Source organism: Sciurus vulgaris (assembly GCF_902686455.1).
Source record: "Sciurus vulgaris genome assembly, chromosome: X".
In the NCBI taxonomy this organism is placed as follows: Eukaryota; Metazoa; Chordata; class Mammalia; order Rodentia; family Sciuridae; genus Sciurus; species Sciurus vulgaris.
The window spans coordinates 126,508,941-126,566,605 of NC_136471.1; the positions used below are offsets into that span (position 1 = coordinate 126,508,941).

General features: G+C 39.4%; 1 protein-coding gene across 1 annotated transcript; it reads right to left on the minus strand.

The window, feature by feature from the left end:
• Nucleotides 1-488: 488 nt before the first annotated feature.
• CA5B (carbonic anhydrase 5B) lies at nt 489-41,074 on the minus strand. Its single transcript, XM_079123256.1, has 8 exons — nt 40,939-41,074; nt 28,713-28,907; nt 19,538-19,735; nt 11,788-11,906; nt 10,087-10,182; nt 9,193-9,255; nt 8,055-8,210; nt 489-1,795 (listed from the first exon to the last, which is right to left on the minus strand). Exons 2-8 carry the CDS (start codon nt 28,852-28,854, stop codon nt 1,616-1,618), a joined length of 954 nt encoding a protein of 317 aa, XP_078979382.1. The 5' UTR covers nt 28,855-28,907; nt 40,939-41,074; the 3' UTR covers nt 489-1,615.
• Between the last annotated feature and the right edge of the window lie 16,591 nt (nt 41,075-57,665).

The window sequence follows — 57,665 nt, forward strand, 5'->3', positions numbered from 1 at the left end:
GCCCATTAAGCTCTCAATCCACAAATGGATTCATCCATTGATGAGGTCAGAGCCCTCATGATCCAATCGCCTCTCAAAGGCCCACCTCTGAACACTGCTGAATTAGGGACCAAGCTTTCAACATGTGAGCACAAGGTGGGGGGGGGTACATTTCAGATCCAAACCATAACAAAAGGTAACTATAGTTTGAAACAGATGAATTGCATAAAGCTAACTAACATTTTTTATACCATGTTCATCTTTTTTTTTCTTACAGTGCTGGGGTTTGAACCCAGGGCACAAGCTAGGCAAACATTCTACCACTGAGACTCATCCCCATCCCTCCATGTTTATCTTTTAAAGAAGGGAAAAAATAACAGAATGAATCAAACAACATTACTCTATGTAAATTTATGATTACACAAATGGTATGCCTTTACGCCATGTACAAACAGAGAAACAACATGTATCCCATTTGTTTACAATAAAAAAAAAGTAAAAAAAAAAAAAAGAATTTTATGCATTTTCTAAAGCAACATGCAAAAGCCTTCACCACCCTCCTTTGCTTAGAGATGTCCTTCAAATTTGAATATATAACTCCAATTCTATCCATCTTTTCCCTACTGAATTAATTTTTTACTTCTGTGGTTAAATACACATAAAATTTACCATCTTAATCATTTTTTTAATTTACCATCTTAAGCATTTTTAAGTGTCCAGTTCAATAGTGTTACTTATATTTACATTCAACATATCTCTGAAACTCTTTTATCTTGCAACACTGAAGCTCTATATCTACTAAGCATGAATTCCTAACCCCTCTCCCTGCAGCTCTTGGCAACCACCTTTCCACTAACTTTGATGACTTTAGATACTTCATACAAGTGGAATCATGCAGTGCCTTTCTGTGACTAGCTTATTTCACTTGGCATAATGTATTCAAGGTTCATCCACATTATATATGTGACAGGATTTTCTTCTTTTAAAGGTAACATAATATCCCATTGTATGTATGTTATCAACCAAATAACTTGTTTACCAAAGAGCATTTCTTAAAGATTGATGAAATACTCTCATACCTATAAACACACATCTAACCTATGAGTGACATGTTGAGACCAGAAGACCAAGATGATGGTAACTAAGAATAGCACTAATGCCCAAAGGTGGTGAAAGTCTGACTAAAAGGGGGAAATTGTTCAACAAAAATTATAGGAGGCCATTGTTTTGGATTAAGCTCCTCCCCAACAAACCAGGCTAAAAATCAAAATGAAATCACTCATACTAAAGTTCCACTTGACCAAGCAGAAACAAAACTGTTTATCTCACTTTCTGAGAAATCAGGATTAGAGAGATAATAGCCAAATTTCCCAAACAGGCCAGTTTCATTTGGCCTAGTAATGAAGTTCCCTCTGCCTTAATCCTTTCACAAAAAAATTGTAACCTAAAGTAACCCAATATTAACCAATCAGTTATTTTTCTATTGTTCTGTCTCCCTGTCCCTGCCTTACAAAGATAGTAACTTTGAAATGCAGAAGAAATGTGTATTTAAATGCAGGCACTTAAAAATAGTCTAGTTAATAATTTTTTAAAGCTAATATGTATTGAAGCAAAATATTGCCTAGATATGAACATCTTAGGGAGTCACTTGGCTGGCAACTTTCTTGGGGTTCTTTTGTATATTCAACACGTAATCATGGCGGAAGGATGAGCGGACAGTGCGATTCATCAGGGGCTGAAGGGGGCGGAAGTTGTCCACCATTCTCTTCTCTTTCTCCCCCTCAGAAGTGAAAAGCAGGGTCCGAAATTGCTCAAGCTAAAAAAAAAAAATGTTTTAAAGGGACAAATAATTTTAGTAGAAAACCAGCTTTATCACATGAATAAATAACTTTCATTTTTCTTAATTCTAAAACATTTTATCTCAATTTGGATTCAGAACAAGTTATTTCTAAGTAAGATGCCTTCACCCTTCCACAAGGAATAAAATGCTGTTTGGCCATCTTTGTGTGAGAAGGGGATGAAACCAGCCATGCACTTGGGATCAGAAGACTGAGAACAAAGGCCCTGTCCCCCATATTGTATTAGGGATTCACTTGATGCTTTGATTATATCCCTTGTTGCTTTGAAATTTACATGTTTTTTTTTTCTTTTTCCCAACCTTCTTTTCCCTGACCTTCTCCCTGATCTTCTTTGCCCTGATCTTTTCCCTAACCTTCTCCTTCCTGATCTCATTTTCTCTGAATCACCTCTTTAAAAATCCCCTGTTCCTGCCAAAGGGCAAAATCATAGCTCTTGGGATAGGAGTCCACTGTTTCTCCTTTGCTAGCAAAGCAATAAACCTTCTTTTTCCTTTTCCTCAAAACTGTGTCCTCATAGGATTTGCGTTGGGGATGAGGACCAACCTTTTGGCAACAATATTAACCATTTATCAAAGATTATCAAAGTTACTTCATCTCTTTGCTTAAAAATGTTTTTAAAAAATTTTACCAAATCATTAACATAAAAATGTATAATTGATTGCTCATCACACTTTGGACTGTGAGCAAAGAACTAATACAAGAGGTCTTATGAGATGCCCATACTGGTGCTGTTCAATGGAACTTTCTATAATGGTAGAAATATCCTCTGCATGGTCCATCCTGGTAACCACAAGCTACATATGGCTACTGAGTACTTGAAATGTGACCAGGTGAACAGCGTGACTGAGAAACTGAATTTTTATTTAAGTTTATTTATATTTAAATATAAGTGACCACACATGGCTAGTGTCTATTGTATTGGATGGTATAACTCAATACAGAAGAAGCAACCCAAAATATTAAGGACTTGTTCTTTGATGTGGCAATACCCCTTGGCTTTCTTAGCAGCCATGTTATAGCATACTACTTCAAGCTAGCCAGAAAATCTGTTATGTCATTTCCTGTCAATCTGGCCGTGGCTAGATAGAATAGCCTGGGACACAGTAAGTAAGCATGTGAAAATTTGTTTGGAGGGCTGGGGGTGTAGCTCAATGGTAGAGCACTTGCCCAGCATGCACAAGGCCTGACAAAAGAAGAAGAAAAAGAAAAAAGAAAATTCTATTTGTTGAAGCAAAGACTTCAGGCCAAATAAAACTGAAGAAGTAGGACTATGATCAGAGGCAAGTACTAAACACAGTGGTTGTATTTGCAAATTACACATATGCCTTAGGAAATTAGGAAGCTGTATAAGTAATTAATGTTAATTTTTTTATTCAGCTAATTGCAAAAGATTAGAAACAACCCAAGTACCATAAAGTATGTAATAAAAGGTGACATGAGATCAATAAAATGGACTAGTATATATCCATTAAAAATTATATCAAAGATGTTTATTATCTATTAAATGTTCTGTACATCACTGAGTGAAAAGACAAGCAAAATAGTATGCATAGAATGATTCTGTTACAAAAATTACATATATTTATATAGATAATAGACCAGCAGAATTTACCCAAACAATGAATAACACTGAGTGTTAGGATTATAGATGACTAGGATTAGTTGACAGTAACAGTTTTCTTACTGAATTTCCTGTGTTGAAATTTTATTTGAAAATTCCTCACATGGTCTACTGACCCTCTGATTTATTTATTTTTTAACTTAGTGGTGTTATGACAATTTTTAAATATGAAGAATAGTAGCAGAAAATGGGTAGGCCACAAAGCCTAGATTTATGGGCAGTCAAAAATCTGTTATTTGTCATTTATTTATGGTGGTTTTTATCAGAGAATTTTTAAAAATATGTAGTCTCATTTTCTAGCTGTTTTATTTTAGATTTCTTTTATATTATACTTAGATAAAGCTTCTTCCATTTGAAGGTATGAAAGGATTTTCCTATGCGTATTCTAGGATTTTTTTTTGGGGGGGTGAGGGGTGTACCAGGGATTGAACTCAGGGCCCTCAACCACTGAGCCACGCCCCCAGCCATATTTTGTATTTTATTTAGAGACAGGGTCTGAGTTGCTTAGCGCCTCGGCATTGCTGAGGCTGGGTTTGAACTTGTGATCCTCCTGCCTCAGCCTCCCTAGCTGCTGGGATTATGGGTGTGTGCCACTGTGCCCAGGTTATTCCTAGGATTTTTATGATGGTATTTTTTGCATTTAATAGTTTGAATGCTGGATCCAAATTTTTTCAACCCTTTAAATCCTCAGTTGTTCTTCAGTAGTACTTACTGAATGCTATATCATTTCCCCTCATTGAACTGAGATGCTTTCTTTATCCTAAAATAAATTATCATATGTATTTGGACATAATTCTGAACTTATTATTTTTTCCTATAATATCTAATTTTATGTGCCAACTTGATTGGGCCAGGGATGCCAGATAGCTAGTTAAACATTATGTCTGGGTATGTGTGTAAGGGTGTTTTCTAAGGAGATTTAGGATTTGAATTGGTAGACGAGGTGAGGAAGATAGCTTTCCCAATGTGGATGGACATCATCCAATCCATTAGGGCCTGAATAGAACAAAAAGGTAGAAGGTTGGATTTGCTCTTTCTGTGACTATTTTTTAACTGACACATCAATCTTATGCCCTTTGGAGCTCCTAATTCTCGGCCTTCAGACCAGGAATGGGATCTACATCATTGGCTGATCAGGTCTCTAGCCCTTGGGCTACCCTACCAGCTTTCCTGGGACTCTCATCCTCCATAATCCCATGAAAAAATCTTATCTCCATCTCTATCTAAATCTTATCTAAATCTCTATCTCCATCTCTGTGATAGTTAATCTTGGTTGTTAACTTGATGGATTGAGAGATACCTTGAAGTTGTTAAAGCACACTTCTGGGCGAGTCTATGAAGGTGTTTTCAGAGATGACTGGCATATGGGTCAGAGAACTGTGAGGGGAAAACCTGCCTTGAATTTGGTCACGCCATCCAGTAGGCTGGGGGCCCCGGATGGAACAAACATCAGGAGAAAGGGGAAACTCACAAGTTCACATGTGTGCAAGCACCATTCTCCTAGAGTGGGTGAAGTTTTTGATGCTGCCATTGCTGTGGACATGACTCCAGATTTTTCAGGTTTTGAGTGTGGATTTATACCAATGACTCTCCAGGGTGCTCCCAGGTCTTCAGCCTCAGACTGAGGCTGCATCATTGGTCCTTCTTGTTCTGAGGCTTCCAATTTCTTGGACTGGGCAGTTACTGATTTCCAGCCTCTGAACATGTAAGCCAATCTAATCAAATCTCCTCTTATAATTATATACATTCTATTCTGTTTCTCTAGAGGACCCTAATACTAATTCATATTCTTTTTCTTTCTTTCTTTCTCTCTCCCTCCCCTCCCATCATTGGTTCTGTTTCTTGGCAGATCCTTAACATACTTCACTTAATTGTTCTCTTTATTCATGCATCAGTACCATAGTATTTAATTGAGTCTTTATAACTTTGTGAATATAATCATTCCTCATTTTCTCTTTTAGAATTTTCCCTGGTTATGTATACTTTCCTATTTTTATTTGAATTTGGAAGTAACATACCTATTTAAAGTTCTATTGGTGAGGGGCTGGGGTTATAGCTCAGTGGTAGAGCCCTCGTCTAGCACACGTGAGGCATTGGGTTCGATCCTCAGCACCACATAAAAATAAATAAATAAAATAAAGGTATTGTGTCCATCTACAACTAAAATTTTTTTAAAAATTCTATTGATATATATATATATATATATCGAGGCTATATTAAGTTTATGGAGAATAAACAATTCATAAAGAATAACAACTTCAGGAGAATAGATAGCAAAGGTGTCTTTATGATGTCTTCCTATCCAATAATATGATTATGAATTTTACTAACTCATCTTCTTTGTATCCTGCAGGAATATTTTAAGTTTTATTATTGCATTCCCTTCTTAAACTTATTTCAAAGTATTTTATATTTTTGTTTCTATTAGAAATAGGGTTCTTTCTTCCATTACATCTTTTAACTGATTGTGATTTATATATTTCAAATATATTTTTATTTATATAAATTAATATTTTACTCCAGTAATCACCAAATTAGCTTATTTTATAGTAGTATTTTATTTTTCTCTTATTTATTTTTTATTTTCTGGTCTAATTGTATTGGCTATTTCAAGAACATAATTTTTTTTAAAGAGACAGGGTCTTACTTTGCTTCCCAGACTGGCCCCAAATTCCTGGGCTCAAGAGATTTTCCTGCATAAGCCTTAGCTGGGTCAACAGACACACCCCACTATACCCTGATAATTCCAGAATATAATTTAATATAAAATTTAATATGGTAATAATATATACTATAGTTAGTCCCCTGAATCCATGGATTCCACATTTGTGGATTCACCCAACTATGGATCAAAAGTATTGGGGAAAAAAATTGCACCTGTCCTGACCACATACAGACTTTTTTCTTCTCATTATTCCCTGAACAATACATTATAACATCTGTGTACGTAGGATATACATTGTAATACGAGTAATCTAGAGATGATTTAAAGTATACAGTAGAATGTATGTAGGTCATATGCAAATATAATGCCATTTCATGTAAGGGCTTGAGCATCCACAGATGAACCAATCCTGTGCAGACACCAAGTGACAACTGTATTTACTCTTCTTTCTTTTCTTTCTTTTTTTTTTTTTTTTTCTTCAGTGCTGGAGATCAAAACCAGGGCATCACCCATGTTAGATAGATGTTCTACCACTGAATCACATCCCTAGTTCTGTATTTACTTTTTGAACTGAGATCAATCTCTTTTATCATATTAGGGAAGTCTCTATTCATTTCTATTTTATTAAAAATTATTAAAAACTGCCAGATGCACATGCCTGTAAACCCAGTTATTTGGGAAGTTCAGGCAGGAGGATTGCAAGTTCAAGACCAGCCTGGGCAACTTAGTGAGACCCTGTTTCAAAATAAGAAGTAAAAAAGGGCCAGGGATGTAGCTCAGTGGTAGAGCACCCCTGGGTTCAATCCACAGTAGTGCAAAACAAATAAGTACTGAATAGAAAATTTTACAAATGTCTTTTAAGAATCTAAAGAATCCAAGTGTGATGGCAGCACATGCCTGCAATCCCAACAACTGGGGAGGCTAAAACAGGAGGATCGCAAATTCGAGGCCAGTCTCAGCAACTAGGTGAGGCCCTATCTCATAAAAAATAAAATAAAAAGGGCTAGGGAATCATAGCTCAGTGTAAAGTACCTCTGGGTTCAATCCCCAGTACAAAAAATGAAAAAAAAGAATCTATGGAAATAATATGACTTTTAAACATTAGATTCACTGATATAATGAATTATATTAATATCACCTTAGTAGTGAATCATCCTTCTTGCATTACTACAATATATACTACTTGGACAAAGCATATAGTTCTTCTAATGTACTTCTGGATTTTTTATTTTGGATTCTATTATTTTAGTTTTTTTAGCTTGTATGTTCTTCAGAGATATCAATTCAGAGCTTTTGAGGAGGGGTTCAATTTTCAATGGATGTTAGTATCAGTTATCCTGGCCACATAAAAAAAAAAGAGTTTAGAAGGCTTCATTTTTGTAAAAGTGGTTTGTAGTGAATTTTTTAAATCCCATAAAGCAATTATGAGCAAATACTATTGTACTTTAGTTGTATTATGAATTAAACAGTATTCTGTATATTGACATAGTAGCTACCATTCAAACTTAACTTCCAGGGAAAAAATTAATCCCAGGTTTAAAACAACTAACTTACTTTAAAATTCCTGGACACTCATTCTTAGATAATTTTTATCTTGAGATGCTATTGCAAAATTCCCTTAAGGATTTTAAAGGGTTTTGAATATATTTCATTTCCAGACTCCATTCTTCTCTTTAAATGGGTCTTGATTTTATATAGCGTTTCATGTTATATATAAAATGCACAATGCATAAAACAGGTAATTGTTAAATACAGAAGCAAGCAACTTATGTTCTTCCTTGTTTGAACTCTTCTTTTGAGTTAATCTGAAACATTTCCTAAATCATATCCAAATAAGATAAGGTATTGAAACTGTCAAAGTTTGAGCCCAACCTTTTTTTAGACAGGCAGACGAGGGTTTCTGCAGATGGAGCATGTGGAAATAACGTACCTGATCATGATCAACCTCTACTGGCTGCTTCTTAATGATCCAGATGACAGACTCAGAGAGTGGCGGGGTAGTCAAAGACCCGGAGTAGGTCCAGTAATCTGGGCAGGCAGGCATCAGGCAGGAAGGGTCAAATGACCCAAATTCCATAAGGGTGTCCTAAACACGAGAAGAAGTCATCCAGCCATTATTCAGTAATGAAAAACACTCAGAAATTAGAAAACCACTCAGGCAATGATTCTCAGGGGGTCTGGGGACCAACAGTGGTTCAAGGGAGCTCCAGGCACCCTGGGCAGCTTCCTGAAGAATCATTGCTGCTTAACACAGAATCGTGTCCAGGCTTGGTTTCTACAATCAACTGTGTATTTCTGATATTTCTCAGTAGGAAAACAGCCAAAACCATTTTCTCTCTCAGTTCTGATGAGTCTATAGCAGGTGGTCCCCTCTACTATTGGGATGTATTAGGTAGTGGCTGCTGCATAAACAAGGAGACCTCTCCTTTCCAAGACAAACTAATCCAGAATTGTCCTTTTTGGAAATGCAGTTTAAATCAGGAGTAGCCAGAATTCTGGACTGAAGAGACAGGGAAAGAGAGGGGGGTGGATAAGGGGAAAGAAGGAAAGTAAGGGAGGGAAAGAGGAGAAGAAAGGAATGACAAACAGACTTCCAAGGAGCAGGCCCTTTGGGATGCTGACTGTGGACAACTTCATCTTGGGGACTAGAAAAAGGGTATGGGTCATTGTTCTCTACAGCCAAACAAATCAAGTCTCTATGGGACTTTTCTTGCTTCCTCCCTATACAGCAAAGAAGACTGCTCTGGGTGTTTTCACAAGGACTTGCAAGGCACTGGTGTTGGGAACAAAGGAGGGAAAGTAGTATGTTCCTGAGTCTTGAGTCCACAGTGGCATGGCAGCAAAACCAGAAAGCTCAGTGCCCATCAATGCAATCACATCCGTGCCCTGCAGTGGAACCCAGGGCCAGGGGGGTCTCTTAACACAAGTTCCTGCGAAGTCTCCTTCCATGGCAGTGTTGAAAGAGCACCTGAACACAGTTCACTTAATTATACTTCCTGGTGCAAAGTGCCTGCTAATGTCTCCACTCTGGGATTGGGAAAAAAAAGTGACTTAGAAAAAAATATTACCTTATGCTTAATTGATGGCAAAGTATTTACCAACTTCTGTAGCTCTTTATGATGTTTGCCTAGCTAAAGAACAAAGAGAAAACATTAATAACAACCGACATCTCACGGTAGAAACTATAACAGAATGGGAATTAAAATTAACCACCTGATGATTACATGTAAATAAACCACGGGACTGAAACTAGACTTAAGCTGATAATGGAGAATGTTATAAACATCACTGAATTCAATTAGATACAAAACAAATGAGTAGGTTGTTTGCTGAGAGGCCAGGTGCTTGCAGGGAAAAGTGCCTCCAGCCCCTATTAAGTATCTTACACTAAGTAAGTATTAAGTTCTTACACTGAATTTTAAATTAATTAAAATTAGAAATTATTCTGCATTTGCACTAACTACATTTCAAGGGCTCAATTGCCACAGATGGCTTTTGATTATAATGTTGTCCATAATCTTGTGTTTTAAGCATTATTTTACCAGAATATCGATCCTTAATACTCTTAAAATAAATAAACTATATTGTAGTGTTCTATCTTTTTATTTTTGGTACCTGGGATTGAACCCAGGAGTGCTTAATCACTGAGCCATACCCAAGACCTTTTATTTTTTAATTTATTATTATTATTATTATTATTATTATTATTATTTTGGTACTGGCCGCTTAACCACTGAGCCGCATTCCCAGCCATTTTTTAATTTTTTAATTTAGAGACAGGGTCTCACTAAGTTGCTTGGGGCCTCACTAAGTTGCTGAGGCTGGCTTTGAACTTGCAATTCTCTTGCCTCAGCCTTCAGAGCTTCTGGGATTACAGGCATGCACCACAGTGCCCAGCTATCTTTTCATTTCTTGAAACCAAGACATTGTTTAAAGCTGATAGGGTGTTTTTTGGTTTTTACCTTTAAAAATACTCCTATCACAGCCAAACCATTTTCTTCCAGTGCTGCATCCTCAAAGGTTTCAAACTTGACTGCATTCCAATGTACCAAGTGCAGCTGAAACATCATTCCAAGTGAGTTTAACATATAACCCTACAGGATCACTCGCAAATAAACGGACAGCCTCATTCAACATTCACATTTAATCATGTTTCTTCACCCCAAATAAAGCTACTAAAAAAAGCATATGACAATCAGGTGTAAAATAAGACATTGAAAACGGGGAAAATTTAGGCAAGAACAATTAATATTACTTTGGAAGAGAGGGATTTATTAATGGAGAAAAATAAATTCACATATCAAAGTAACATTCAGTAAGGAATCAACATTTGTTCATTCCCATTTTGATTTTGCATGAAATACTAATATCCAAAGTCTGTTTGCATCTAAGAGAGCAAGGATGTTTATATGCTAACAGAAAGAGATCCTCCCTATGGAAATTAGACAGGAGTTGAAGACAGATTTCTTTTTGGCAGGATGACCACTTACAAAGTGTTTTCATTTTTAACACATTTCAAACAGAATTGGGGGGAAGGTTGTAAGAAGAAATTCTATTTCCTTATGCTCTCTTTATATTTCCTTATAAATCATTCCTCATCTATCATTCATGAGTGACTGCATTATTACCCAGCCTCCGAGTTAGACACCTCAAGGTCATGGTTAACTTTGTCTTCTTTTCTCTTGAAGAGGATCCCACTTCCAGGCCCTAGTGTTTTTATTTCAGAAATATTTAATACATGTTTTTATTTCTATTTCTATTGCAAGAGCCTTCATTTAAGCCACACATTTCTCATTTGGATTAATTCAACCTGTGGCTGTGCACCATTGCCTGGATTAGTACTTTGGGCAATAGTTTGAGCCTAGTTTAGAATTCTGGAAGAATTCAGTTTCTGGATTTGCTTGTTTGTTTTGGTTTGTGGTACAGGAAATTGAACCCAGAGGCACTTTACCACTGAACTACATCCCCAGTCCTATTTATTTCCTTATTTTGGTACTGGAGATTTAACCTAGTGCTGCTTTACCACTGAGCTACTTCCCCAGCCCTTTTTTTTTAAAGGATGCTTTTTAGTTGTAGATGGACACAATATCTTTATTTATTTCTATGTGGTGCTGAGGATCAAACCCAGTGCCTCACCTGTGTAAGGCAAGCGCTCTACCACTGAGCTACAGCCCCAGGCCCCCAGCCCTTTTTATTTTTATTTTGAGACAGGGTCTCACTAAATTGCTGAGGCTGACCTCATACTTGTGATCCTCCTACCTCACTCTCTCAAGTCACTGGAATTATAGGCATGCACCAGTGTGCCCGGTTCATCTTTTTACTTTTTATTTTGAAACAATTAATTGCTGAGGGTATTGCTAAATCTCCCAGGCTGGCCTTGAATTTGCAATCCTCCTGTCTCAGCAGATCAAGTAGCTGGGATTACAGTTGTGTGCCACCATGTCAGACAGTTTCAGAATCTTAAGTTTCATTTCAACCATACTATTTCACATGTACATAATTTTTACATTTCTAGGCTGCAAATAATCAAATATGCCCCTGACCAAGCTATGTAGAATTTATCGGAACCACCTCATCCTTCCTGCTAACTTCTCAGAACTAGAAACCTTAGGACTATCCCCACCTCTCCCCCGTTGTCTCAGTTCCTGACCTTCTCAACATACCTCTGCTGGGTAGCATTTGCTGTCCACAGTGTGCTCAGAGCCCCAGGCATCGATTGCCCCCCAGTGAAAATGGAACTGCTTCAGTCTATAGTTGTGTTCCAGGGGTCCTCCTTCAATCACTGAAATGAAACATTCAACAGTTCAAGGGTAGCTACTTACACTGTGGGGAAAGGTAGGGAAAAGGCTGAACCTGCAGGTGGACCATCTTTGTGAATTGTCTGAAATGGAGTACACACTACACTATATACAAATATTTATAAATTGATTTCTTTGCAGTCAATACATGTATAAGGGCAAGATCAAATGACATTAAGATTTAACCACCAAAGCTATGTGCAATTGTTAAAGGCCAATTCTTGACTTATTTTTATATCCTATAGTTTCTTTGGTGCACAATAAAATGCAAGTTTCTGTTAGCATATTTATCCAACCCAATTCGATAAAACAAATACAGGGACAAAAGATACTCTCTTTTTTATACAGTAACAATTTGCTTTTCAACTTTTGGAGATACTAATGTTTCTTTCCCTTTCATTGAAATGAAATAGGAAATTTGCAAGTCAAAAATTATTGCCCAGGAGATGTTGGCCAAAAGGTACACAGTCTCAGTGAGACAGGAGGAATAAGTTCTCAAGATCTATTGCACAGCATAGTGACCATGGTTAATAATAATGTATTGTATATTTCAAAATTGATAAAAATGTAGATTTTAAAATGTTCTCACTACAAAAAGGAGTAAGTATGTGAAGTGATGGATATGTTAATTAGCTTGATATAACATTACATAATGGATATATAAATCACAACATCACATGTGGTCTATAGTGGCACATGCCTATAAGCCCAACTACTTGGGAGGCTGAGGTAGGAGGATCACAAGTTCAAGGCCAGGGTGGGCAACTTAGCAACATTCTATCTTAAAATAACAAAAAGAGGGCTGGTGATGTAGCTCAGTGGTAGAGAGCTTGCCTAGCATGTCATGTGCAAAACTCTGGGTTCAATCTGCAGCACCACACACACACACACCATCACATTGTACCCCATAAATATGCATAACTATTATCAATTAAAAGCATATAAATGATCATTTATCTCCCTTTGAGCAGAGTGAACAATGAGAATCATCTATACACTTTACTGCTGGCTTTACAATGTTGAATAATTAATATGCTAAACAAGACTACTTTTCTGAAACTAATAAAATCAATATATTATAGAGAAAATAAATATTCAGAAAAAGTAAGCTTTTAAAGTCACCCTTCCTTGGACTTTGAGTTGTACTGATTTTTTCCCCTTGAATTTGCTAAGGCATATTAGTTTGTCATTTCCTCTACTTGATCAGACCCTGACAATATCTGAACACAGTCAAACCAATGTGACATCATTAAAGTCATCCATCCTATTCATCTTAATGATCCTCAGTTGAATTTTATGTGCACAAATGATCAAGTACAGCAATCCCAAGGACCAAATAACACTGGATGTATCATGCGATGGTCTGCTATGTATCTTACTGGCTTTGAAAGATTCTTACATAATTTTCTTTAAAAATCAGTTTTGTAAGATGCAAGTGAAGACACCAGTGACCTATTATGTTTAGGGGGCAGGAGAGATGCAGAGAATAATACCACATGATTCACTAGGGTAATAGAAGAACAGTACTAAAATGAACTGAAGTCAAAATAAAATATCTTTCAAAAAATCTTACTTTTCTACACCAACTTCAAATAGTGAGCATGATTTTGGCAAATACTGAATCCAATCTGTTGAACAAAATTGAAGTTCTGGTCTCAGGTTAAAGGTCAGCTTTCCTCTCCTGTCCCTAGAACAATCCTGGCTATATCTCCAAGACCCTTACTGAGTGTCTCCTCCAAAGATGATGAACAGGGCAGAGAGAAGATGTCACCAACAGGTGGCTGAGGGGCAGAATTGGTCTTCAGGTGAGTTTTGATTCACCCACATGGTATTGGTGCACATGCTACTAAACAAATTTTCAAATTAGTTGCCAATATTTAAAGCTGGCCAACCTACATCTCCAACTTATGGGAATCAAATGCCATGGCCATGATGGGCACACAATCCCCCCGGGTTACACGCTTGGTGGGAAAAATGGCTGCCCCCTTAAGTAGGCCTACCAGTTCTTCACCATGGCCACCTCTGCCATCCATGTCCCTCACTTCCAGTCTCATTCTCATTCCCTCCCTGAACTGTAAGTACAACTGGGAGAGAAGAGGTTAGTGGTTCAGCATCGGACTCTGGCACTTGCTACCTTGAAAAATTAGCAAGTCCCTACCATATGCTGGGCACCATACCTATATAAATCATACATAGGGGAAGGATGAGACAGGGGTGTATTCTACTGTGTAATGTGTTTAAGACCACATACTTCGTAGGAAAAAACCCTCAGTTTCAGTGAATTGGCTGTATCATTCACCATGTGTTTTAGCAGCTTCTAACTCAACACCCAATGATCCCCACTCCCTGGTATTCACAACCTTGTATAATCCCTTCCCCTGGATGTGAGCTGGAGCTCATGACTTGCTTCTATGGGCAAAAGTAAGAAGGTGTCTCTTTTGGGATGAGCTTACAAAAAGACTGGCTTCCATTCTGCTTGCCCTCTCTGACTCCCCACTTGCTTGCCTGCCCCATGGAGAAGACTGCATGGTGAGGAAATGAGGGTGGCCTTCAGCCATCAGCCACCCAGGAATGGAGGTTCTGAGAAAAACAGAATCAAGCTAACAGGCACTTGAGTGAGTTTGCAAGAGGCTCCTTTGCCAGAGAAGCCTTGAGATGAGACCCCAACCAAAACTGATAACTCCATCACAGCCCTATGAGAAACTTGGAGCTAGAGCACCCAGACAAATTGTGCCCATATTCCCAGGCTATGAGCACAGTCTACAAAACTCACCATGAATCAGCTCTTGCCTACCTCTGGACTTGCTCTCTTTCACCTCCTTCTTACACATTACATCACAGTAACACCTAACACAAGAATCACATCACCTCACACTTCTACCTCTATGTAGATCACCCAGGTGTCACCTCTATCAAGAATCTTTCTCCCCAGACTCGTGTGTACACTGTCACAGCACTTAGCAGTATGCAATAGCATCATCTCTCCTAGGGTCTGTCTCCCCACCACACTATAAGCTCCTTAAAGGTGGGGGTCCATCACTTCTTCCTCTTTGCATTCTGAGCTCCTGCCACAGCGTCTGGCACTTAGTAGATTCACAATAAAGCCAGGAACTAAAGAAATTGACTGTCAAGACTGTCAGGTAACTTAATTGGGATATCACTGGTAACCTGAACAAATGGAAAGGGAAAGGGTGGGGTTGGGTATAGCAGATGAGTGGAGGAGAAGGGGAAGTATAGTCACCCAGGATGGAGCAGAGAAGAGAGACAGATGATAGTAAATTAAAGAGGAAAACAAGTCAGGTGTTTTTGTATACACCTGTAATCCCAGCTACCTGGGAGGCTGAAGCAGGAGAATTGCAAGTTAAAGGCCAATATGGCAACTTATCATGCCCTGTCTCAAAATTAAAAGGAAAAGAAAATGACTAGGGATGTAGCTCAGTGGTAGAGCACCCCTGGGTTCAATCCCCAGTACCAAAAAAAAAAGAAAAAGAAAGAAAGAAAGAAAGAAAGAAAGAAAGAAAGAAAGAAAGAAAGAAAGAAAGAAAGAAAGAAAGAAAGAAAGAAAGAAAGAAAGAAAGAAAGAAAGAAAGAAAAGAAGAAGAAGAAGAAGAAGAGGAGGAAGGAAGGAAGGAAGGAAGGAAGGAAGGAAGGAAGGAAGGAAGGAAGGAAGGAAGGAAAAGGAAGGAAGGAAGGAAGGAAAAGGAAGGAAGGAAGGAAGGAAGGAAGGAAGGAAAGGAAGGAAGGAAGGAAGGAAGGAAGGAAGGAAGGAAGGAAGGAAGGAAGGAAGGAAAGAAAGGTAGGTCAAAAGATGTATCAAATAAATATATACTTATGTATTTGACATTGGTATTTTGTTATTTCTGTGCTCTAAAATGAGAAAGGATTAAACTTGTAAAAATATTTTAGATAGCAAAAATAAAAAATCTAACATGGAATATGTTATGTATAATTATAATGCATCAATAAAAAATGTGGAAAAAAATAACATGGAGTCTGTTTCCCAGTGAGCAACCTCTGTAATATGCACTCCCTTTTTTTGTATTTCAATGTGCAAATGAAGGAGCTAGCAGAGACATGATGAAGAGAGAGATAACACACAGAACCCATACAAATAAAAGCGAAAGGCCCAGCATAGTGACATACACCAGTAATCCCAGCAGCCCAGGAGGTTGAGGCAGGAGGATTGCAGGTTCAAAGCTAACCTCAACAACTTAGTGAGGCTGTAAGCAACCTAGTGAGACCCTGTCTCAAAATTAAAAATAAAAAGGGTTGGGGATGTGGCTCAGTGGTTAAGTACCCTTGGGTTCAATCCCTGGTACTGGAAAAAAAAATGAATGCAGAAAGTGGGCATGAAAACTCTTTAGGGGCAATGGAAACATTCTAAAATTGAATTGAAGTGATGTTTGCCCAACTCTAAATTCACCAACATCATTATTTTTTAAAGTAAATGTAGAACCAAAAATAGGGCAGGAGAACTTAAAATGTTTATGAAAACATTCTTACTAGGTTCATTGCCTGCCTATGATGCCCAGTAAAACCATGGAGTGAAGCAGATTGGGACAGGAAGCAGCACCCTTAGGAGGAGAACAAAGGGACTCTCCCCTCCTCTCCTTCTATTTAATGCCTTTTGACTGTCAATTAAAAGGAATTTCAGGGAAGGTGATAAATTATAAGGATCATCCATGTCAGCCCAGGGATAATTTATTGCCCTTCCCCATAATATTTTCTTATTTCTCACATGCACTTATTAAAATCAGTAACCATTCTAGGGAACCAGATAACAAAGCAATAACCAGATTTGCATTTTATAATTGCTCATTTCATGTATTTTACAGAATGTAATAATTCTAAATGTAAAAAAATAAATAACCAGAAGAGAGTGACATGAGACGTACACATACCTTCTTATAAATCTGTTAATATCTGTAAGGGAGATTGTGTTATCCCCACTTTCATTCCAGATTTTAGTTATTTGAATCTTCTCCCTCCCTCCCTCCCTCCCTCCCTCCGTGTCTCTCTCTCCACCCCGCCCCGTCCACCTAACTAAAGAATTCAACTTTGTAGATCATTCCAAAGAATCAACTTTTGATTTTATCGATTTCTGCTCTGTTCTTATTTATTATGTCCTTCTTTGTTGCTTCGGATTTAGTTTGCTCTTCTCTTTCTAGTTTTTTAAGGTGGAAAGCTAGGTTACTGATTTGAGAAATTTCTTCTCTGTTACAGGCATTTTCATCTATAAATGTCCCTCGAAGTACTGCTTTAGCTATATTCCATAAGGTTTGTTATAATGCTTTTGTTACAAACCTTTCCTGATTCCTTTTCCTTCATTTTATTCCAGATCTTCATAAAGCACACTGTAGTAGCACATTTCTTAGGGTTTGTAGTTTTTTTGTTTTGCTTTGTTTTTTGAAACTCACAGACATTGATATATGTTAGATTCTAACTTTTCTGGAATAGTTTCTTCCTTGTCTTCATGTCTAGGATCTTTGCTTTTTCTTTATTTTTTATGTTTTCATGTTCATTTACTCTTTTTCCCCCCTCTTTGAATGCTATTGATTGTTTTGCAACTGCATGGAGAAATAGCACTAAAGAAAAAGCTGGAAATAAGAGGCAGTCACTGAAAGGAAAAAAGAGATGGAGAAAGGTACTTACTGGTGTCCTACAGAAAATAAGTATTAAAGCATAATAAAAAGGGACTCTAAGTTTTAGTTCTTTCAGACGAAACAAATGAAATATTTTCAACCTCTCTATAATTTTTCTTACACATTTTGTAGAAAAAAAATTAAAAATGAAATTAATTTCACCTAGGGAAGGTAGGATCAAGAGATGACTTAGGTTTTTAAAAGAGCGATTATGAAAACATGGTTCATTTGTTTTCCATCAGAAATTTTTCATTCATATGGATGGATAAGAATCCTTAAATCTATTGGGTGCAGTGGTACATACCTATAATTCCAGCTACTCAGGAGGCTGAGGCAGGAGGATCCCAAATTCAAGGGTAGCCTGAGAAACTTAGTGAGATTCTGTCTCAAAATAAAAAGGCTGTAGCTCAGTGCTAGAGTGCTTGCCTTGCATGCATGAGGCCCTGGGTTTGATCCCAAATACCATACACACAGAAAAAAATCTTAAATCTATCATTCAAAAGAAAATTAAAACAAACAGCTATTTGCCCAGAAAGTTCTTGGGCTTAACTCACACGGTTAAGAAACCCATTAAACAACTTCCTAAGATTTCTAACTCAGTGTAGCAATAGCATATTGGCAACAAATGGTCCCTAGACTACCAAGGGCTTTAAAAGCTGACCAACACCTAGGATCCTCAGAAGAAAAGAAAAATGATTACCAGGGACCTAGACAGGTCTGAGACTTAAAAAGGAACTACCCTGCATCCAGAATGAATGTATGAGAGTTGGCTCACCAAAGTTGGGTCTACCCATTTGTTTTACTTAGCTATTTTGCTGCTGTGACTAAAAGACCCAACCAGCACAATCATAGGGAAGGAAAAGTCTATTTGAGGGCTGATGTTTTCAGAGGTCTTAGTCCATAGAAGTCTGGCTCTATTCCTTGGGGCTTGAGGTAAGGCAGAACATCATGGCAGAAGAGTGTGGCAGAGAGAAGCAGTTCACATGTTGATCAGAAAGCTGAGAGACTTCACTCTCCAAATACAAAATATATACCCCATAGCCATGCCCCCCAATGAACCACTTCCTCCAGCCACACCCCACCTGCTTCCAGTTATCACTCAGTTAATCCCACCAGGGATTAATGCACTGATTAGGTTAAGGCTATGACCTAATCATTTCTCCTCCAAACATTCTTGCATTGTCTCAAATGTGAGCTTTTGGGGACACCTCACATCCAAACCATAACACCATTAGTTTAGCTCTGACAGGTATAATGGTAGAGTTCCAAGTGAAACAAGTGGAGCTTGCCAGAGTACAGAATGGTTACCTGGAACACAGGAATTTAGCTTGCTCTTTGGGGGATTCTAATATACAGGATAATATTATAGGTTTCCAGTTGAGATGGGAATAGACTCCAGTGTTTTGGAAAATTTAAGAAAAAAGCCCATGAATCTAGAAGAAACATGAGCAATTCTTATTTGAAATATGTAAGTAAGGTACTCAGAGTTTTGGTATCATGTCATAGCCTGAGGGAGAAAGTAGAAAATGGGGATGTGGAGACACTTAAGACCTTAAGGACAGACTAGGGATGTAGGGGCCCTGGGTTTGATCCCCAGCACCACAATCTGACAAGTTAAATATGACTAATAGTATTACTGTGTAAAGTCAACAGGCAGAAAAAAAGTACATATTCAATATCCACATACAAAATAAACTTCTGGTAAAGTGTCAATTTGACATCCTCTTTTCTATAGCAATTATAGACCTATAGAGATATGTATATTTAGTAATAAAATATTAGTTATACTAATCAAAGAAAACATGAATAAAAACTAGTAAGGGACTTTTTTTTACATTCAAAAAGTAAGACCAAAGAGTTCTATGCCATTGCTAACACAGGGGTCCACACTGCCACAGAGACAGTTTAATGTGACTGCTATTGATATGACTCTTCCTTTAACTGCAAATAGGACCACCGGATCTCACTCTCACCTGATTTGTCCGTAGAATCTTCAAATTCCACAAGGAAAGAGTATCCGTTATTCCAGACATGGAGACAGGTGGCTGGGTCATAAGAGATGGTGAGCGGTTTTAAGCCAGGGTCATAAACACTGTCCTTCCACCGAATGTTGATGGGCGACTGTCGATCACCCCCAGGAACCAAGTCCACACTCTCCCAGAGTGGATGCACTAGGACAGAGCAGGGTAGGGCCATTAGCAAGAGCAGAAGGCAATCCCACTTGTGGAGAACCCACAGAGGTCAAAGGCAACTGGAAGTCTTCAGAATTAGCAACTCAGAGCCTCAACTATCTAAAGCAGAGGATAGAGGCAGGCCAGAGAGCACCTGGCAGGGGTTCACGTCTGCCATCTTGAAAAGCCAACATGTCCCAGTCTGCCTACTAATGTCACCTGAACTCAGTGTTGTCAGTCCCCTTGCAACAAAAAAACCATTAGTGCCAGGTGGAAATGGGGTTTTTGCAAGTTAGTTTCTTTGTTTCATTGCTAATTTCCCAAGTCCCCCTTCCCCAAACTGGCTTTAAACACAAAGCCAAGCCAATTTAATTTCCAATGGCAGACTTTGTTTTCAACAAGGAAATGGGGGAAGAATTTTGGAAAGCAAACTTTCATCGAGTACTGTTTTCAGCTGGGTGGCTAGTGGGAAACCGCTGACGTGCACAGTGTGCACACTGAGCTCACCTCTGCGCCAGCAACCAGGCAGCCGCCCTGCAGGACCAGGGGAGAATACCAACAGTGCTAAGGTCCCTCAAGTTCTTGGCCTGTCACTCGAATGTGGACATCATCTATTATGGTGTGAACACATGGTTCGTCCCCCACAGACACTGATGAAGTGACTGAGGTTGACTCTTTCCCACAGAATCAGGTCCCAGGGCTTTGCAGCAATAAATATCATCAGACTTCCTGCTAGCAGAGACCTGTTGAGACACCCACGTGTGATGAATGGAACCCCCATCTAGTGGTTTTGGGGTGGTCCAGTTCCCAGTCTTTTAGAAGCATCATGGATGGGTAGAATCAAAACCAACCAGAAATGTGAATGGACAGAAGTCATTATCAGTGGCCCCCTGCATCTTGCCCCACCACTAAGAATGAAAAAGGATTCAACAAAGGTAGCTACTCTAGTATCTAGTCTAATGCCCTGTGTGTGGCAGGGGCATCCTGTTTTCATAAAGAACAGAAACCTGCCTCTGCTTTATTCTTAGGAGGAGGCATTCCACTTCCTTTGATAGTGGCCCAAAACTGAACATCAGGATCTTAGTCTTGGTTTTTTTGTTTGTTTTGTTTTTGTTTTGGCAAAAGTGCCCCAGCACTATCAACATCTAGCTCTCCTGAGTGTGTAGGCCAGTGATTCTCTACAGTGGGAATGGTTCAGCCCCTGAGGGACATTTGGCAATCTGGAAACTATTTTGGATGCCAAATTGGAAGAAGGGACTACCGATAGTGAATGGGGGTCAGGGATGTTGACAAATACCCTTCACGGCATAGGATGAATGGGTTCCTCAAGCAAGAATTACCTGGCTAAAATGTCCATACTGCCAAAATTGAAAAGTTCTTGTTCACAGCTAAAAGCTACGTGCTAATGCACAATATTTTTTCTTTTCTTTTTTTTTTTTTTTCACAAAACATAGTACTCTCATCTCTGGAGCCATCCAAATCCAGTTTTGATTTTTTTCCCCACCTTAGTCTAAAAGAACTTATGAAGAACAAGAATTTACTTTAGAGAAGATCCAGAACATTCTGTTTCAGAACTATAAAATAGAAAACGCATGTGAACTGGTACAATTCATCATCTTATAATCTAATGAGAATGCAATCTTGTGGTCAGGAGTGAAATCTTCCTCCTTTTAGTGTCACCTTATACTGACTTATTAAATATGTCCTTTAATTTTATTATTGATTATCCAATTGCTGTTGTTGAGTGGGAGAAGCTACATTTGATTCAAATCACAATGATTTTTTTTTGTACCAGGAATTGAACCCAGGGGTGTTTGACCACTGTGCCACATCCCCAGCCCTCTTTATTTTTTGAGACAGGGTCCTGTTAAGTTGCTTAGGGCCTCATTGGGTTGCTGAGGCTGGCCTTGAACTTGTGATCCTCCTGCCTCAGCCTCCCGAGAAGCTGGGATTACAGGCACACACCACTGCACCCAGCTCACACTGATTTTTAATCTTCTGGAAAACCTTAACAGCCCCAATTCACATTCAAAGATTCCTGGCACAAAGAGACCACAGATCTTCACCTCAGAGATGCTCAGAGTATGACTGATAATGAGAGAATTTACATTCTTCAAAGCCAGATGTCGACGGTCTCTGAACACTAGGGAAGAACTGGAATAGTGGTCAGATCCCTAAGATGATGTTCTCATCATCCTTAATTGTTGACCCACTTCATCCAGACAGAAAGCATCAACTCTCACACCCATGCAAACTAACTAGCATAAGAAAACTGGTCCCATTCCTTCAACTGCCCTTTCATGACCATAATGCCATCAATTTATGCACTTTGGTTTACAAGTTCAGCTTCCAGCAGGATTTCCTTCCCCTCACCACCTCCGTCTTTATTAACCTAGACCATCCCCCATTGAAAGTGGAGGGACTTAGTCACTGTCCCCTTATTGAAGCCAGCATTGCCAAGGGCTTGTTTTTCTAAAGGTTAGCTTACATTTTTGTTCCCTCCTCCCCTTCTCTTCCTCCACTTAAACAAAAAACAGATTGAAATGATTTCCTGGTAGTTGCTCATATTTTCCCTCAAAATAGAAAGCTGTTTTGTAATCTAACAGAGGTTTTATTTTCAAGTATTTCTTATGTAGAAAAAATGAAATAAACAGAGATAGTGATTGTATCAACCATGGCTTAAGTGAGCAAAATAACACTGTCATTAAGAATCTTATAGCCAGGCACAATGATGCATGCCTATAATCCCAGCAGTTTGGGAGGCTGAGACAGGAGGATTTCAAGTTGAAGGCCAGCCTCAGCAACTTAGCAAGGTCCTAAGCAACCTAGTGAGACTCTGTCTCTAAATAAAAATAAAATGAAATAAAAAGGGCTGGGGATGTAGCTCAGTGGTTAAGTGCCCTTGGGTTCAATTCTTGGTACCAAAAAAAAAGGAATTTCATAGTGTAGTGGGCATGGTGGCACATGCTGGTAATCCCAGTGATTTGGGAGGCTGAGGCAGGAGGGTCACAAGTTGGAGGTAAGCCTCAGCAATTTAGCAAGACCCTGTCTCGAAATAAAAAAATAAAAGGACTAAGAATGTAGCTCAGTGGTAAAGCACCCCTGAGTTTAATCCACAGTAGCAAGCAATGAATCAATTACCCAGTCTAAGGTATTTTGTTATAGCAGCTTGAACACAGTAAGGCAGTTTGATTCTTCTTCTTGCTTTATTTCCTCTTACCCCACTGATCACATTCTTTCTTCTTGAAGAATCTTTCAGGGTTATTTCTTCCTTGCCTTGTCCATGATCACTAGCCAAGTTCAGGCCCCTACTCCCCAGACTTCATATGCAGCCTCTTGGGGGCTCTCCCTCCTCTCTCACACCCCTGGGTTCCTGTGTTCTGACCCTCAGCAGTTTCCCTAAATTATCAGCTTTGCCACGGTGCCTTCATGTTAACAAATGTACATCAACCTGTAACTGTGTCCAAGGGCCCAGATGTTCTCATTCAAGCCTCTCTCATTTATCTCATTCTTCTTCTTCTTTCCCCTCCTCCTCCTTCTCCTCCTCCCCCTCCCCCTCCCCCTCTTCCTCCTCCTCCTCCTCTTCCTCCCCATCAGCACTGGTGTCCCCTGCTGCTTCTCCTGCCATGCCACCACCCTCGATGTGCTACTCTTCTTACAACTGCCAGCCTGCACAGACTGAGCTCTCTTTGCTTGTGCTTAGATTCCCTTCCTTCTCCTTCCCACCTAGGAAACCTTCCACTTCACATTTTCTCTTTGAGATGACACTTTCTCCAGCCACTTTGCTTTCCTCTTTGCTTTTTTAAACTCACACTACATTCACTCACACCATTTAGCACCCTGAATTCCTCAAGTAATGTGTGTTTGCTTGATCTGCTCAAAGGACCTGTGTCAACTCCAAGCCTGTGGAGCCCATGTCCCGCACTTTTTCTGCAGCTTCCAGGGCTAAACCTGGTACCAGACACCAAGGAGGCACTAAATGCCTATTTTTTAAATCTTTTTAAAATGAGATTTTAAAAAAAAGTTTAGTTGTCAATGGACCTTTATTTTATTTATTTGTTTGTTTACTTATTTATTTATATGCAGTGTTAAGAATCAAACCCAGTGCCTCACACATGCTAAGCAAGTGCTCTGCCACTGAGCCACAACCCCAGCCCCAAATGCTTATTTTACTGATAGAGAAAAATCAGAGTCAATACCAGGCTGTCCACTCTTAAACCCATCATCTCTCTACCAGGCAAGCTGGTTTATCCAAATACCTCCTGGGATCTCATGATCAGATCTGCCTGTTTCTCAATTCTTCCAGGTTCTCAGAGTCATTTCTTTCCCCTTCCCTGACCAGCCTACCCTAAGTTTAATCATCCCTTCAGCTGCTCTGACTTCTCAGCACCCATTCTCTAGTTAAACCAAAACTGGAAGAGACCAAAGGATTTCTGAAATAAAAGGGTCCATCAGGCCACTGTAGGTTAGATGTTAGAAAGAAAGTAGCAGTCCTGGGACAAGCTCCTAAAGCTCCCAGAAGTAAGACTAGATAGCACTTGGGAAAATGTCACTGGATCCAAAAACAAACAAACAACAACAAAAACCACACACACACACACACACACACACACACACACACACACACACGGTACTTTAAAATGATGAAATTTGAGAAATGAAGGCGTAAATTATTTACATCAAACCTACATTGGCTACAGATTAAGGGAGCAGGATTACCTGAAGCAGGCATGTTAGATAGCAGTTAGTGATGAGCAGTGAAATGTGAACCAATAACATAGTAGGGTCACAAGGTTTCTCTGAATAGCTTTAATGAACAATCAAGAACTTGTAGAACAACAACAGGTATGCTAACTCTGAGAATAAATAGGTGGAAACAAAGGAAACCAATTAAGAAATATTTCAAGAAAGGAAGATCAATGGGGTTATTGAGTCATTGTGATGTTAGGATTTATGGCCATAGGTTTCTCAGTGGGTTCCAGAAGGGAAATTTCAATAATAGCGCAGGAGCACTGAGATGAAGTCAGTCCAGTCATTGACCCCAGCACCTAACATAGGATTGACTTGTAGATGAAGGCCCCTTAATGGGATGGTTGCCATGACAGTTCTGAAGAGGACCGAGTAGGGTTAAAAACTCCCCCATCAGCAGGGTGCACGCCTGTAATCCCAGTGGCTTGGGAGGCTGAGGCAGGAGGATAGTGTTCAAAACCAGCTTCAGCAACTTAGCAAGGCACTTAGCAACTCAGTGAGACCCTGTCTCTAAATAAAATACAAAAAAGGGCTGGGGATGCAGCTCAGTGGTAGAGCACCCTGGGTTCAATCCCCAGTACCAAAAAAAAAAAAAAAACCTCTCTCGCCAGATGTGGAGGAGGAGTAGGTCTCCTGATTGGTGAAGGGTACAGAAGGTGAACCCTTGGAAAACATCAAATAGTAATAAATTTGGAAGCAGCTTTGTCTTCTTTGTTGTTCTCTGTTCAGAGATGCCCCACTCTCTCTCAAGAGTGCTCTCTGCTTTAGCCTTATTTTACCTTTACTCGCGATAAAATTCTTTTGCTTGGCTTTTCATGTCTGACTTTAAATTTTCTTTCATCAGGACACAGGAACCATGGTTTGGATATTATTGATGGTCTGGGATATCCTGGATCTAAATTATCAGGGGATTATCAGAGTTCCTTGAGAAAACACTGCCAACCTTTTTAATATTGTTTTCCAGGCTTTATTTGTATTCTTCAAAATTAAATAGAGAAATAATAGAAAAACATTGTAACTGTTAAATTATAATATAGATCAGTGCTATCAGAACTTTCTCTGATGATGGCAATATCCAGTGTGGTAAATACAAAATATATGTAGCTATAATATATGAATGAATTTAAATTTACATATAAATACTCACATGGGACTAGTGGCTACATTTTGTACACTGCAGTTCTAGTTCATGTTATCCCAAAATGTTTCTCATCATTCTAAAAGTAGGGAGATCATGAACATTAAGAATCACTGGAAGTCAGGCACAGTAGTGCATGCCTATAGTCCCTTCAATTTGGGAGGCTGAGGCAGGAGGATGGCAAATTCAAGGCCAGCCTCAGCAACTTATCAAGACCCTGTCTCAAAATTAAAAATAAAAAGGGCTAGGAATATAGCTGGGGATGTAGCTCAGCGATAAAGTACACCAGGTTCAACCCCCAGTACCACCCAAAAAATCATTATAATAATTACAAGTATATACCATTTTCATTCTAGACTATATTCTTGACATATCTCATTAAATTAAGAAGTACTAAATTATCAAATTCATTTTCCTATGGTCCAAGATCTTATACCTAAATTTTGTAATGTAATGATTAGGCTAAATGTCATTAGATGGTATCATAATTGAAACTGATTTGATTTTCATTGTGGGTAACAGGTGTACAGTCTGTAAGTCTCCAACAGTGCTGACTGCTTCTTGAGATAGTAGCAAACAGCAACTTGAGTTGACAGCCAATGATTACTTGGTGGGAGGGCAGGGAATGAAGGTAAAGGCACAAATCTCAAGGCTATCCTAAAATGTTGTTTTCTGAATTTGTCACAACCTCCTACTTGGTTTATTCCTTATTCTGCTTCATCTCATCTTAAAATGGTCAGATTTAAACACCTGAGGCAGGCACCGAGACAATGATGATAAAAAAGATGATAATAAACTTAATGATAACAACCATAGTACTAGTAGAATTAGTAACCATAGCAGTAGTACTAGTAGAATTTACTAATACTAAAGAGTTTTTTTTGTGTCGGAGGTGGTTTTTTGTTGTTGTTGTTTTTGGAAATCAAAATCAGGGCCTCACCCATGCTAAGTAAGTCCTAACACTGACTTTGTAACCCTTAAAATCTTAGGTGGTTCTTGGTCCAGTGTACTCTGGGCCTTTCATTGGACTACTGGGCTGCCAAAAACAATGAGTGCTGTCTACACAGCTAAGCAGGCGAGGGGTCAGGATATCAGAAGAGGAAATGCTCAGTGAGAAAACAAAGGCCATAAGAGTCTTCTGAGTGAAAACAAGTCAGGACAGTGCAGTATACTAAAAGCCAAATACATGGGGACCATGCCATTTGTCCTACCAACTTGCAAACAAGATTGTGTCCTATGACGCAGGAAATTAATCTAGTGAAGCTCCGCCTCCCCAAGCCACCACTGTTTGGTTTTTTGTCAGCAATAAAAGGAGAAAACTGACCTAAAGACACAAGCATGCAGGACTTCAGATGTTTAACTTTCAACTTTCTGTTAAAAAAAAAAAGGAAAACCTTAGTAACTCACTAAATATGATTAATTTTTTCCATTTTAAGCCTTAGGTCATGGAGTGCCAGTCTGAGTAGGATGTGGGCATGCTGGTAGGAAGCCACACCTAACAACCAGAAATTTATTATGACTCAGGCCAGTTTATTTTAAAGAGAATACAGTCAATGTGGAAGAAAAGAAAATAAACTTACAATAGAAATATATTTATAAAGCAGTTTCAAACCCTTGAATTTAGCTAGATTAACATTACTAATTTATAAGCATTCAATTCTTACCCATTCTTTGTATTATGTATATATGGGGCAAAAGAGAGTAAACAAAAAATGGAGAAATCTAGACCTGGATGTAAGCCAACATTTGAAAATTTCGTGTCAGTTTCTTTTAATAATGGAAAACATGAAAAATTTCTCTTGAATGATATGCTTAGCCACTTCATCTCTCCATAAGCTCAAACTCATCTTTCCACAATGTCCACATCCTCTTCCAGCACCTCAACTGTTTTTAACTGGGGGTCATTTTTGTCCCCCAGAGCTTGTTTGACAATGTCTGCTGATTTTTTTTGTTTTTCTTGTTTTGTTTCATTTTTTTGCGGTGGCAGGAATTGAACCCAGGACCACAAACATGCTTGGCAAGTGCTCTCTCACTGAGCTACATCCCCAACTCCCTGCAGAAATTTGTGGTCCTTATAACTGGGTGGGAGTCTTCTAGGCATCTAGAGGGTAGAGGCCACGGATGCTCAACCCCCTACCATTCTCAGGAGAGCTCCCAACAACAATGATCCACCCACTATGTCAAGGTCATGGTTGTGAATCCCCAAAACATCCAGATGTGGACACTAACTTGTATTCCCAGGACAGGAACCAGAGGTTTGAGAGAGACCACCTCTGCCTCACTTGATTTTCTGTGTTTACAGCAGAACATACACTAGCAAGTTGGTCAGCTAGAATTAACTCTGGGATTTGTAACTCTGGTTAGAATATCCCTGAGTGTGAAGCCACTGACCTGCTTGCAAAAATTAATTCCAGAAACTTATGATTCTCTGAAATAATCTGTAATCTGTGGATCACCCCTAGTAAAAAGATAATTACAAGAAACAATAAAGATACCAGGTTCTGAGCCAGGCTTATAGGTGGTGCACACCTATAAGCCTAGTGATTTAGGAGGCAGAAGGATCACAACAAGTTGGAGGCCAGCCTCAGTAACTTAGCAAGAGCCTGTTTTGAAAAAAATAAAAATAAAAAGAGCTAGGGATGTAGCTCAGTGGTAGAACACCCCTGGATTCAATCACCAGTATCATTAAAATAAAGAAAGGTATCAGGTTCCAAGATATTTGAAACTGGACATCTTTCTTGTCCAGTTTCTGCATCATTTTAGTGTACCGAACCTAGTCAAGAAAGGACTTTCCACATTTACTTTATAGGATCAATAGAGAAGCTGGCACAGTGGTACACACCTATAATCTCAGCAACTCGGGAGGCTGAGCCAGGAGGATCACAAGTTGGAGGCCAGTCTCAACAACTTAGCATGGCCCTAAGCAACTTGGCAAGACCCTGTCTCAAAATTAAAAATAAAAAGGGCTGGTGGAAGGGTAACTCTATGGTAAAGTACCCCAGGGTTCAATCCCCAGTACCAGAAAAAAAAAAGGATCAACAGAGAAACAGTTATGTTCATAGTTTACAGCAATTTTGCTTTTGTACTCACAGGCTCTGTTCCGGCTTTTATAAGTGCATGTGTAGAGACTGCAGGGCCTCACTGGCATGAACCTCAGAATTTGGAACCTTCTCCACGGTGATTTGCATGTAGAGGCTTGAAGAATGACCCTCAAGCTATTCATCACCGCCATCTCTAGCTTGAAATCTCTGTCAGTTGCCAAATAATTTGCAGGAACCTCAAAACCTAGAGGAGGAGGGCAGAAGAGGAAAAGCTATAAACAATAGAGACAGAAAATCATGTGGAAACATCTAAGTAGGACAACATTCAGACTGGGAGTTCACACCCCGAGGTAGGGGGAGGGCCAGAGAGTCAATAGTTTCATTCACTCTTGTGTTTCAAACTCATTGGTCCCTCACTAGACTGGGTCCAGATGACTGACTCATGTGCTCTGCCTTTTGCACTGGTAAATATTTGGACTGGTAAATATTTGAGGCCTAGAGAAAAAGATTCTCTTCATCCGCATGAATAAAAAGACTGCTGGTACTAGGGATTGAATCCAGGGGTGCTTAACCACTGAACCACATCCCCACTCCTTTCTATTAATTTTTTTATTTTGAGACAGGGTCTTACTAAGTTGTTTAGGGTCTCACTAAATTGCTGAGTTTGGCCTCAAATTTGCAATCCTCCTGCTTCAGTCTCCTAAGCTACTGGGATTACAGGCATGCACCACTGTGCCTGGCTGGTTTCTTAAACAAACAAAAACATTTCTTTACTCCCTTAAATTCCAATTAATTGCCCAGCATGGTATTTACATATAGGAAGAATTCAATAGTTAAAATTCCCTCCAGGCAGCCCAAATAAAAACAATTGTGTGCTTTTGGGTTACTTAAAAAAACAAACAACAACAACAAAAAAAAAAAAAAAAAAAAAAAAAAAAAACAAAGAAAAATAAAAACCAAAAAATAGTATATCCTGCCAAAATAGTCATGGGTAGTTTTGAAATCTAAGCTTAAATACAATCTGTGACTCTTTGCCTGTTTTTGTTGTAATGTTATGGCCCTGGGACATGGGGTAAAAAATGGACAAAGTTACTCTTGAACTCCCTCTCTGCATCTTGTGCACATTCACAGTGAAAGTCTCAGAAGAGATGCTTTGCAAGGTATCTACTATGGGGTTCTGAAATTATGGTAATGCTAACTTTGAACACTTCTCACCTACCAGCCCTGTACCACTACTCCAATATTGCTTCGTCCACTTTTCCTGCAAAATCCTGTCCCAAGTGAATAAACACGTTCTGAAATTTAAAACAATCACTTCTCTTGATTCCATATTCATTCCACTATAGATTTTTCAAGTGTTCCGTGTGATTACTTGGGATGCCTTCAGACAGCTGTTTGGATACCATTTGGGCAACCATGACTGCTGCAGCTGCATAGACCTGGCCCCACTGAGCTCCTAGCCTCACAGCCATTTGTGCTTCTGCCTGCCCACCAGCCAGGTGGACTTCAGTTTCTCCAGCTCCTCAGGCCCTCTGCAGCCTGAGAAGATGCTCTTCTTTCCCTGGATCGCTCTCCCTACCTCTGTGTCTGGTTGATTCCTGCCCACCCTTCAGATGACTAACTCCAGAGTCACTTGATTTAAACTTTCCCCAGCCACGTGCTCACCAGGTTAACCCAGCACTGGCACTCTTCTTAGGCAGAGTGCTTACTGCATTCAATTAAGCACCTGATCAGGAATGTAGACCATGACCAGCACCTAAGCCCCATAGCAGGAGGGATGGTGTCTGTCTTAGTCATAACTGCTTCTCTTAGAGACACAGCATCATAGCTGCATTTCTTAGGGACACAGCTCCTCGTACACAATAGGTGTTCCAGGAGTGTAAGATGAGGGACCTAAGCAGGCTCCTTTGGTGATGGGGAAGAACAGAGAACTGTGATGTGACTACCAGCATGTTTGGGGACAGTACTAAAGCTCTTTCCTTTTCTCAAATGCTACTATTACCCACTTGTAGGGTTGCTTTTATTTTGTTTTGTTTTACCTTGTATTTAATTTTATTGCAGTACTGGGGATCCCAGGGCCTCAAATATGCTAGGAAGTGCTCTACCACTGAGTTACACCCTCAGCCCACATGAGTTGCTTGCATCACTATTATCATTATTATTATTATTATTAGGTACTAGGGACTGAACCCAGGGACACTCTACCACTGAGCAACACCCACAGCCCATTTTATTTTTTATTTTAAGATAGAGTCTTGCTAAGTTGCTGAGACTGGCCTTAAACTTGTGATCCTCCTGCAGAGTGTCTGGGATCATAGGTGTGAGTTACCACACCCAGCTTGTATTTCTGATATACTTTTAAATATTTGTCCTTTAAGAGGAGAGTCTCATATTTCTACTTATAGGACCTAAAGGATCCACAAAGTCCTGTTTGATCTAAAAGAAGAACCTACCTGTGTATAAACCTAACCTAGTCTCTCAAGGATGGGAATTCTCTCAGGGCACATTTTCACTTCAACATTTAGTATCATTTCATTTGTTCTAGGTACTGTGTTGTATGCTGTGATTCTAAGTGACAAAAGTCATAAAAAGGACACACTATAATGTGATACAACTCCAAAACATGATACCAAAGCAAAAGAAGCCACATACAAAGTATGATATTAATTTCTGGCATCACTATTGATTAAATTAAAGACTATGCTATCATCATTCGTTTTTGTCACATAAAGAAATTGGTGAACAAACACATTTTTTAAAGAGGTGGCTTTGTCTGTACCCTTCTACCTCAAAGGGAATCTATGCCAAAATGGAAGACACTTGGAACTGTAAACCCATATGAAATGCAGAACCTCTGTTGGGTCTTGAGTTTTGAAGATTGAAAAATCTTGCTCAGCCTGGGTGTCCACCAAAAAGCAATCTAAAACCATCTGTGTGTCACCACTGAGAGCAATCAGGGAGTTTTCCATCTGTTGGAAAGTTAAATGCATTGACTTGGGGGGGAAAAAAGCACATGAAATGCTTAGGGTAAATCTGCAGGGACAGAAGACAGACTGCTGGTTGCTGGGGGAGAGTGAAAGGGGAAATGGGCAGTGACTGATGAGTGGGCTCCAGGTTTCTTTTTGGAGTGACGAAAATGTTTTGGAACTAGATAGAAGAGGTGGTTGCACAACACCATGATTACTAAATGCCACTAAATTGTTCACTTAAGAGAGGTTAATTTGGGGGAAGGGTACCGGGGATTGAACCCAGGGGCCACTTAACCATTGAGCCACATCCCCAGCCCTTTTTTGTATGTTATTTAGAGACTGGCTTTGAATCTGTGATCCTCCTGCCTCAGCCCCCCGAGCTGCTGGGATTGTAGTTGTGCACCACCATGCCCAGCAAGAGAGGTTAATTTTACATTATGTAAATTCCACATCAGTAATGTCCATATTTTTAAAGAAGATGAATAAGGGGAAGACATTAAAGAAGTTCACAGATTCTGTCTTCTCCTGTCAAAAGGAGGACTCTCAGCAGTTTGGCCTGGACTGGTGATAGCGGGGAGCCAAGGCACAAAAAGAGAAACACACACCGGTGGCGCACACCTATAATCCCAGGGGCTCAGGAGGCTGAGGCAGGAAGATCTCAAGTTCAAAGCTAACCTCAGCAAAAGCAAGGAGCTAAGCAACTCAGTGAGACCCTGTAATCACCACCGTCCCCCACAAAAAAAAAAAAAAAAAAAAAAAGAAAGAAAGAAAAGAAAAGAAAAGAAAGGAAAGAAGCTCAGGAAACACTAAAGACACATTTGGCATATAGACATGAATTTTTCTTCCTAAGTGTAAGATTAAAAAACAAACAAACAAAAAAACCCACATCATGATCCCCACCAATGCTAAGCAAGGAAGCAAACAGTGTGATTCCATCTTCCTCTCTCTTTATGCACATCCCTACTTTTAATTGCCTGTAACCTGACTCTCCTCTGCACTGCTGTCCTTGACCCTGCTCCCTCTGAGCTAGAAAGAAGGCTCCACCTGAGTGAAAGAAGGGAAAATCACCCCCAATAATCCACATTCAATGAAAACAGAAAGGAGAATTACTTCCTATTGCAGGACTCCAAGGAACAAATGAAGGCTCCAGGCAGAACTCATACTGGCTATCATCAAGTCACCTTCCCAGACAAGAATTGAACCAATCTTTTGACCTGGTTCCATGCACTTTGAGTATGCATCACTTTGCCAATGCCCACAGTGGACTTAGAGGTGGAGATTTGCAGCCATAATATAAAAGAAAATTGGAAGGACATTCATGAATCTCATAGATGTTCCTCTCCTCCAGGTCTAACTTCCTGGAATCTTTAGACCTGTAACATCTAAAGTGTGTCTATATTGACTAAAAGGTGTTTGAACTCCACTACCTGTTCAAATCAGCTTTGCTTATAGTTTTATGTGTGTGTTTTTGTATACACACTTTGGGAGGAAGTGTGTATGTCAGAATGTACCATATTCAAGATATGCAAAAGTTTGACTCAGGACTTGAAACATATCTCATAATAAACATTCATGAGATGATCTTGATAGTATTTTTTTTGTACTAGGGATTTAACCCAGGGGTACTTAACCACTGAACCACATCCCCAACCCTTCTTATATTTTGTTTTGAGATGGGGCCTTACTAGGTTGCTTAGGGCCCAACCCACGATCTTCCTTGAGCCACCATGTCTTGATAGGTACCTTGAGACAAATAACAGCACCATGTTTTCAAACACCTTCCTTAACTGAATTAACTGAGGAGACTTAAAGAATAATAGCTTATTGGTCACCTCAATTCAGAATATGATTCTGCTTTCTTTTTCTTAACTTTCTTTTATGGAAAATTTCAAATTTATACAAACACTATTGGCCTTCCATATCCACAGTTTCCATATCTGTCGATTTGGTTGACTGCAGATTGAAACTATTTGAAAAAAGTTATATTTACATTGAATACATACAGACTTTTTTCCTTATTATTTCTCCCTAAACAATATAGTATAACAGCTATTGATATAGCATTTACCTTGTATTAGGTGTTATAAGTAATCTAGAGGCCATCTAAATTTATTTTTGTTGATACATAAAAACATAAAAATTGAACATATTTATGAGGTTCCACATGATATTTAGATACATGTACGCATTGTGACTATGCAATTTTATATGAAGATCTTGAGTACCTGAGGATTTGGGTATCTGAAGGGGTTCTAGAATCAATCCTCCATGGACCCTGAGAGATAGTAGAGCGGGAATACTATATTAAAACCATCCATGCACTCAATATTCCTTTTCAACAATTATCTATTCATGGACAATCATGTTTTATTTGTAACTCCTCTTTGCTTTCTCTCCCTGGGTTATTTTGAAGCAAGTCTCAGCATATCTGTCTTAATTTATCCATGACTCTATTTTTCATAGGAAAATATCCCCCTAATTTATATTTTCTTCTCCATAAAAATCATCAGTATAAAACAGCCTCTGGTAATAATTTATTACAGAATATGAAAACTATCAATTCTTTCAAAATTCAAGAAATAGCCAAAAGCCCAGTAACACTATAGACTTGGCATTAACCTGACCCCTAATGTAAACTCTTCACTTTTCTCTTGAGATTTCTACCTTCATCTCAGAGGAGAGTTCAGATGATGAACTTTAGGTTTTGACTTGGAAATCCATGTTTAGCATGAAAGTACATAATTTATAACTGCAGTTTGGCAGAATAAAAGGATCATATGAACTGAAGTGTTTAAGACTAAAGTTTAGTATACACCCTTGAACTTATGCAAGAATCTACAACCTGAGAAACAGAAAAAATATTTGTTTAGTAACACGGTAAGAAGTTGACTCTGTGACTTCAAATAGTGAAACCTATCAGAAAGTTCTCAGAATAAGCTGTGAAGGGTTAGATAAATGGAAGTTATTATTACTCAATGCCAAAATGCCAACTGTGCTACAGCTGCCAAAATTAAGAAAATAGAAAGCAGTTCTGGATGACTTTGAATATCATTTTGAATAACTTCAAAAAAGTGCCACTAATCAGAATTCCCCCTGATAAAGTTGATTTGACAGTAAAATGAAAATTCAAGACCTGCCAAGAGATACGGGGGAACAGTGCCTTAACTTTGTACTTCCTTCCCATTGACATTCAATCCTGAATCAAAGCAATAATCAATGATTATCTTATGTAAAGCATGGTACTGGTGTAAATATGAAATAAGTCATACCCTTCCCCCACTCTCCAAAGCTTGTAATCTACATGCAAAAACTGTTTAAACAAATACCGCTCTTTTTGTTACTTTCTTAAAAACCATGGTAAATATACATAGTATTTATCATGTTAATCAATTGTAATTAGACATATTCAGCAGTCTTAAATATATTCACAATGTTAAGTAAATATCGCCACCATTTATACCTAAAATGTTTTCATGATCCCCAACATAAACTCTGTCCTTATTAAATAATAACTCCTCCTCTCCTTCCTTGAGTCCTCTATTCAATTGTATGTCTTTGTGTAATTTTTTGCCGATTCTAGGTATCTCACATAAGTGGAATGATATATTTGTCTTCCCATGACTGGTTTATTTTACTTAGCATAATCAAACAGATATTTCTTAATCAAAGGTGGATGTGATGACAATCTCAATTTAGTGCAATGCAAATATACAGAGTAGAGGCTTGAAGTGGGGGTGGCATCTGAGACATTTTGAAGGGGCACAGGCAGAGAGATAGACAGGATACTTCAGGAATGATGAGGACATGGCAGGGTGATTAGACATCCAAGTCAGAGAGGACAATTGGGGTTGAACTAAGCAGAATTTAGGATTAGTTAATGAACAATTCCAGAGTCAGAGGGGTCTGGGCAAACAAGTGAAAATGACTTCTTTCTTTTTTTATAATCTAGTAATTTTCAGGAAGGTAATGGCAGGTAAAATGTACACTCAACAGAGGGAGGTGCTGGCTCAGTCTTCAGGGGAAAGATTGTGGTAAGCAAGGCCAAGGGCATGCTTACTGGTTATGAAAGCTGATCAAACAGATGAGTGGGCACACATGTGGCCAGAGCACAGGGCCCTCCACAGGAAGCTGTGTGGAGGTTTTAGGCCTGATAGCCTGGCTCTCAGAGGAAGTGTAAGTAAATGACCTTTGGCTCTGCCCTATAGACAGTCACCAGGAAAGCACTGAGGGAAGGCTGAGCTGGTGCCACAGGTTGGGATGAATGCTAGGGCTGTGCTCATGCCTTGAGGACTGACCCACTCTTAGCACTCACACTGTCTGAGAACAACACTAGGGCTGGTGGCTGATGACATGTGGCTGATGACATGTGGTCTTTTGCATACCTTCAGATGGACTCTTTAAGAGTAGGGGAAAAAAGGCTCCAGAGTGCCTGACATCTCGTTCCCTGTCATTCTCCACAAAGTCTATCACCCAGTAGTGGCCTGCCTGTAGTGGTCTGGAAGTCTGGATGTCTGTCTGCTGACCTCACTGCAGTGGACCCTGACTCTGTAGACTTCCTTTTATACCTTATAGACAAAACAAAACAAAGACATATCCCAAACCTGTCTGCTATCACCATTCCAAGTCTGCTATTAATATTCATTAATGCACTGGCTGAGCAGATGCCCAAAGGACGTACTGAAGGTAAGGCTGCATGGGAATTTGAGATGAACTGGGGGAATATGAGTGTCCAAGAGGCTGGAAGGCTTTCAGATATTATTCCATGTGTATAAGAGGAAGCTCTGATCATTTCTGATGATTGACAGCAAAGAACAGGACAGATGAGAGTGGGAAAGAGTACAGCTGCAAACCAAGGAGCCGGGGATTCTTTCAACCATCCTCCATCAATTCATCACTTTTTTTTTTTTTTTTTTTGTTACCCAGAGGCATTCAACCACTGAGCCACATCCCCACCCCTTTTTATTTTTTACCTAGAGACAGGGTCTCCCTTAGTTGCTAAAGGCTTCACTAAGTTGCTGAAGCTGGCTTTGAACCCAAGATCCTCTTGTCTCAGTCTCTTGAGCTGTGTACCACCATGCCTGGTTATCACTCTTTTATTCTTTCTTTCTCCAAGATATTAATTGAACATCTATTAAATGTCAGACATTGGTCTAGGTTCCTTGGGGAATAAAGGAAAATTCCTACCCTATGAAGATTACCTTCTATTCAGGAGATATAGACAATAAACAGTTGTACAGACAATTAGAACATATTTAAAGAAAAGTAGTAGAATCTGGAGTGCCACTGGGGAGAGGGGTGTTGTATTTGACCTCATCAAAAAAGTAAAATTTGAGCAAAGGACTGAGAGAGGTAGAGAATTAGTTACATGGTCATCTAGAGGAAGAGCATTCCAGATGGGGGACAGTGCTCATGCCAAGACACTGAAGTGGGCTGGACATGGTGGTGCATAATCCCAGAGCCTAGGAAGGCTGAGGCAGGAGGATCACAAGTGCAAGGCCAATCTCAGCATTTGGAGAGACCCTGTCTCAAAATAAAAATTAGAAAAGAACTGGGGATGTGGCTCAGTGGCCACATTTTGTACTGGGTTCAATCCCCAGTACAAAACAAAACAAAGCAAACAAACCCCCTGAAGTGGGAGCCTATCTGGCACATTTAAGAAATAGTGAGGAAACCAACATGGGGATGAAGCAAACCAGGCAGAAGAGAGGTAATAGAAGACAAAGTTCAGAGGTAATGGATGCAAGATCAAGTAGACTCTAGGTCATTTGTAAGAATTCTTTCTCTAAGTCAGGATTTCTTAATTGGTATTGTTGACATTTTTGACTAAATGATTCTTGGTTGTGACAGCTGTTCTGTGCACTGCAGGATATTTAGCAGCATCCCTACTGGCTAGCATCCACTAGATGCTAGTAGCACCCTACACTAGAGTGTGACAACACAAAATGACTCCAGTCAGGTACAGTGGCACATGCCAGTAATCTCAGCTACTAAGGAGGCTGAAGCAGGAGGATCACAAATTTGAGGCCATCCTTGGCAATTTAGCAAGACCCTATCTCAAAGTAAAAAATAAAAAGTGCTGGGGATACAGCTTAGAACTACAGTGACCCTGGGTTCAATCTCCTATGGGAGGGGGGAAGAAAAGTCTCCTGAGAGGTTGATGAGAGAGGTTGCCCCAGGTTGAGAACTACTACTCAAAGTGAAATGGGGAGAATTTAAAGATTTTTGAACAGAGGAGTAAAAATTTGATTTACATTTTTAAAAAGTTCACTCACTATGACCTATTAAAAATCACCTTGCAGGGGACTGGGGGTGGAGCTCAGTGCTATGCCTAGCATGTATGAGGCCCTTAGTTTGATCCCAGGATGTGAAACAAAATAAAACAAAAACATCACCTTGGATAGTGGGGTGCGGACAGAAAGAAAAGCGGGAAGACTGTTCAGAGTCTTGAACTAAGTATGTCATGGTGGAGGTGGTAAGAAGTAGATTGTGGATATATCTTATAGATATAGCCTATAAGATGTGAAAGAAAGCAGTTAAGGATCATGGCGGAATTCTTGGCCTAAGCAACTGGAAGGACGGAGCTGCCATGAACTGAGATAGGGAAAACTGTAAGTGGAACAGGTTTTCAATGAGAAACCAGAAGACCAGGTTTGGTCATCCAGAGTTTGAAGTGAAATTCCCATAACCCAAGTGAGAGAACAGAAAGCACTGAACTGGGCAGTGATGGTAGGGATGGACAAGATACATTGTGCTCAAGAGAAAGTCATTTTGATTTAAAATTTTTTTTAAATGTAGGGCTTGGCACCCAACAAAGAAGTGGAAGAAAAGCTTGCAATTTTATGGCTGGAGCAATGCTGGTAGAATAAGGATGAATTCCTGAAGAGAGAGACAGAACCTAGCATGAGAAACAGGAAAAGACAGTAGTCTCACCATTTGCCTTACTGGATTTGAGATGCCAAATGGAACAGGCAAGAGGAAAGAAAGGTCTGGGAGCTGACAATGAATGCAGCCCTGGTGCTCAGCTAGAAAGAATCAAAAGAACAACCCCTCCCTCCCAGAGTTACAGGTGTACTGAGCGACACTGACAAAAAGGAGCAATTAAGGATGTCAAGAGACTCAGAAGGAACAAAGACAGCCAAGAAAGGAACAGGGCATGGGAGGTCAGGTGTGAAGAAGGTCCCAGGAGAATCCAAATAAACAGAAACTCAGTTTAGCTAACGCTACGTTCCAATACCTATAACAATACATGAGGTTTTTAATGTTCAGGTCCAAGATCAATCCCTTCAGTTAAATTAAAAGTAAGAATTTATTGTGAGTTGGTTATTTAAAACTTACTGAACTCATAATATTCAAGCTTGTGAAACCATAAATAATGTTTAGCCACCAGACATAGCACATAACAATGAACTGCTACCATACATTACCATAGTTTGTGAAAAATCTGTCTATGCTTAAGTTTTTACATGGGCTCAATAGGCTGCAGAGAAGCCAAGCTTTCTGCACTATATAACCTTTGCTATCACTGATTATTTATTTCTATCTTTGGATTTGACCAATGTGTTCCTTCTGTAATGCTTTGCAGACTTAGAAATATGTGGGAAAAGCACAGATTCTGAAAGTCTTTAAAGAATCATTCATAAATTGTGTATTTATTATATGACAAGTGGTTTGAACTCTGCCTGATTAAATTACTTATACCTAGGCAAAATGGGCCGCAAAAAAAGAGAAACGTACTCTGACTAAAAGTTACAATAACACTGAAAGAAATTCCTTGATCCTCATCAGAATGACCTTTTGTTTTCTCACCTCCCAATTTCAAAAGGAAGCAGGCCTTTTGCAATTCCCTGAAATCTAAAATTGAGATTACTTTGCTATGTCTTGACTGAGAAAGCTTAGCTTCCTCCTCCTCTCACCCACTTCTTCCCTGGGAGTGTGATCCCAATCTGAGGTAGTCAAAGGTTTCAAAATACATGTCTAATAATTGTTCTATGGGTTACAACTAACTGTGGCCAATGAGATGAAATGTGTGTTCTTTTTCCACTAGATTTTCAAAATACTCATGTTCACTCATTTACTCACAATTCACTCAAACTTTATTGTGTTCCAACTGTGAGTGGTCACAGCCTCTTGCCTGACTTCAGGGAGAACAAGGCAGAAGTGTACAGGTACAGAGAACTGTGCCCTCGTTGCTTTTGGCCTTCCAGTGCATTCCAGTCCAGGTACTTATTAAAAATTATCTGAGTAAAGAAGGAAAGTCCTAAAAAAGTGAAAGGTTTTTCCATTTTCAAAAGATCCATAAACAGTGGCCACTCTGAGGAATGTTCGACAGCTCAGGGCAGCTTCTCTCACCGGAGAAACAGGGTAGCTTCTCTCCATATTCCAGCAAACTTTTTAAACAGCAGGGCGGAGGCAGCCAGATTATCAGAAAGAAAGAAGAAGCAGAAAGCAACGTGGTTTTCAGTGGCTCAGAGAGAACAAGTTCTATCCAAACTAAGGTGCATTCACTAACTCACTGTATTTCTCAAACTTTCCCAGAGAAAATTCACAAGAGGGGAGGGCATTGGCATTAATATTAACGAGTTGCCACCAGCCTCAGCCAGAAGCATTTAACGACAAATGCAGTAAAAATCTCAGCCACCAACAAGGTTTGCATTTTGGAGGTTCCTCTTCTCCAGCTCTAGGGCGGGGCACAAAACAAAAAGACCCGAAGAAAGAATTTCAGAGTGAAGAAGGTTCAGATTTGTCCACTGACACAGCTGTGATGCTGATCTGCTCTGGGGGCAGCTGCGATCCTCTCCACAGCTCTTGGCATAGTGGGGGTGGGGGAGAAATACAATGAAGCTCCGGGTGAGTTCTAGCTTACAGCGCCCCGGTTTCTGGAACTGCAACCTCAGATTTGTAGCCTTTACCCCCGTCTCCGGCTATTTTATAATAGGTTGTACTTTCTTGAGACATTCAGATTCAACCAGTTCTGGCAACATAACTTCCCAAGGAATTGCCCTCAATCCCACACAAAGGTTCTGGGACAGGTGTTCTGTCGTCAAGTATAAAGAACCCTAAGGGAGGTTCGGTCGTCTAGTGACCTATGGTGGAGGAAGAGGACTGGGGTGGAGAGGACTGTGCCCAGTTAGGGACCCCTAGTCCGGCGCACCCCGCGGGAACGCAGAAAATACTCTCAGGACCAACAGCTGTCCCAACTCGAGGACCCCGAGCTGCGGGGCGGAGGGTCGTGGGGAGGGTGACGGCCTTCTCGGGGTCTGCTTGTCCCCGCTCTGGCCCCTACTCCACTCGGCCGCCCATCCTTACCTGAACGTTTCCCAACAGCGCTAACCTTGCGACTCGTTCGCCTCTCAGGACCCAGGACCCGCAAGCTGGGCTGTCATAGCCTCTCCCACTTGTGGCTTGCCACGCCCCAGACGCCAGGGCCACGCCCCCTCCTCGAGGCCACACCCCCCCCAAACTTTAGCGTCCCGCTACTTCCCTACGTACCGCCCTGGCCACGCCCCACCAGACGGTACCAGCCTCTGCCCTCCACCCTGGCCAAACCCCTCCCACCTCGCCAACGCCCCTCCGCACTGAGCCAAGAGCCACGCCTCTGAGCACCGTTCTGACCCCGCCCCTACCCCTCCCACAGGACCAACCCCCCTCCCTCCCTCCCTCTTCCTACAGCTGGCGGTATTTGTGGGGTGAAATCAGACTGCAGGCTCGAGTCTCCTCTAAAAAGTGACTTTCCTCACGTTTCTCCCATCTCCAAACACCATGACTTGATGTACTGGGAACAGATGACTCAATAAGGAAACAAACACTGGACGTGTCCTTTCCCTCTAGGTTTCATGTCCAATTTACCCAAGTCTCAACATCCTCTAAACCTGAACTGGGGGTCCGTGTTCCTTCCAACCAGTTTTCATATTCTCTAATCCAGAACTGTGGAATCATGTTCCTTCTAGCCCCTTGACTTTCGCCGACCTTAAATGCTAGGAAAATACGTAGAGTAAGCACACTCTATTTCTTGGTGTCTTCTCTCGATGACTTTTCCTAGGCACTCAGTACCCTCCTGCTGTCCAGGGCTTGTCTTGACATCACCCTCCTCAGACTGCAATTCTAGTGGCAGCTCTGTGCTCCGAGATTACTTTGTTATCTTTGCGGCCTCCATTTACAACTCTGGGTCCACGAGAAAACCGTGAAGAAGTTATAACCAGCTTTCTTCCCCTGTACTTAAATCTCTGGCTCATTCACTCAAATCACGTTTAGGAAGCATATGCTCTCCTAACAAACAAGACAAGCTTCAAGGAGCTTTCCGTCTGAAGTTGTCCCAACTTGAGTTTGGATGTGACGAAAAACGATGAGAAAGGGAAGTTGTAGCAAGGAGCTGATAGGTGGGAAAAAACTTGGTAATGACAGGCCTTCTCGATCCCATTGTCAGGAATATTTTTGGTCAGTAAACTTAGGAAGCAACTTTTTTCGTTTTTGGTACTGGGGATTGAACAGGGACACAACCACTGAGCCACATCCCCAGCCCCCCTTTGTGAAATTTTTATTTTGGGGCAAGGTCTCACTAAGTTGCTTAGGGCCTCACTAAGTTGCTGCAGCTGGCTTTGAACTTGGAATTCTGCTGCCTCAGCCTCCCAAGCTGGGATCACAGCCATGCTCCACTTGACTGTAGGAAGCAATTTCTGTAGTATTTAGTATGCTTTTTATACAATAAATCCTCAATAAATTTTCATTGATTATCTTCACTTTCTACATAAACAGAATTTTCCCTTTGTAAGCTTTGCTACTTATGAGTCTTAATATGCCAAAAATAAAGATTTTGTGATCACATACTAGTTCCTTTTTCTTCTATTCTCATCCTTCATTCCATTTCTGGCTTGAAGACAGTCAGAATATTCGAAGTATTGCCCTATAAGGAACACAAGGAAAAGAACAAGTTTCAACAGAACACTTTTATTAAGCTCACCCTGACCTTGAGAACTCTGCCTCATTTATAAAATGTTTCAGCTGTCAGTCATTTTTTGTCTGAAAAATGAACTCACAGAAATTGGTCCAAATGAATCCTATATACATTACTGAGTTGATTTTTACATATGTAGTTCTACCTCACCTTCTTCCATAAATTATTTGAGGTGCCTTAGTAAGATATATACAATACTAGATGAAAGAAATAGTTCACAGAACCAAGGAAAGGAGAGCTTAGTGGAAGGAGAACCATGTGGTCAATAAGATTAATATTTAAGCATGTATTCTATCAGATCCAGAACAGTTGTCAAAGGCAGGACAGAAATTTGACACTAAGATTTTTAGCCACAGAAAAGAGGAGACCACAATCATTTTAAGGGTTTCCAGTGTTCATAAGATAAAAATAAACTGGGTTATCTGTTTTTCCTTTATTTTTATAGATGCAGTTTTTCTTGAATTTTAGTCCTGAGGGAAATCCCATTTCCTCTTAAAGCTGAGGGCAGTGAGCTAAATGGAATTTCAGTGTTATGAAGAATTACACCCAGATCCCCTCAATGGAAACTGCTGGCACAATCGCAAAGCACAGTGCATTAAATTGATACTGTAAACCATCAAAACTTTTCTGTTCACTTGAATACATAGGCCCTCAGTGGTCTGCTGAATTCAGGAAGGCAATTAGATGATGAATCCCTAGGATGACAAATAGGTTTCAGTTCACGTCAGCTCTTTGAATTATTTGTAGTAATGCCTGAACAAGTATGTTGAAAATTCTGGGATTTTTTTTCCAGGTTCTGAAGTAAAAAGTTCTGTGATCAATTAACAATGTTTTGGGCGCAGGATGAGTAACTACAAAAACCTATCTGGCATCTCTGTTTTGTACAAATAGAGGTCTTGTATGAAGGACTTTTGTGCAGTCACTCCAAATAAACAATTCTCATTATAGTTATATCAGATGGTAGAGGGCTCAAGATCTCTTTCTCAATCTGTGCCACCCACGTTGGTCTCAGAACATTTTCCTTAGTTATGCCCATTGTTTGGACCACTCTTTGTCCAGATCTTCACATGGCTGGGATTTTCTTCTCATCATTCAGTTCTCAGCTAACTTGTACTTCTTTAGAGACATCTTTCCTGACAACCAGGTCTGAAGATTTATCCAGAACCCCTCAATCTGTACTGTGCACAGGGACCACCTGGAGATCACATTATAAAGTAGATCTGACTCAGTGGTTCTGCGATACAATCCGAGTTCTACATTTCAAGGAAGCTCCCATGTTCCATGGAAGAAACTTTTGTTATAAAAATGAAAGCATCTAATAAAACTGGCATATGGCCTAATGCCACTTACACCTCTTTATAAAGGTTGACAACAAAAGTATGTATGGGCAGGGCTAAACACTGTTGAGTAAATTCTAACAGTCAGCCAAATAAGTGATTAAAGATCAGAAATCCTAACTCGTACTTCTGTGCATGGCTGTGAGAATTTTAGCCTAGAAAAACAGGCATTATGTGCCAAAACCACAGAAGAATTTCAGCATAACACACAAAAAGCAGTGTAAACAATTGAAAATCTAAGAAGAAATATCAGAAGATTCAATTCAGTCTTGCTTTTACTGTATGTGACTCACTATGACTTATTTGTGTTCACTCATAAAATGGGACACACGTACAAGCACTTAAGCATTGGAGTTTAGAAAACTGTTCTGTCAGTTCTCATCTTAGGAATACAATGTTGTCAGAATAACACACACTCAGTTTGTTTGAGTTAATTTTTATTTCTAAGCAGTAGTGATTAACTTTCTGTAAAGTAAAAAATAATGTTAGCCTGTGGGGGGGAGAAATCAAAGTTCACAATGGCTGTGCTATTAATTAACCCACAAAATTTTGATGAGCCCTTTGAATATGCTAGTTTCATAAGATTGCCTCACCTTAAAATAGGAGTAAAATATAAGGGTGGAGACAAAAAATTCCAAAATCCAAGTTTCTTTGTTTATAATAAATTCTGGAAGTTGATTCTTTTTTTTCCCCTGGCCATGAATGAGAAAAAAAAGTGTAATATAGATCAAGACACTTTATTCCTAACAGTTTTGGGCTTCTTAGGACTCCAGTTTGTGGTTAGGAGTAGTCGATTCAACTATATTCAACAATATTCCTGAACTATGAGAAAAACAAAATTAAACCAAATATAGTCTCTGCCCCCCAGGAACTCAACAATTTTACAGGGCACAAAAATAAACCATGTTGGAAAAAGATGCGTGTACAAATGTGAACAAAAATGCTCTGGGAACACAGGAGGAGAAAATAAAAAGTGGATTCACAAGTCAATTATAAAACTGTTCAACAAAAGCAAAAGAAAGGTTTCTCAAAGGAGTTGATAGTCAAGTTAGACTTGAAACAATGGCTATGATGTTTAAAGGTAAAAAGTAAAAGCTTGCATGATTTAAGTTAAAGAAATCCTGTGAAAACACATACAAAGGGCAAAGGCAGGATAGGACCAACTTGCAGATCCAATGGCTCAGAGGAGGATAGGGGAGGCAGCATTGTTGTAGAAGCATCTGAAAAGCCAAGTTGGAACAGGCAAAATGGCGCATGCCTGTAATGCCAGTGGCTCGGGAGGCTGAGGCAGGAGTATTGCTAGTTCACAAGCCAGCCTTAGCAATTTAGCGACACCCTGTCTCAAAGTGAAAAAATAAATAGGGCTGGAATGTAGTGGTTCAGTGTTTAAGTGCCCCTGGGTACGATCCTCGGTACCAGAAAGATAGTAATGTGAGAATGGCTTCAGCATACATGCCAAGGAGAAGGAAAACAGAAGTTAGAGAGCATTCCATGGCAGTGAGCCCTTCTAATCAAGGGCCCTTCGAAGGACATACTGCTTCAAACACCCAGGGGAGAGTCACCGTGGCTCTGGCAGCATGAAAGAAAAGGGGACAGAGAATTTATAAAAGGAACGAATGAAAGGCAAAAGCAAGAGGGGAGTTTAGAAACCAGAGTCAGCTAGCATCAACTTTATGCCACCCTTTCTGGACCTTGGTTGTTCCACTTGTAAACAGATGCCCTGGACTAAAGACTATGTGAGATTTCTCTCAGGATTGCTAATTCTGAGAGGCCTCTCTGCGGTGCTTTGAATTGTGAACAAATGTGAGAAAAGAATGCAAGGGGCTTGAGGTGGGTGCTAGGTCACCTGAAAACGAGTTCCTGAACTAACAGATGCCCGAGTTGGGAGAAAAAACAAAACCTCAGGACTCAGGGACAGAAAAGAACACAAAGAAGAAAAAACGTCCTTAGGATAGGGTGGGGTAAAAATGAGGTGGTGGAAGTGGCAGAAGATTGGATCCACAAGGTCTTACTACAGAGGTCTCTGGAACAAGTTTTGACTTGGAACAGGTGAGTAGGCTCAAGGGCCACAAGGCCACTTGCTCCCACCTCACTGCTCTGGAGTCTTCCGCCCGCTATGTCTGTGACACTCCTGCATTCCCTTCCCTCCGACTGCTGCTTCTGTACTCCATGAACTGAGCAGGGTTGCTTCCATCTATTGTGTTTCCCTGCATTTGAAACCTCAATGGTCCATTACTGCTTTCTCTTCTTCACACCCTACAGTCACTGGCTAGGAAGTCCCCTGTGGATTTACTTCCTGAAGGTTTCTCAAGCTTGTCCTCACTTTTGCATATGCTGTGGCCATTACTGAGATATCTCTGTCCCTTCCCTGACTCATCATTGGTTATGGCTAGAGCCTCAGCCCCAGACTCTTCCACAGCCATGCCCCGCACTGGTCCTATAAGCAAATTTCAATGTGTGTCACTTTTCTTAAAACCTTCACTGGGCCAGGTATGGTGGCACATGACTGTAATCCCAGCAGCTCAGGAGGCTGAGGCAGGAGGATCATGAGTTCAAAGCCATCCTCAGCAACTTAGTGAGGCCCTAAGCAACTCAGTGAGACCCTGTCTCTAAATAAAATACAAAAGAGGGCTGGGGATGCGGCTTAGTGGTTAAGCACCCCTGGGTTCAATCCCTGGTACCAAAAAACAAAAACAAGAAATAACACAGAAAAATACTTTAGCTGGCCTGTCACTCTCTACATGAAGTCCAGACTCCTTAGCAGAGCCTGTAAAAGCCCTTGTCATCTGGTCCCACTCTGCTTCTCCAGCTTCTCACAATCCCTCTATTCTAATCCCATGCTGTGGTCATCCCCAAACAATATACAAATGTTCTGCTTTTTGTGTTGATGCAGGCTCTTGTTTGGGTCATCTTCCCCTCTCCTCCCATGGTGGCCTGTCTTGTAAGAACCAGTCTGAGTGTCACTTCCTCCAAAAATTCTCACTAATGCTTCGAAGTTCAATGTAGCCAGTGCTCCTTTGACACTCAGCAGATTTTTAAAATAAAAATTAGTATTGTCCTTACATATTTGTGACTTTCATAGTTATGCTCCTCAAAGACACTCATCCCAGTTCACTGAAATGGTATTAACCAGGGAGCAGATGTTTACTGAAGATTTGTTTAAGATCAAATTCAGTTAGAATGGCCATTATCAAGAACACAAGCAATAATAAATGTTGGTGAGGATGTAGGAGAAAAGGCACACTCATACATTGCTGGTGGGATTGAAATTGGTGCAAACACTCTGGAAAGCAGTATGGAGATTCCTCAGAGCTTGGAATGGACCCACCTTTTGACCCAGTTATCCCACTCCTCGGTTTATACCCAAAGGACCTAAAATCAGCACACTACAGTAAGGCAGCCACATCAATGTTTATAGCAGCTCAGTTCACAATAGCTAGATTGTGGAACCAACCTAGATGTCCTTCAATTGATGAATGGATAAAGAAACTGTGGTATATATACACAATGGAATATTATTCTGCCATGAAGAATGATAGAATTATGGCATTTGCAGGCAAATGGATGGAGTTGGAGAATATCATGCTAAGTAAAATAAGCCAAGCCCAAAAAGCCAAAGGCCAAATGGTTTCTCTGATAAGTGGATGATGATACATAATGGGAGGGGTGGCAGGGGGATAAGAGAAGAATGGAGGAACTTTGGATGGTGTAGAGGGAAATGGAGCAGGAGGGGGTGGGGGAAGGAAAGACAGTGAAATGACAGATATCATTACCCTATGTACATGCATGATTACATGAATGGTGTGAATTGACATTGTGTACAACCATAGAAATGAAAAGTTGCACCCCATTTGTGTACAATGAATCAAAATTCAGTCTGTAAAAATAAAAAAGAAAGAAAATACAAAAAAAAGGATCAAATTCAATTAACTTGTGTAAAGTGCCCAGTAAGTACACCAAATACTTAATCACGAAGGATCAGTGTGAGTCTTTTGGTCTTGGAGTGAAACCTAAAATGGTATAAACTTAAGGATATGATGAACAAGTCAAGCTTCATTGTGACAGTTTAAATAAGAAGACTGTATTTACTGTTCTTTGTAATTCTGGGCTCCCCTCCCCCATATATTAAAGTAGTGCTTGCATTATGAATAGCTTCCTACACGTACTGAAGAGATTGAAATTGAAGAAGCTAGGGGAAATAAAAGAGAGGAAACAACCCAAAACAAATTTCTATTTTCATCTTTTCCCCTCAAACTATGAACATGTTATATAATTTATTGCTAATATTGTTATACTTAGCTTTTATTGAATGTCTATTATGTGCCAGGAAATATATGTGCATAACATACAGATATTATTTGATACTCACAAAATCTTAAGAGGTGGCTATTATCATTAGATCCATACTACAGGTAAAGTAATACTAAGGGAGATTTTGCAAGAAGAGCTAGTTTTCATCTCACTTGGATGAAGTCAAGACGAGCAACCCTGTTCCTGGATGTTACTGACCCTTGAAGTTGCTGTGACAGCTCTTACATAGCCAATACATGCCCATACTTAGATTATATGTCACGTAGCTGTTAATAAATTTAAGTAATGTTGCTATTGTTCCAATCTTATTTAAAATAAATAGTGATTATGAAGACCCCCATCTCCTAAGCAAGACTTTTCTTGATCCTGTTACCAGTTATTCTTATTTTCCAATTAAATCTTTGGGAACCATGTGATACATTTAAAGCCACACAAACTCCATTTTTTTTCCATTAGAAATCTGTAATTTCTCAATATTATAAAAAATCTTTGAGCACTTATCACGTGCAAGGACTAAATATTAGATGTTAGTGCAAAATGGTGTATGGAGTGCATGGTAATATGGTAATGGCCAGGAACATTAGTTAAAAGAGTTTTCAAACAGCCCCCTTGTAATAAACTGGAAGATCTCATGGAAAGTGAGGGTTGGCAGGACCTTGGTGGGGACAAAAGGAGGGGAGAGGTGGTTGCCTCCTCAAGCAATATTTGTGGGAATCAACCCATTGCTTCTAAGAGCAAAGTACTGCAAACATGTAGACTCATAAAGGAGCAGTGAAAAACTAACAGTGAAATGTTTACTTAAGAAAGGGATATTTTGCTGAGCACAGGAGTGCACACCTGTAATCCTAGTAACTCGGGGCTGAGGCAAGAGGATCACAAGTTTGAGGCCAGCCTTAACAACTTAGTGAAGCCCTGAGCAACTTAGCAAGACCTTGTCTCAAAATAAAAAATTTTAAAAAGGGATGGGGATGTGGCTTAGTGGTAAAGCCGCTGGGTTTAATCTCTGGTAAAGAAAAAGAAAATGGGGGGATAGATAAAGGGGGTAAAATCTAAGTGCAAAGTTTATATTAAAACTTGTATCTTAACATATGAATGATGGCTTAAAGATAGTAGAGTCATTTTGTTACCTCTTGCTTATTCGCAAAATATCGGGATAATTTTTATAAACCTTTTGAAGTTGTTTATTCTGTACATATCAATATCATTTTAATTAAACTATAACAAATCACTTTTGATTAAAAAAAACCTACAATTCCTAATCTAGAGTTTCCAAATGGTACTAAGTAATTTAGGTGTTGACTAGGGTTGTAGCTCAATGGTAGAGTGCTTGCCTAGCATTCATAAGCCCCTGGGTTCAATCTCTAGTGCCATAAGAAAAAAAAAATTAGATGCTAGTTTTGAAAGTATAAGATTTCCAATCCTATAAAAGGTTTTCATATTCAGTGATTTAAAGTTTTATTTGATTTCTTTTACTGTGTAACAGCCAGATACATTTCCAAAAACTCCATAAAAATTAATGGAGTAATACCACATTTGAAATGGTTTTAATGGTTTACTGTACTAGTTGTAGATGCTATACATATAATAAATTCCCGTTTGTGACAATGAAACAGTAAAATCAGGGTCAAATTTTAAAAGTGCAGCAGCCCTTCTGCCTCTTGTTTTATTGCAGGTAGATGGAGCCTACATATCCCCACATGGTTTGAACTCTGGTGAACTTTAAAAGGCATCTTACATGAGTCAAAAGAACAATACCCATGTTTTTATTTCATGTGATCTCATACTTTATTTACCCCAGAGCAGTAGATCAATAGTTATGTACCTAGAAACTGCTTTGCAATAGTATAGTGGAATATAAAACAACAGATAAATCAATTTCTTTTTCCTGTCTCAGGAAACTGGATGCCCTTTTGTGTTGCTCATGGCAATGGTAATGTAAACTTTTTATTCATGCAATCTAAACTCAACATTTGGAAGCAAATGGTAACATACAATGATTGAAACTGCTTTGTTGCTTATCATTATCATCATAACTAATAAGTTATTAAGCCCTTGTATGTGAACTTGCTCAATTGAGTTTATGAAGCAAGATACACACACATGAATCCTCTGAAGTTTATACTTTTTGTACATCAAAACAAACATTAAATTTGTGCAAGGTTTTGAAAAGTGTAAGAAAATTAAGATATTTGTTGAGAACGTAGCTATCTAGTTGTTTCCATCTATTTACTGAGACTGCCATCAAGCATTGTGTGTGTATGTGTGTGTGTGTGTGTGTGTGTGTGCTGGGGATTGAACCCAGGGCTTCATGCATGCCCAGCATGTGTTCTACACTGAGCTACACCCCCACTCTTCCATCAAGCTACTTGAAAATGAATTTGATTTTAGTACCTTCCATGTGACAATTTGTGTCATCTTCATATTTGAAATCAAGTTATCAGCAGCATCTTGTATTTGTCATCTGAGCTTCTGTCTTTCTATCCACCTAACAGGACCTATAAAATTAGTATTTTGAATCATGCCAGTGTGGGCCACTGGTTTGACAATTTCTTTTCTTGTTGTTAAATCTAAATATATGAGCACATTGGCACATGGGTAGGAGTTTGCTTTATCCTGATATAAAACTTTTATTACTTTAAATTTCCATTTCATACCCTTTGGATATATCTTCTTTAAAATAATATGAAGTCATAGATAATGCTTTTGCTGTCAAAAAAATTTACTCTAACAATCCAGTATTCATTCATAATTCCTTTAAAAAGAATATTGACAGATGCTTATTTGAAGTTATTTATAAAATATATTTGAAGATTAAAAGGTAAGCTCTAAGAGTTCCTCTTTAAAATTCTGAGATTAAAATGCTTGAGATTAATAAGAATAGTATTTAAAATATGATATATACATGTATATATTTGTAGTTAAATCTGAAAAGGACTAAAAATTTAGAGAACACTTTTCTAAATAAATTTTGGATCATAGAAAAATAAAAACAATTATTATAGACTATTTTGAAAATTACTACTTGTGAGATCATTGTAGCTGTACTTTTTATGCCATGTGGTCAGAGCAGTACTCAGAGGAAAATTCATAGTCACAAATATTTTCTTTATTAACTTAGACTAAAAATAAATGAGTTTATCAAAGTGGATCAAGGACCTAGGCATTAGACCAGAGACCCTGAGCCTACTAGGAAAAAAAGTACCAACTCTCCATCATGTCAGCTTAAAAACCAAATTCCTCAACAGGACCCCTAAAGCATAAGAAGTAAAATCAAGAATTAATAAATGGGATTTTATCAAACTAAAAAGCTTCTTCACAGCAAAGGACACAATCAATAATGTAAAGAGAGAGACTACAGAATGGGAGAAAATCTTTACCACCTGCACCTCAGATAGCGCATTAATCTCCAGGATATACAAAGAACTCAAAAAACTTAACACCAAAAAACCAACCCAGGGGCTGGGGATGTAGTTCAGTTCGTAGAGCGCTTGCCTTGCAAGCACAAGGCCCTAAGTTCAATCCCCAGCACCACAAAAAAAAAAAAAAAAAAAAAAAAGCCAACCCAATCAATAAATGGGAAAAGGAACTGAACAGGCACTTCACAGAAAAAGAAATACAAATAGTCAAAAAATATATGAAAAATGTTCAACATCACTAGCAATTAGAGAAATGCAAATTAAAACTACACTGAGATTTCATCTCACTCCAGTTAGAAGGGCAATTATCAAGAATACAAGTAACAATAAATGTTGGTGAGGATGTGGGGAAAAGGCACACTCATACATTGCTGGTGGGACTGCAGATTGTTGCAACCACTCTGGAAAGCAATGGAGATTTTAAAACAGAAAAAAGAAAACAATAACAAAAAGCAGCAAAAGTTCTGGCAAGTCTAATGGAAAATGAAAAAATTAACATTCAGTAGTAAATATAAAGAGGACATAGTAATAAATACAGGTATTTTATGGGAAATATTCTATAATGATCATGAGAATACTGGGAACTCTGAATGAATTAAATTATTTTCTCAGAAATTGTAAAGAGTCTAAATACATTTAGAAAGAAGTATGAAATATAAATGACAATAGAAGAAAAGGAAAGTTTTCAGAGAACTCACCCCAAATATGCTTGGTGCAAATGACTTACCTAACAGTTTTCATCTCTTATGCTTTTTAAGGTATTTCTAAGGAGAAAATGCTGGAAATATTCCTGTACCATATTCCAGGTGATAATATAATAACAAAAAAGTTCAAGAATGAGCACATAAGATGGCGCACGCCTGTAATCCCAGCAGCTCAGGAGGCTGAGGCAGGAGGATCATGAGTTCAAAGCCAGCCTCAGCAAACGCAAGGCACTAAACAACTCAGTGAGACCCTGTCTCTAAACAAAATACAAAATAAGGCTGAGGATGTGGCTCAGTGGTGGAATGCCCTGGGGATCAATCCCTGGTACCTGCCCCCCACCCCAAAAAAGAATGAGCACATCAAAAGGAAACCTACATTCCATTCTTCTTATGAAACCGATCTAAAAAATCCTAGGTGGGGGGAGTAGCAAAATAAGTCCACTAGTATGTTAAAAACAATCAAAATAAAATTTTTTTAAAAATCAAAATAAATAGTTTATCTAAGGGTTCAAACAATGTAAAGAAATTTATTAATACAATGCACTAAATGCTAAAACCCAATGATCATACTAACAGATAATGAAAAGATAGTTAAATTTAAATTATTGATAAAAAGAATTTTAGTGAACTAAGGATAAAAGGATATTTTAATCACAAGACACATCATAATTTAACAGTGACTCACCAGATTCTGTGGAGGAGAAACATTCCAATTAGGATAGAAGAAGACCCCACCCTGTTCTTTCAGTTCCAGTACAATACAATGAGAACACCAAGTATTAGGTATTACTGTTGGAAACCAGGAGAGAAACTTGAAAGTATGTGTAGATGACATGAAATACAGGGTTGCCTTCTGGGAATATGCAAGAGAAGGATCACAAATCAAATTGAAAAGTGAACTAACAACACCGGCAAATTGTGTGCACACACAAAATCATGCAAAAAAAATTGAGAACAATACTTCAGCAGAAAAAAAGGGCAAATGATAAAACATACAATTTATAAAGAAAGAAATACACATGACCATTCAACATATAAAAATGTTCAGTTTTAGTATGTAACATAGAATTGCAAATCCGCCCCAGTTTTATATACTCTGTACCCTTTGTTTTGCCAAAATATAAGTTTTGAAGCTCAGTGAAGCATACTGGAAAAAGGACACTCATATAATGCAAAAAATATGCACACTGACATACCCTTCTGAAAAAATGGTCATGTATTAAAACCTTACATTTTTGCATGTCATTGGACCCCCAAGTTAAAATATATATCAGGATATTAATAGACATGTGAAAAAATAGTTCAGTTGCAAAATATTTAAAATAGCACTTTATTTTAATGGAAAAAGAAAATAACAAATTAGATTTTAAAAATTTGAGAGATCTGTAAATGAACGCAATATTAGACAATCATTCAAAACTATATTATGGAAGGATACTTAATGATTTGGAAATCCATCCAAAATACACCATTATGTTCAAGAAAGAAGATGACAAAACTGTATAATAGTATGATCCCAGTTTTGTTTTTAAGAAAAAATGTACCCATAGTTGGGTAAGGTGGTGCATGCCTACAATCCCAGCATCTAGGGAGACTAAGGCAGGAAGATCGCAAGGTCAGTCAATCTTTGCCATTTAGGGAGACCCTGGCTCAAAATAATGAAGGGCTGAGGATTTAGCTCAGTGGTAAAATGGCCAGGATCAATCTTCAGTTCTCCAAAAAAAATAAAAAAGAATTGTATCTGCATTTATACACATACATACAAAGGAAAGCACAGGCTAAAAATGTAGATTCCAAGAATTTAGACAATGTTAAGGCAGTTGAAGGCGACTGAATGTGGGCAGGGCATCAAGCACCTTGCGCATGCGTAGAAAACCAATGTAGCCTGCGCATGCCTGAAGAAGCAACCAATCAGGCGCTGACAAACAACCCCAGCCAATCCCAGGAGTCCTCAAGCTTCCCCTCCCCCACCCGGGTTATAAAAACACGGCCCCATAGGTGGCCACATGTGACTTCTCTGGCCCAGCACCCTGGTGGACCCAGGAACCTCGCCAGAGAGCAGTCCCAATAAAGTTTTTCTTTTTTTTTTTTAATTTAATTTTTTATTGTAAATAAATGGGGTACAACTTGTTTCTCTGTTTATACATGAAGTAGAGGTAAAGTTTTTCTTTTTGGTTCATATCTGGCCTGTCCTCCGGTTACCATCGTCTGATCAGGTTACCCCAGTCTGATCTTGCAGACAACATTAACCTTGGTCATTGATGCTGGTAGAGTTAGTGTTTTCAACTTTCTTCTTTTTGTTTCTCTGTATTTCCTAGAAAGAATTTCTCTTGATAGTTCAAGACAAATGAGATAATGAACTGAAAAATCATAATTCAAAGGGGAAGAGATTTTCTTCTCAAATGAATTACACTAAAGCTTAGTATTGTGTTGTCTTTGATCCTAGTCATGTACGTGGCCCAATGAAAGCAAATGAGATGTGATACTTTTTCTAAGTGTGGCTGAAATATTGCTGAATCGCATTTCTGTGTCTCTAACATGACTTTCTTCCTTGATGCAAATAAAATACTTTGTTACAATCTCTATCTCTGTATGTATTGACTTTTCCTCCCCCAGGTAATTTTATTCAGCCTGACATTTTTAGGGGGTTTGGGGCTGGTAGTTAAGTGAGTTCTAGGAAATTTCCATTATAGCTCATAGTGAAATTGCCAGACTGGCTGGGCTGATTCTGGGTGGCCTCTCTCTGAGGTAGAGCTTTTATTTATTTATTTATTTATTTATTTATTTATTTATTTATTTATTTATTGGCACTAGGAAATCAACCCAGGGGCACTTAATCACTGAACACCATCCATGGCCCCTTTTTATATTTTATTTAGAGATAGTGTCTCACTAAATTGCTCAGGCCTTGCTAAGTTGCTGAGACTGGCTTAGAACTTGTGATCCTCCTGCTTTAGCCTCCCAAGACATGTTGTACAGCTTTTCCTGACTTTGTCCTTGTAGCCAAAGGAGAAGAAGATGAGAAAAAGCTTCCTCAGGTAGGGTGAGATAACAGGAATGGGTCATCTCATTATCTTAATGCTCAGACCAGGATCCTCGGTTCTCTCAGAGGTCAGGTGATTACAACAACTGAGGTGTTGTTTTGAGGATTAGCAGAATAATCCAGTGGACCTAGTTCATGGTAGGTAGCTCTCAGTCACTGTTTCATAGCTATACTGACCAGTGCAGTCACTAGCCACTGTGGCTAAACTGAATTAAGTGATAAAAACAAAAAGTTTGGTTTCTCAGCAGCACTAGCCCCATTTCAAGTGCTCTGTAGCCACCTATGTCTAGAGGCTACATGCTGGGTAGCACAGGCACAGAGCATTTCCAACGTCACAGAATGTCCCATTTAGGGCTAGGATGCAGCTCAGTGGTAGAGCACTTGCCTAGCACGCAGGAGGCCTGGGTTCCATCCCCAGTATCACAAAAGCAAAGCAGAGGAGCAGAATGTTCCATTGGGCAGCACCATTCCATACCATTAACTTGGATTTTCCATAATGGTCAGACCCTCGGGCTAAACAAAACCATCCCCTTTGTTTGAAGTGGAAGCTGAGCTTGGATGTTTACCTGCCAAGGTGAGAATCAGGTGAGGACACTCATGGAAGTGCATCCTTTGTTCTCCAGAGATAGAAAGAAGTGTTATTTGTGTCCCAAATTCAGAAAGCCTATCTATGAACCAGGTAGTTTAGCCCTAAAAAGGTGGAAAGTTCATGCCAAGGAAAACCTCCAGAGAGGACTCCATTCTTTCCATTGTGCACTTAACCAGGCGGTTACAGAAGGGGTGGGGGCCGGATCCCCATTTTGTCAGCAGAGGAAGCATTCTTCTGAGGTAGAGTTTGGAAAAACAACTCATCTGTAGATTTCTACGAGTAACTGATAGGAGATGGGCTGCTCCAATGCAAGTATTAGTCCAATGATGTGTGTTAATCATTAAGCCTTTCAGATGGTGTTTCACTTGTTTTTCTGATGTTCTAATCCAGACCACAGAATGGCTAAGGCAGCTTTAAGTGGAGGATGAACTTTTTCCTTTTTATTCCTCTCTGTTTGCCTTGTGTTCTCCACTTTGAAAGAATGTTGTGGCCTCTTTTGTCTGGTGTCTGCTATTTCTGGTGAACTCTGTCAACAGGTATGTAGCCTTGAAACTTAAAAACAGATAAACAGTTTTCTGTTGTTTAAGTCTTTGGCTTAAAGGAATTGCTGTTTCTCCAAATCTGCAGACAGGCTCATCCTTGAACTTTGGGACTGTGACTGTTTTATGAGTTTGGAAAGAAACTACTAGATCATCTAAAATGACTGCAGATAAACTTTCAGAAATACTTGGGACCTTTTAATTTTAGATTTGTCTTCTGCTTGTTCAAGTTGCATTAAGTATTAGGATTTATTTGGCTCTGTTTGGCACATTTTGTTATCATCTGGTTTTTCAAGTGCTCAGTAGCTACCTAGGTCAAGTGGTTGCCAAAATGGGCAGCATAAATATAGACTATTTCCTTCATTGCAGAAAGTTCCATTGGACAGCTCTGTTATTTATCATTGACTTTGATTTTCACAACTACCGGATTTTAGGGATGACCAAAAGGAAGCCTCTTCCAAGAAAATGCTTTTAAAGTGAGACATAGTATCAGACTAGCTCTGGAAGATAAAGCAGGAGGTAGGGCACCAGCATGCTCATTTAAAATTTTCTTTTCTTTTTGAGGGGGTACCAGGGATTGAACTCAGGGGCACTCAACAACTGAACCACATCCCTAGTCCTATTTTGTATTTTATTTAGAGATAGGGTCTCACTGAGTTGCTTAGCACCTCACTTTTGCTGAGGCTGGCTTTGAACTCTCAATCCTCCTGTCTTTAGCCTCCTGAGCCACTGGGAGTACAGGCATGTGCCACCACACCTGGCTAAAAATTTATTTTCTAATAACACCATGCTTTCTTTATTAATGAGCCCTTCTGCATAGTTATCTTAATCTTGAATAAATTATTCCTAAAGACCATAATCTGATGTTTTATTAAAGTAATAATAGATTTAAATGGAAATTATTAATAAAACGGGTTTGCTTCAAGCATTTAATAATCTATAGTATATGCTAGAAATCTGAACTGATGACATAACTAATATGTGCCACTTGACCTGTGAAGCCAGCCAACATGTGGAATATAAAGATATATCTGGGGCTGGGGATATAGCTTAGTTGGTAGAGTGCTTGCCAGTCAAGCATAAGGCCCTGGGTTCAATCCCCAGCACTGCAAAAAAAAAAAAAAAAAAAAAGGTATGTCTGAT

Excerpts from the sequence above, each read along its gene's own strand:
- CA5B (XM_079123256.1), bottom strand. The coding sequence starts at position 28,854 with ATGGCGGTGATGAATAGCTTGAGGGTCATTCTTCAAGCCTCTACATGC. Across the intron at positions 19,736-28,712 it reads TAAAAGCCGGAACAGAGCCT|TGCATCCACTCTGGGAGAGT; the intron begins GTGAGTACAAAA and ends GCTCTGTCCTAG. Across the intron at positions 10,183-11,787 it reads GCAAATGCTACCCAGCAGAG|CTGCACTTGGTACATTGGAA; the intron begins GTATGTTGAGAA and ends ATGATGTTTCAG.